This window comes from Triticum aestivum, chromosome 6A (genome assembly GCF_018294505.1).
Source record: "Triticum aestivum cultivar Chinese Spring chromosome 6A, IWGSC CS RefSeq v2.1, whole genome shotgun sequence".
NCBI classification, from domain to species: domain Eukaryota; kingdom Viridiplantae; phylum Streptophyta; class Magnoliopsida; order Poales; family Poaceae; genus Triticum; species Triticum aestivum.
The window spans coordinates 197,264,647-197,335,390 of record NC_057809.1 but is presented as its reverse complement, the minus strand read 5'-3'; the positions used below and the strand labels follow the sequence as shown (position 1 = coordinate 197,335,390).

The window sequence follows — 70,744 nt, the reverse complement described above, 5'->3', positions numbered from 1 at the left end:
TTCTATGAAGATCTTTTATCGGTCAGGCCGCATAACAACATACGTTGCTCCCTTTGTCATCGGTATGTTACTTGCCCGAGATTCGATTGTCAGTATCCTATACCTAGTTCAATCTCGTAACTGGCAAGTCTCCTTACTCGTTCTGTAATACATCATCCCGCAACTAACTCATTAGTTGCAATGCTTGCAAGGCTTAAGTGATGTGCATTACCGAGAGGGCCCAGAGATACCTCTCCGACAATCGGAGTGACAAATCCTAATCTCAAAATATGCCAACCCAACATGTACCTTTGGAGACACCTGTAGAGCTCCTTTATAATCACCCAGTTACGTCGTGACGTTTGGTAGCACACAAAGTGTTCCTCTGGCAAACGGGAGTTGCATAATCTCATAGTCATAGGAACATGTATAAGTCATGAAGAAAGCAATAGCAACATACTAAACGATCGGGTGCTAAGCTAATGGAATGGGTCATGTCAATCAGATCATTCAACTAATGATGTGATCCCGTTAATCAAATAACAACTCTTTGTCCATGGTTAGGAAACATAACCATCTATGATTAACGAGCTAGTCAAGTAGAGGCATACTAGTGACACTCTGTTTGTCTATGTATTCACACATGTATTATGTTTCCGGTTAATACAATTCTAGCATGAATAATAAACTTTTATCATGATAAAAGGAAATAAATAATAACTTTATTATTGCCTCTAGGGCATATTTCCTTCAGTCTCCCACTTGCACTAGAGTCAATAATCTAGATTACTAGATTACATAGTAATGATTCTAACACCCATGGAGCCTTGGTGCTGATCATGTTTTGCTCGTGGAAGAGGCTTAGTAAACGGGCCTGCAACATTCAGATCCGTATGTATCTTGCAAATCTCTATGTCTCCCACCTGGACTAGATCCCGGATGGAATTGAAGCGTCTCTTGATGTGCTTGGTTCTCTTGTGAAATCTGGATTCCTTCGCCAAGGCAATTGCACCAGTATTGTCACAAAAGATTTTCATTGGACCCGATGCACTAGGTATGACACGTAGATCGGATATGAACTCCTTCATCCAGACTCCTTCATTCGCTGCTTCTGAAGCAGCTATGTATTCCGCTTCACACATAGATCCCGCCACGACGCTCTGTTTAGAACTGCACCAACTGACAGCTCCATCGTTTAATGTAAACACGTATCCGGTTTGCGATTTAGAATCGTCCGGATCAGTGTCAAAGCTTGCATCAACGTAACCGTTTACGATGAGCTCTTTGTCACCTCCATATACGAGAAACATATCCTTAGTCCTTTTCAGGTACTTCAGGATGTTCTTGACCGCTGTCCAGTGATCCACTCCTGGATTACTTTGGTACCTCCCTGCTATACTTATAGCAAGGCACACATCAGGTCTGGTACACAGCATTGCATACATGATAGAGCCTATGGCTGAAGCATAGGGAACATCTTTCATTTTCTCTCTATCTTCTGCAGTGGTCGGGCATTGAGTCTGACTCAACTTCACACCTTGTAACACAGGCAAGAACCCTTTCTTTGCTTGATCCATTTTGAACTTCTTCAAAATCTTGTCAAGGTATGTGCTTTGTGAAAGTCCAATTAAACGTCTTGATCTATCTCTATAGATCTTTATGCCTAATATGTAAGCAGCTTCACCGAGGTCTTTCATTGAAAAACTCTTATTCAAGTATCCCTTTATGCCATCCAGAAATTCTATATCATTTCCAATCAGTAATATGTCATCCACATATAATATCAGAAATGCTACAGAGCTCCCACTCACTTTCTTGTAAATACAGGCTTCTCCAAAAGTCTGTATAAAACCAAATGCTTTGATCACATTATCAAAGCGTTTATTCCAACTCCGAGAGGCTTGCACCAGTCCATAAATGGATCGCTGGAGCTTGCACACTTTGTTAGCTCCCTTTGGATCGACAAAACCTTCCGGTTGCATCATATACAACTCTTCTTCCAGAAATCCATTCAGGAATGCAGTTTTGACATCCATCTGCCAAATTTCATAATCATAAAATGCGGCAATTGCTAACATGATTCGGACAGACTTAAGCATCGCTACGGGTGAGAAGGTCTCATCGTAGTCAACCCCTTGAACTTGCCGAAACCCTTTTGCGACAAGTCGAGCTTTGTAGACAGTAATATTACCGTCGGTGTCAGTCTTCTTCTTGAAGATCCATTTATTCCCAATTGCTTGCCGATCATTGGGCAAGTCAACCAAAGTCCACACTTTGTTCTCATACATGGATCCCATCTCAGATTTCATGGCTTCAAGCCATTTTGCGGAATCTGGGCTTACCATCGCTTCTTCATAGTTCGTAGGTTCATCATGATCTAGTAGCATGACTTCTAGAACTGGATTACCGTACCACTCTGGCGCGGATCTCACTCTGGTTGATCTACGAGGTTCAGTAGTATCTTGTTCTGAAGTTTCATGATCATTATCATTAGCTTCCTCACTAATTGGTGTAGGTGTCACAGAAATAGTTTTCTGTGATGCACTACTTTCCAATAAGGGAGGAGGTATAGTTACCTCGTCAAGTTCTACTTTCCTCCCACTCAGTTCTTTCGAGAGAAACTCCTTCTCCAGAAAGTTTCCGAACTTAGCAACAAAAGTCTTGCCTTCGGATCTGTGATAGAAGGTGTATCCAATAGTTTCCTTTGGATATCCTATGAAGACACATTTCTCCGATTTGGGTTCGAGCTTATCAGGTTGAAGCTTTTTCACATAAGCATCGCAGCCCCAAACTTTCAGAAACGACAACTTTGGTTTCTTGCCAAACCATAGTTCATAAGGCGTCGTCTCAACGGATTTTGATGGTGCCCTATTTAACATGAATGCAGCCGTCTCCAAAGCATAACCCCAAAACGGTAGCGGTAAATCAGTAAGAGACATCATAGATCGGACCATATCTAGTAAAGTACGATTACGACGTTCGGACACACCATTACGCTCTGGTGTTCTGGGTGGCGTGAGTTCTGAAACTATTCCGCATTGTTTCAAATGTACACCAAACTCGTAACTCAAATATTTTCCTCCACGATCAGATCGTAGAAACTTTATTTTCTTGTTACGATGATTTTCAACTTCACTCTGAAATTCTTTGAACTTTTCAAACGTTTCAGACTTATGTTTCATTAAGTAGATATATCCATATCTGCTTAAGTCATCTGTGAAGGTGAGAAAATAACGATATCCGCCACGAGCCTCAATATTCAACAGACCACATACATCAGTATGTATGATTTGCAACAAATCTGTTGCTCTCTCCATAGTACCGGAGAACGGCGTTTTAGTCATCTTGCCCACGAGGCACGGTTCGCAAGTACCAAGTGATTCATAATCAAGTGGTTCCAAAAGTCCATCAGTATGGAGTTTCTTCATGCGCTTTACACCGATATGACCTAAACGGCAGTGCCATAAATAAGTTGCACTATCTTTATCAACTCTGCATCTTTTGGCTTCAACATTATGAATATGTGTGTTACTACTATCGAGATTCAATAAGAATAGACCACTCTTCAAGGGTGCATGACCATAAAAGATATTACTCATATAAATAGAACAATCATTATTCTCTGATTTAAATGAATAACCGTCTCGCGTCAAACAAGATCCAAATATAATGTTCATGCTTAACGCTGGCACCAAATAACAATTATTTAGGTCTAATATTAATCCCGAAGGTAGATGTAGAGGTAGTGTGCCGACCGCGATCACATCGACTTTGGAACCGTTTCCCATGCGCATCGTCACCTCGTCCTTAGCCAATCTTCGCTTAATCCGTAGTCCCTGTTTTGAGTTGGAAATATTAGCAACAGAACCAGTATCAAATACCCAGGTGCTACTACGAGCATTAGTAAGGTACACATCAATAACATGTATATCACATATACCTTTGTTCACCTTGCCATCCTTCTTATCCGCCAAATACTTGGGGCAGTTACGCTTCCAGTGACCAGTCTGCTTGCAGTAGAAGCACTCAGTTTCAGGCTTAGGTCCAGACTTGGGTTTCTTTTCTCGAGCAGCAACTTGCTTGCTGTTCTTCTTGAAGTTCCCCTTCTTCTTCCCTTTGCCCTTTTTCTTGAAACTAGTGGTCTTATTGACCATCAACACTTGATGCTCCTTCTTGATTTCTACCTCCGCAGCCTTTAGCATTGCGAAGAGCTCGGGAATTGTCTTATCCATCCCTTGCATATTATAGTTCATCACGAAGCTCTTGTAGCTTTGTGGAAGTGATTGGAGAATTCTGTCAATGACGCTATCATCCGGAAGATTAACTCCGAGTTGAATCAAGTGATTACAATACCCAGACATCTTGAGTATATGCTCACTGACAGAACTATTCTCCTCCATCTTGCAGCTATAGAACTTATTGGAGACTTCATATCTCTCAATCCGGGCATTTGCTTGAAATATTAACTTCAACTCCTGGAACATCTCATATGCCCCATGACGTTCAAAACATCGTTGAAGTCCCGGTTCTAAGCCGTAAAGCATGGCACATTGAACTATCGAGTAGTCATCAGCTTTGCTCTGCCAAACGTTCATAACATCTGGTGTTGCTCCAGCAGCAGGCCTGGCACCTAGCGGTGCTTCCAGGACGTAATTCTTCTGTGCATCAATGAGGATAATCCTCAAGTTACAGACCCAGTCCGTGTAATTGCTACCATCATATTTCAACTTTGCTTTCTCAAGGAACGCATTAAAATTCAACGGAACAACAGCACGGGCCATTTATGTACAATCATACATAAACAAGCAAGATACTATCAGGTACTAAGTTCATGATAAATTTAGGTTCAATTAATCATATTACTTAAAGAACTCCCACTTAGATAGACATCCCTCTAATCCACTAAACGATCGGGTGCTAAGCTAATGGAATGGGTCATGTCAATCAGATCATTCAACTAATGATGTGATCCCGTTAATCAAATAACAACTCTTTGTCCATGGTTAGGAAACATAACCATCTTTGATTAACGAGCTATTCAAGTAGAGGCATACTAGTGACACTCTGTTTGTCTATGTATTCACACATGTATTATGTTTCCGGTTAATACAATTCTAGCATGAATAATAAACTTTTATCATGATATAAGGAAATAAATAATAACTTTATTATTGCCTCTAGGGCATATTTCCTTCAATTTTATGCATCCAACCATAAAAGCGCATGGCAACCTCTGCTTCCCTCTGCGAAGGGCCTATCCTTTATTATTATCTTCTACCTTATGCAAGAGTCATGGTGATCTTCACCTTTTCTTTTTCATTTTATCCTTTGGCAAGCTCAGCATGTTGGAAAGAACATGATATATATATATATATATATATATATATATATATATATATATATCTAATTGGATGTAGGGGAGCATGAACCATTATTGTTGACATTACCCTTGAGGTAAAAGGTTGTGGGGCAAAACCATAAGCCCCTATCTTTCTCTGTGTCCGATTAAAACTCCGTAATCACAAGTATTGCATGAGTGTTAGCAATTACGGAGGACTAAATGATAGTTGAGTATGTGGACTTGCTTTTTAGCTCTGACATAGACTCTTTCCGATGTTATGATAAATTGCAATTGCTTCAATGACTGAGATTATAGTTTGTCGGAGCCCAATAAGGTTTATGATTTATACTTTTGCATTGTGAATAGATCATCACTTGAACATAAGTAATCATATGACAAAATCTATATATGTTGATGTTATGAGAACAATCATGATGCCTTCATGTCCGTATTTTAATTTTTATCGACGCCTCTACCTCTAAACATGAGGACATATTTATTGTTATCGGCTTTTCGCTTGAGGACAAGCGAGGTCTAAGCTTGGGGGAGTTGATACGTCCATTTTGCATCATGCTTTTATATCGATATTTATTGCATTATGGGCTGTTATTTCACTTTATGTCACAATACTTATGGCTATTCTCTCTTATTTTACAAGGTTTATATAAGGAGGGAGAATGCCGGCAGCTGGAATTCTGGGCTGGAAAAGGAGCAAATATTAGAGACCTATTCTACGCAACTCCAAAAGTCCTGAAACTCCACGGAACATCTTAAAATAAATAAAGAAAAATCCTCGCCAAAGATGAAGGCCAGGGGCCCACACCATGCTCACGAGGGTGGGGGGCGCCCCCCCCAGGGTGCACCCCCTACCTCGTGGGCCCCCTGGTGGCTCTCCGATGAGAAAAAAATCAGAGGAACTTTTTGGGACGAGACTCCGCCGCCATGAGGCGGAACCTTGGCAGAACCAATCTAGAGCTCCGGCAAAGCTGTTCAGCCGGGGATACTTCCCTCCGGGAGGGGGAAATCATCACCAACGCTCCTCTCATCGGGAGAGGGCAATCTCCATCAACATCTTCACCAGCACCATCTCATCTCCAAACCCTAGTTCATCTCTTGTATCCAATTCTTGTCTCAAAGTCCGGGATTGGTGCTAGTAGGTTGCTAGTAGTGTTGATTACTCCTTGTAGTTCATGCTAGTTGGTTTATTTGGTGGAAGATCATATGTTCAGATCCTATATGCATATTATTACCCCTCTGATTATGAACATGAATATGCTTTGTAAGTAATTACGTTTGTTCCTGAGGACAAGCGAGAAGTCTTGTTATTAGTAGTCATGTGAATTTGGTATTCGTTTGATATTTGGATAAGATGTATGTTGTCTAGCCTCTAGTGGTGTTATGTGAACGTCGACTACATAACACTTCACCATTATTTGGGCCTAGAGGAAGGCATTGGGAAGTAATAAGTAGATGATGGGTTGCTAGAATGACAGGAGCTTAAACCCTAGTTTATGTGTTGCTTTCGTAAGGGGCTGATTTGGATCCATATGTTTCATGCTATGGTTAGGTTTACCTTAATACTTTTGTTGTAGTTGCGGATGCTTGCAATAGAGGTTAATCATAAGTGGGACACTTGTTCAAGTAAGAACAACACCCAAGCACCGGTCCACCCACATATCAAATTATCAAAGTATCGAACGCGAATCATATGAACGTGATGAAAACTAGCTTGACGATATTCCCATGTGTCCTCGGGAGCGCTTTTCCTATTATAAGAGTTTGTTCCGGCTTGTCCTTTTCTACAAAAAGGATTGGGCCACCTTGCTGCACTTTATTTACTTTTGTTACTTGTTGCTCGTTACAATTTATCCTATCACAAAACTATCTGTTACCACTTATTTCAGTACTTGCAGAGAATACCTTGCTGAAAACCGCTTATCATTTCCTTCTGCTCCTTGTTGGGTTTGACACTCTTACTTATTGAAAGGACTACGATAGATCCCCTATACTCGTGGGTCATCAAGGCTCTCACATGAATCCGGCCCAGGTACATGCTGATGGTCCCCTAAACATACATAAGTAAATAAATAAATAAATAAATAAATAAAGCTAAATGCTCATGCACCAGTTCTTTAAATTCATGATTTAACAGGATGATATTATTTCCTATGATAGTGTCGTTACATTCAGTCGATATTATTCTTAGGCAAAGATAGCGACCAGTCTTCTTTCTCCCACCATTTTCTTCCTACAACCAACAGACCCATGCAAATTGTAGTCAACGTCGTAAATAGTTCCGGTCCATTTTTATGTTTCAATAAGAATGTCCAACCCAGCCCAGCACATTGGCAACAACACTTTATCCTCCGCCTTGGTGCGCTCGCCGCGGCGCCGCCGTCCGGCCCTGTCAACACAGTGAATCGGGAGAGGACTGTAGTTGTGAGTATGACAGTGCGAACCCACCAGGTCCACTCCTGAACACAAGCAAGCGCCTCTTTTACTACTCAGATACACCCCTCATTTTTTACTCTAATCCACCCTGCTGATATCTGGGACCCACATCATTTTCAATGTATAGTCAATTAACGACAGAATTGCACAACTTTTTTAAGTAGTAATTCGGAGGAGCAGGCTATAAACTGAGTTGTGCGGTCTCTGCGGCCCGTCTAACAACATGACCAGCCCAGCAGTTTTTTCTTTGGGAAAATAGGTAGCCAAGTATTTTTTTGAAGAATACCCAAGCTAGGCCTATTTGTTTCCTCCGACTTACTGGGCTGCAAATCTTTCAAGTGGAGGAGGGATGCATTCCGGCCTGGCCAAAGAGTATGTTCAGTGTCTGTTAAAAGTAATATCAAAGGGGTTGAAAAATCCAAAGAAATTATAGCAAATGGGAAATTAGTTTCCTTTTTTGTTTTTGTTCTTCACTAATATTTTATATTTCATTGGATTTAACATGACATAGTACTAATTTATTTTTAAATTTGTTTTAATATGGCTACTAATTTTTGGATTAAGAATATTTTGTTCCCAGCAAAAATTTGCAAAATTTCAAAATTTCGCACATATTTAGTTCAATTTTTAAACCCTGGTACTCACGAGAAAATGGGCAGCAATTCTAAAATGGAAATGGGCTGCAATAAATTCCATATGAATTAGAAAATGGGTAAAAATTATAAAAACAATAGCAAATGGGATGTACACGCCACAGATTTAGAGGCTGACTTGTTTACGCAAGGCTTTGTCAGTCAACACACGGTTCTAGCAGCAGTGACTGTTGGATGTCCATCCAACGGTCGACGTGCTTCTTCAATCTCTGATCTTCCTGCTCCAGCCGCCTAAACTAGTGCCGGCGGGATATCCTGCTCCCACCTCTTGTGGCCCGTTGTGATGCCGCGCAGGCTTCACCGGCCCACCCTACTGAAGGAAATATGCCCTAGAGGCAATAATAAAGTTATTATTTATTTCCTTATATCATGATAAATGTTTATTATTCATGCTAGAATTGTATTAACTGGAAACATAATACATGTGTGAATACATAGACAAACAGAGTGTCACTAGTATGCCTCTACTTGACTAGCTCGTTAATCAAAGATGGTTATGTTTCCTAACCATTGACAAAGAGTTGTTATTTGATTAACGGGATCACATCATTAGGTGAATGATCTGATTGACATGACCCATTTCATTAGCTTAGCACCCGATCGTTTAGTATGTTGCTATTGCTTTCTTCATGACTTATACATGTTCCTATGACTATGAGATTATGCAACTCCCGTGTGCCGGAGGAACACTTTGTGTGCTACCAAACGTCACAACGTAACTGGGTGATTATAAAGGTGCTCTACAGGTGTCTCCAAAAGGTACATGTTGGGTTGGCGTATTTCGAGATTAGGATTTGTCACTCCGATTGTCGGAGAGGTATCTCTGGGCCCTCTCGGTAATGCACATCACATAAGCCTTGCAAGCATTGCAACTAATGAGTTAGTTGCGAGATGATGTATTACGGAACGAGTAAAGAGACTTGCTGGTAACGAGATTGAACTAGGTATTGGATACCGACGATCGAATCTCGGGCAAGTAACATACCGATGACAAAGGGAACAACGTATGTTGTTATGCGGTCTGACCGATAAAGATCTTCGTAGAATATGTAGGAGCCAATATGGGCATCCAGGTCCCGCTATTGGTTATTGACCGGAGACGTGTCTCGGTCATGTCTACATTGTTCTCGAACCCGAAGGGTCCGCACGCTTAAGGTTTCGATGACAGTTATATTATGAGTTTATGAGTTTTGATGTATCGAAGGAGTTCGGAGTCCCAGATGAGATCGGGGACATGACGGGGAGTCTCGAAATGGTCGAGGCGTAAAGATTGATATATTGGACGACTATATTCGGACATCGGAAAGGTTCCGAGTGATTCGGGTATTTTTCGGAGTACCGGGTAGTTACGGGAGAAGCAATGGGCCTTGATGGGCTTTAGTGGGAAGAGGAGAAAGGGACAAGGGGATGCTGCCCCCCCCCCTCCCCTCTGGTCCGAATTGGACTAGGGAAAAGGGGGCCGGCCACCTCTCCTTCTCCTCCACTTCCTTCTCCCTTCCTCCCCTCTTGGTGGACTCCTACTAGGACTTGGAGTCCTAGTAGGACTACACATCCTGGCCGCACCAATTGCCTTGGCCGGCCTCCTCCTCCTCCATCCTTTATATACTGAGGCAAGGGGCACCCCATAGACACAAGTTGATCTTCGTGATCGTTCCTTAGCCGTGTGCGGTGCCCCCCTCCACCATATTCCACCTCGGTCATATTGTAGCGGTGCTTAGGTGAAGCCCTGCGACAGTAGTACATCAAGATCGTCACCACGCCGTCGTGCTGACGGAACTCTTCCCTGACACTTTGCTGGATCGGAGTCCGGGGATCGTCATCGAGCTGAACGTGTGCTAGAACTCGGAGGTGTCGTAGTTTCGGTGCTTGATCGGTCGGGCCGTGGAGACGTACGACTACATCAACCAAACGCTTCCGTTGTCGATCTACAAGGTACGTAGATCATACTCTCCCCTCTCGTTGCTATACATCACCATGATCTTGCGTGAGCGTAGGAATTTTTTTGAAATTACTACGAAACCCAACACCTACTCCCTCCGCTTGCCTGGTCGCACGCAATCAACTGCCTCCTTAGTACGCGAAAAAAAGATTCCTCCCACTAACATCTGGGGCGCACCGGTTGGGAGGCTGACCTGTGGGCCTACTAAGTTGACGCGTATGCAGGGCTTGTCAACTTAGTCAACAAATGATTCTAGCAGCAATGACCGTTGGATTTGAATCAAACGGTCTTGTTGCTTGTTCAATCGCTGCTCTTCTTGCACCAGCCGCTCAAACCAGTGCCGGCGAGACCGCCTGCTCCTACCTCCCGTGGCCGGCTGTGCTTCCGCGGAAGCCTAACCGCCCCCTACTACTCCCACCGCTGGCCAGGCCCCGTGACGATGGCAGCCTCACACCGCAGTCGAACCAGTGGACTCTTGTACTCCTCTCCACGTGGGCATCCACTGCCGCGTCTTTTCCCGTCTCCGCGTCGTCCCTTCCTAGGCCTCGCCGTCGTCCACTGCCCTGGTGCTCTTGGCGCGGCGTGGTCAACGTGGTCAAGGAACGACTTTCGTCGGAAGAGTACTGTACGTGGAGAGGCTGACGGCTGGGTCCACGGCTGCAGCAAGGAAGTGCCTCCTTATTATGCGGAAAATAATGATTCCTCCACCTGACATCAGGGACCCACCGGACGGGCCATCGTATTTCGTGAAAAAAAATGTTTCCCCCTGACTATTGGGACCCACCAGCTACATCTTTGCATACAAGGAAATGCGTCCATATTACAGGCAAAAAAATGATTCACCCCCCGACTACTGGGACCCACCAGCTACATCTTCGCACGCAAGTAAGTGTCTGACAGTCGGGACCCACCTGGTCGAAGCGTACGTAGCGTTGTCATTCTGGTCGCGAACGTGTACGTACATACTAGTCGATTAGTTTGTCTGCAAGCTGCAATGATGAATCGTGGCCGTGCAAGAAAGGGCACGTGTCGTAGTAGAGGCGCGCACGTAGCATGTACACGTACGTACAACGGCTAGGTGCAAGAAAGTAAATACAGCCACGTATGTCCATACGGGCGGGGTCTCGAACGCCTACACGCGCGTACGTACGACCAGGGCTCGTGTACATGGCTGGGTCAGAACGAAGAAACTGCGTCATCGTCGTGTTCATGGGGAGCCAACCGGCTGGCTCAGAATGGAATGCGTCGTCGTTTTCATCGGGAGCCAACCGGCTTGGACGAAGCAGCCGATGGAAACAATGCCTGACGTACCGCAGAACAGAGGAAACAGCCTTGTGTTCAACCGGCCATGATCAAAACGGGATCTTGTTCATCGGGAGGGGTCTGGCGTACCGCAAAACGGAGGAAACGGACTTCTGTTGGAGCTCCTACGGTCGAAACAGGGTCCTGTTGACCGGGAGGGGTGTGGCGTACCGCAAAATGGAGTAAACGGACTTGTGTTGGAGCGCTACGGTCGAAACGGGGGTCCTGTTCATCGGGAGGGGTGTGGCGTACAGCAAAACGGGACTCCACGGGATACTGTTCATCTCCACCGTCGACCTCCTCCAGCCTCCACGGGCTACTGTTCATCTACCGTCGACCTCCTCCAGCCTCCACCTGTGATTGTTCATCCACGGGTTCCTGTTCATCCAGCCTCCACCGCGCGCTCCTCCACCGGCTAATATTCAACCAGCCCTCTCCACAGGGGTCCTGTTCAACCACCCCTCCATGGGCTACTATTCATCCAGCTCTCCACCGGCTACTGTTCAACCAGCCCTCCATCGGCTCCTGTTCAACCAGCCCTCCACGGGGTCCTGTTCATCCAGCCCTCCACGGGGTCCTGTTCATCCACCGGCTTGATCGATTGGGGTTATGTTCATCCAGTGGCAACGACCTCTACTACCACAAGTTCCTGTTCATCCAACCCCCACCGAGAACTGTTCATCCAGACCCCCCAACAACGCTCACTGTTCATCCAGAGGCAGCATCAATCGGCTTCAATTAGCAGCAGTAGCGAAGGAATCGCTCGATCGAGTTCAGTTAACAGCCATCGATCGATCGCTCGGATTCAGTAACGCGTAGCCTACAATGCAATCGCTCGGGTTCAGTTAGAGCGCAACGCCTCGCACACACGCGCGTACATACGAGAGAAACGCGCATCGCTTGGCCCCCGACCACCCACCGTAATTGGGAACTCCCCGATATTTTCCTCGCCCTCGCTTCTACGAGGTTCTTTCCGTCATGGACAGCCCAAAAAAATTCATGCAGCTGCATCTCCGGCCCGCCCAGGACGAAAAGCCCATTTTTTGTCATGATTTTTCATTGAAGTAGGACCCCACCACATCTATGATGATACCGGGTTTTGTCACAATTATTGTCATAGAAGTGTCATAAGTATGACAGATTTTTTTTGTTCGGCCCAAAATGTCACCGATATGTCTTTTTTTATAGTGATAGTCCAAATTTCCAAAACTAACCTGGTGACCTCGGGCGTAGCTGTCGATCTGCTCTAGATGGCCAAGCGAGTTGGCTCGTAGTGCGAAGCCGCCGAACACAAAGATCTGACCGGGGAGGAAAACCTCCCCCAGGGCAGCATTGTTGTAGATGATTGATGGAGCCATCGAACCTTCTGGTGACGACGTAGCGGAACTCTCAATGAAAGCACCAATGTCGGTGTCAAAACCGGTGGATCTCGGGTAGGGGGTCCCGAACTGTGCGTCTAGGGTCGATGGTAACAGGAGACAGGGGACACAATGTTTACCAGGTTCGGGCCCTCTTTATGGAGGTAGTACCCTACTTCCTGCTTGATTGATCTTGATTAATATGAGGATTACAAGAGTTGATCTACCACGAGATCGTAATGGCTAAACCCTAGATGTCTAGCCTGTATGATTGTGTTCCCCTCTACGGACTAAACCCTCCGGTTTATATAGACACTGGAGGGGCCTAGGGTTGTACATAGTCGGTTTACAAAGGAAGGAATCTACATATCCGAACGCCAAGCTTTCCATCCACGCAGAGGAGAGTCCCATCCGGACACGGGAGGAAGTCTTCTGTCTTGTATCTTCATAGCCCATTAGTCTGGCCCATGTTACATAGTCCGGACGCCCGAGGACCCCTTAATCCAGGACTCCCTCACCTGCCGGTTGCCGTACTCATCGACATGCAAGTCATGAACCTATTACAAAACATGATCATCTCATACACCAACATATATCACATCACGTTTTGGCCATACCATATCACAATATGCCCTGCAATAACAAGTTAGACGTCCTCTACTTTGTTCTTGCAATTTTTACGTGGTTGCTAGGGAAAACTATAAGAACCGTTCTTATCTACGCAAAACCACAATAGTGATATACAAGTTGCCTTTTAACATTCTAGAAGGACTGTCGTTGTGAAATCATATTCAACTAAGGTGGGAGAAATATATACCCGCAAAGCCACTTTTATGCAATACAAGTTGCATGCTAGTCAGTGGAACCGGTCTCTTGTGTGAGGACAAGTAAGGTTGGCCCGAGCCGCTTCATCCCACAATACCGGTGAATCCAAATAAGACAAAGGAAGTAAGCAATTTGAACATTAACGCCCACAACTTCTTTGTGTTCTACTTGTGCATACACATCTACGCATAGACCTAGCTCTGATACCACTGATGGGGAACGAAGCATGAAAATCAAAAAAATTCTACAAACACCCAAGATCTAATGTAGGAGATGCATGTCAACGATAGTGGAGTGTGTCTACATACCCTTGTAAACCGAAAGCGGAAGCTTATATAATGCGGTTGATGTGGTTGTACTCTTCGCGATCCAACCGATCTAGCGCCGAACAGACAGCACCTCTGAGTTTAGCACACATGCGGCTCGGTGACGTCCTCTCCTTCTTGATCCAACAAGCTAGGGAGAGGAGGTAGATGAGATCTGAACCAACACGATGGCGTGGAGGTTGTGGCAGCAGCGGAACTGCAGCAGGGTTACGCCAAGTGTCTGCGCGAGGTAGAGGTGGTGTAACGGGAGGGAGACGGGCAAGGGTGGAAGGGTTGCTGCCCCAATGCCTTCCCACCTTTATATAGGCATAGAGGGGATGGTGGCTTTCCCTTCAAGCCCCTAGGGTCATTGGCCAAGGGGGGGAGGAAATCCCTCTTTTGCTTCCCCACCGACCGTTATCCCCTTTTTTAGGGATCTTGATATTATCTCTTTGGGATATGATCATATTACTTTTAGGGGTCTTGGTGCGCCTAGACTAGGGGTAGTGGGGCCTTTCCCCAATACCCACATCCATGTGGGCCCCACTCCAGAACCTTCCCGGTACAATACCCCCAAAACTTGAACATTTTCCGGAACCCTGAATATGACTTCCCATATATAAATCTTTACATACGGATAGGCAATCGTTCGATGCCCAATTAGAAGGTGAAAAGGTTTCAGGGCATGAGAATAAGTATTGCGTCTGATACTAGAGTAGATCACTAGGAAGGTGACCCGTCAATTACATACGTAGCCAGGCTCAAGGAATAACTTTGGCAACAGGGTGTACAGGAGAGTCAGGTTTCGATCCTATGAAACTGTGGGTTATGGGCCCACCATGTGGGTTAAAAGTAGGAAGGACGGAGACGTCTTGCGTGATCATGCAAGAAAGGCATGTCAGAGGGTAGCCTGTCGATTATGTCAGCAACAACATCGATACCAAGGGCGAGGGACGAAGAGAACCATTTTCCTACTCGTTGAACGAGGCGGACCAATAGGCAAAGTTCTCGTCCATCGGTGGTTACGAAATGTCATCAACAATGGTAACAGGGTCTTACTAACAGAGTTGTACACTGAGGTGTTTACATAAGCAGTAGAATAATACTGCTTAGATTATAGACCTCAAGAAAGGTTAACCAAACAATGGAAAGGACATATGATTATCAGATTAATCAGGCGATGGAAAGGAAAAATGTGTTTTAGTCATATAATTCAGGGATATATCCTTCCCAAGGACAAGCAGAGCATGGTATCCGTGGCAGGATATCATGTAGAAAACCCTTTAGGTAAGGGGAGAGAAATTTCATGACACTACCCATACAAAGGTGTTTAGATAATTTAGCAAGAAACATTTAGCATTGGCTTCAAATGTTCTTGTTGAAATTTAGAGTACCACAGACATGCTTCGAGATAGCCTTGACATGGTCATCAGGTAAAGATCAGGCTATGGATACACAAAGGATCCATCAGGAACAACTTATAGAATAAGTCTTACAATTTCCTCATGGAAGAATGGATAACCTTACTAAAATGGAAACTATAACAGCAGGTCATCCGGCCAGGTGTGCTGGGCATGCCATCACCTTATCGGGTCATAAAAGTCCAGTGTTATAACTCTTGGAAAAATGTTCCAACCATCATATCTGACCGAGATTCAGATTCGATTGGCGTCAGGATACCTCAGGCTCAGGATGCTTGAGAAGAAAAGGTGCAACACCAACTGACGAGGTGACAATGTAAGATTCTCGGGAAATGACTATGGAAGTGAGTTCCGAGACAAGGGTTCATCATCATTAAACCAAGGAGAGGATGAGGGAGGGGGTGGCTGATAGACTCAGCGACCATTCATCAAGAATTCCAAAAAGATGGATTTCCACAATCATGTGAACAAGGAGATAACATTTTTCAGATCAAATGACATAATGATGTATGCTCGAGGGAAACAGACACAATTTAAACATTGGTTGAAAGGTGCACCGAAATATGGGCTTAGGTAGCATGATCAATACTAGAATGGTGATTCAATAAACAATAGAATTAGAATGAAACTATAGACCAATAACTTCAAAGCAATAGGGTTGCTAGAAGTTTATAATTTACACATCATAGACCATTTGTCGGTATTCCGGTTAGAAACAACACGACGACCAAGAAATGCACGCAAAAGGCGAGAGATATTACTATATCAAGAATTCTCAAGAGGTGGTAAAATTATCACGACATTCTTGACATAAAAAGGTGGTAATATTCCAAGGTAAAGAAGAACAAATGCTGGATAGCAAGGATCTCAAGGTATAACACCAAACACGAATAAGTTTGTGGTGAACGGAAGGCAATAAAGTGGTCGGTGATAACACAAACCAATGAGGGGTGAGGATGGTATTTCTCATCAAGAATTCGATATATATCTTGGAAGAGCTCAGGATGTTGATGATGACCACGACACATTTGTCGAGAGATTTCATGAAGATGTAATCGGTCGGCGATGACATCTAGTCAAATGATGATGCAGTGAAAGTCAAATAATACTGGAAGAAGAACTCATAAGAAGTTATGTAGTTCCGTGATAATCTCGAGATACCAGAGGGGGTAATACTCGATGACAGATCAAAGTAGAGGTTGGACTGGGGTATTGCTCTACAGAAGACAAGCGCTTAAACTTGCACGCGAAATGGTATTTAAAGGAGAACATGGTCGGAACCACGATTGCAAAAGGCCAGATCCCAGATATAAGATGAACTTATACCAAAGGGATAATTAATTTAAGAGAAACTTTAATGATAAGATCTACATCGTGTCCATGGGCATGAACACAAAGTTCAAGGTCGACTCCCACTTCTCCAATGCATAACCTTTCATTCACTTCTCACTTTCGAAGAAGTTGTAGTGTTGAAATTTTATCTGGCAAAATACCAGAAGTGTATGACTCGTGAAAACTTTTGAGTTCACACGGTTTAGAGAAGGCATATGGTCAACCCATAGGGGCTTCTTAGAAACATATACCACAAGTTTCAAGAGTAAATATCACAAGCTCGAAAGTAGAGCAAGGTTGAGAAAGTAGATGATACAATTTACCAAAGGCATTATGTATCCGAGGGAAGGCTCACAAGGTTATTGAATATGAAGGACGCTGTTGGATAAAATCCATTAAAGGATCCGCCGGTCCATAACAGAGCTGATGTGAGCATCGGCACACCACCAGAGGAAGTAACAATGCAAATGCATTGGATTATGGAAACAACTGACTAATCCAGAGCTCAAATGCAAAGGAATTTTGATTTTCAAATCAAGGGATCAGAAGCAATGTTCTGATTAGGGATGGATAAGTTGAATAGCCTTAGGGGTACAATCGATGGCAATTGGATTTGTTGAGAACCAGCTCATGTTTAAAATGACGTCTGAGCCGGAAATATAATTTAAAAGGATCAACTGATGATTGCGTGCATTCGCACTCATGTTGAATCAAAGGGATCAAAATGACGGTGCCTAAGGATACTAACGAATATTGCCAGACATATGGAAAGCATCCATCATGCAAGCAGACAAGTATTGCAGAGCAATAAGCTACTAAGGATTTTTGGAGGATCGAATAGTATTTCGATGACCATTGTGAAACACATGAACAACTGGGGGATGAGCGGATACTCGATAAGTGCGAGAATTATCCGTAGGGGTATTCAGGTGACAAAGAATAGCAAGGCAGTAAGCTCAAAGGATTATCGAAACAACGACGAGTATTTCGGGGTATCTTGTAATAACAAGACCAACTGGGGATGAGTGTAAGAATGGCATGTGCATGTAGTTATCCGTAAGGGTTGATGGTGGAAGGGGAATTGCAAACGCGATGAACACAAGTTCTCGAGATAACATCAGAGAGAAACTTTGGGGTCTTCTAATGAATCAAGCCATCATCTGGAGTGGAGGGGCTCTCCAGGTGAAAATGATCACGAGATCCTAATGTTAGATTTATCAAAATGCATTTAACCTGAATAGAAGAGAGATGAGAGTCCCAGAGTATGGTCAAGGAATAAAAGATCCTAATACCACCCAAATGGCGACGTGGGCCCGTAAGACACATAGCCATGTTAGTAAAAGTTTTTGCAATGTCTAGACTCGACTTCGGCCAAGGAGTGTGGAAGGGGGATTCCTACAGGTAGTCGGCTCTGATACCAACTTGTGACGCCCCCGATTCAATCGTACACTAATCATACACGCAAACGTGTACGATCAAGATCAGGGACTCACGGGAAGATATCACAACACAACTCTATAAATAAAATAAGTCATACAAGCATCATATTACAGGCCAGGGGCCTCGAGGGCTCGAATACAAGAGCTCGATCATAGACGAGTCAGCGGAAGCAACAATATCTGAGTACAAACATAAGTTAAACAAGTTTGCCTTAAGAAGGTTAGCACAAACTGGGATACAGATCGAAAGAGGCGCAGGCCTCCTGCCTGGGATCCTCCTAAACTACTCCTGGTCGTCGTCAGCGGGCTGCACGTAGTAGTAGGCACCCCCCGAGTAGTAGTAGTCATCGTCGATGGTGGCGTCTGGCTCCTGGGCTCCATCGTCTGGTCGCAGCAACCGAGTATAGGAAGGGGGGAAAAGGGGGAGCAAAGCAACCGTGAGTACTCATCCAAAGTACTCACAAGCAAGGAGCTACACTACATATGTATGCATTGGTATCAAAAGGAATAAGGGTATCATATGTGGACTGAACTGCAGAATGCCGGAATAAGAGGGGGATAGCAAGTCCTTTTGAAGACTACGCTTCTGGTAACCTCCATCTTGCAGCGGGAGAAGAGAGTAGATGGTAAGTTCACCAAGTAGCATCGCATAGCATAATCCTAACCGATGATCCTCCCCTCGCCGCCCTGTGAGAGAGCGACCACCGGTTGTATATGGCACTTGGAAGGGTGTGTTTTATTAAGTATCCGGTTCTAGTTGTCATAAGGTCAAGGTACAACTCCAAGTCGTCCTGTTACCGAAGATCACGGCTATTCGAATAGATTAACTTCCCTGCAGGGGTGCACCACATAACCCAACACGCTCGATCCCATTTGGCCGGACACACTTTCCTGGGTCATGCCTGGCCTCGGAAGATCAACACGTCGCAGCCCTACCTAGGCACAACAGAGAGGTCAGCACGCTGGTCTAAATCCTATGGCGCAGGGGTCTGGCCCCATTGCACACTTGCACGTTGCGTACACGGCTGGTGAGTAGACCTAGCAACCTCCATTACAAAGGAGGTTGCGTTACGCGGTCCAACCCGGCGCGCACCGCTCAGTCGCTGACGTCACGAAGGCTTTGGCTGATACCACGACATCGAGTGCCCATAACTGTCCCCGCGTAGATGGTTAGTGCGTATAGGCCACTAGCCAGACTCAGATCAAATACCAAGATCTCGTTAAGCGTGTTAAGTATCCGCGAACGCCGACCAGGGCCAGGCCCACCTCTCTCCTAGGTGGTCTCAACCTGCCCTGTCGCTTCGCCACAAAGTAGCAGTCGGGGGCCGTCGGGAACCCAGGCCCACCTCTACCGGGATGGAGCCACCTGCCCCTTCAGCCCCCATCTCCGTACAATATCATAAGTAATGTAACAGTATAAAGTGTATAACATATGCCCGTGATCACCTCCCGAAGTGATCACTGCCCAGTAGTATAGCATGGCAGACGGACAAGGGTGTAGGGCCACTGATGGAACACTAGCATCCTATACTAAGTAGTAGGATAGCAGGTAAGGGTAACAACTGTAGCAACAATGACAGGCTATGCAGTAGAATAGGATTAACCGAAAGCAGTAACATGCTACACTACTCTAATGCAAGCAGTGGAGAAGAATAGGCGATATCTGGTGATCAAGGGGGGGCTTGCCTGGTTGCTCTGGCAAGAGAGAGGGGTCGTTGACACCGTAGTCGAACTGGGGTCGCCGGCAGTCTCGGGGTCTACCGGAAAGGAGTAACGGAGGGGGAATACAATAAATAATAAAGCAATCAAACTATCACAAATCATAACAAGACAATACACGGTGCTAGAGGTGACCTAACGCGGTACGAGATGATACCGGTGAAGGGGGAAAACATCCAGGAAAATATCCCCGGTGTTTTGCGTTTTCGGGCAGAGGAGCCGGAGGGGGGAAAGTTGTAAGTTCGATAGGTTAGGGATGCGTGGCGGACGAACGGGCTGCGTATCCGGGTTCGTCTCGTCGTTCTGAGCAACTTTCATGTACAGAGTGTTTTCGTCTGAGCTACGGTTTATTTTATATGATTTTCTAAAGTTTTTAAGCATTTTTAGAATTAACAGAATTAATTTGATTTAGAAAATGCCATTATGATGTCAGCATGAGGTCAGCGTGATGTCATCAGTCAACCAGTCAATTGACTTAGTCAAGCTGACTGGAGGGTCCCACTGTCATTGGCTATTTGTTAACAATTTAATTAAACAAAGTTAATTAGTTTTGTTAAATGATTAGGTTAATTAAATATAATTAATTAAGTTAATTAATCTTTTAATTAATTAATTAATTAATATATCTTTAGTTTTATTTATTTTTTAAAATGTTTAATAGGGGCGTGCCCCACATGTCAATGGCCCGGGGGCCAAACGGGCTAACGGGTGCGGGCGCCGGGCGGCGGATGCACACGATGCCCAAACGGGCGCTGGCGTTCGGGGCCGCACCCGAACGGACGTGCGCCCAGGCCAGCAGGGGAAGCGCCGGCCACGGCAGCAGGCGCCAGCGCCGACGAGCGGCGGCCAGCAGGAGGCGACAATAGGCGGCGCGAGAAGGGGCGGCCGGCGCGGCGAAGCAACAACGGCGACGGCGGGGCCGCAGGGCAGGGGCGGCGCGGGCGAGTGCAGGGGAAGAGGTGGCCGCGGCCTCAAGCAGCGGGGCAGAGGTGGGGCGGCACCTGGGGTGAGCAGCAGCGGCTGAGCGCGGGTCGTCCGGCGCGGCGCAGGAGCAGAGCGCCGGCGTAGGAGGGAGGCAGCAGCAGCGCGAACGCGGGCGGGGCGAGGTTGCGGCGTGCAGGATGAGTGAGGGATACGGGTAGCGGGGGGGGGGGGCGACCGTGGGCGCGTTCAGGGGCGCTGGGGCGTGCGCGATGGTGCGGACAGCGCGGGGTGCAGTGCGCGCACGCTTCGGCGCGGCCAGGAGCGGGCACAAACGAGGAGCGCGCCGGGAGCTACATGGGGAACGACGTGGCGGGCACGGAGCGGAGGCAGGGAAGGGGGGAGGGCGATGCCCTCACCGGAGTTTGAAGAGGTGCGGTGCGGCGAGGCTCGACGTGGTCCGGTGGGGAAGAGGTCGGGGACGAGCGACGGAGGCGTTCCGGCGAAGTGGTTCGGCGACGTGGTGCTGACGACGACGTGTGTGGACGGCGTTCGGCGAAGAGGGGGCGAGGATGAGCGACGGGGAGGCGGCACCGACAACAGCCGGTGGCGGGGCGGCCTCGACGAGGGTTCCGGGCGGCGGCGGCGCACACCCCTGATCCGATCCGGATCGAGGAGGCCAGAGGAGGAGTGGAACGAGTCAGGAGGGAGTGGAGCAACAGGGGGAGGGGGTGGTTTGCCCCGATCTAGTAATCGGGGGGAGGGGAGTGGGGGAGCGAGCGAGAAAGAGTGGGGGTCGGGGTAGTGGGGGAGAGGGGCTAGGGTTTCTAGCGCCCAACGAGGAGTAGTAGCGGGCGCGGTTGGGCCGGACTGGCAGCCCAGTAGCCTGCTGGGCCAAGGCCCAGCTATGGGGGGTCCTTTTACTTTGTTTTGCTTTTGTTTTAATCATGTTTAGTCTTTTCTTTTCATTTATTTTTGTCTTTACTGTTTTATTTATAGTCCCATCTTATCTGAGTTTTATAAAAACATAAAAGCTGTATCAAAATCAGTATTACTAATTATACCTCTGTTACCAAAGTTTAAACCCCTAGATGAAATATTTTAACATTTTATTAATTATAAATCAATTTAAACATTTATTCCTGCTACCGTTTTAATCACCTAAGAGTATTTAAACATTTTATAAAAGTGTGGTTCCTCCACCATAGTTACTTCTGCATCATTGGGAACAACCCGAACATTTTAGTTTTAAAGTTTGAAAATTTTGATGTTTGCCTTTTATTTAATTTTGAATTTGAATTGGTTTTTGAACTAACGCGGGATTACCAACAGTAACTGCGGTGATGTGGCATCATTAACGAGGGATTACTGTAGAATAATTATCTGGGCGTCACACCCAGCATTCTCAGTATTGGCCTTCATCGGGATTAATGAATCATCTACAAATAATAGATTAGCGATGGTCGGTGCTTCCTTGCACACCTTCACTACCTCAAGTTTCCCTTCTTCCTTAGCTTTATTCAGCAAAGTAGTCAATCCTTCGGTAGATAACAAAAATAAATGAGGCAACAATGGATCGCCTTGTCTCAAGTCTCTAGACGGTTTAAAAGTTTATGTTTCTTCTATGTTAAAACATACACGATATTCTACTGTACTAACACATTGCATGACCAGTTTAACCCACTCTTCATGAAATCCCAATTTCAGCAGAATACCTTCCAGAAACGGCCTTTCAACTCGGTCATATGCCTTGTGCATGTCCATCTTCACCGCACACCAACCATTATGGCCATCTCTCTTGTTCTTTATCTCATTAAAACTTTCATAAGTTAGCAAGACATTGTCTATGATCAAACGCCCAGGAAAAAAACACTCTACATTGAGCTAATAATGTCCGGTAAAAAAACTTTCAGCCTTGCTGCTAGCATATTTGGTATTACCTTGTAAACAACATTGCATAGGCTAATAGGTCGGAACTGAGTCACTTTCTCCAAAGAATTTACTTTCAGGATCAAAACTATAGTAGTGTCATTCCAATCAGTGGGATTGTACCTGAATTGACGGCCTTCAACACTTCATCAACAAGATCTTCTCCAAGCAAGGGCCAAAACCTCTTGTAAAATATCGCATGTAAGCCATCCGGTCCTGGGGCCTTCAGATCGCCAATATCGAACAATGCTTTCTTGACCTCTTCGACCGAATAAGGAGGTAGCAAAGCATTATTCATGTCTTGTGTTACTATTCTTTTAACCGATGCCAAGACATTTTGATCAGCAACATCAACGTCAGTTGTTAATAAACTAGAAACTTACTGCATACTATGGTCACTAATTTCAGCCGTACCCTGATGCCACATTCCCGTGTCATCGAGCAACTTCTTTATACAATTTCTTTTCTTCTTGTCATGGCCATATTGTGGAAAAACTTCATGTTTCTATCGCCATGTAACAACCATTCCGTCCTGCCTCTTTGAAGCAAGAAGATCTCCTCTTGTCCCATAATATTCTCCAACAAAAGAAGAATTTCCTTCTGCGTGGCAATGGAATCGGGAGAAAAAACCCCATGTCTAAGTTTCTCAAGTTCCTTTTCAATTTACCCACCCACTTCTTCAGGCCTTTTAAGACATCTTTGTCCCATTGGTGCAAATCTGCATGTACAACCTTCGTCCTATCAACCAAGGACGGTCACATACCAGCTAATCTCTCTTTTGCCCACGTCATATTAATGATTTCGTTCACTGTTTCTTCACATAACCAGCGGGCCCCAAACTTTTTGCAGTACGATTTCCTGAACTGAGATCCATCATAATGTTCAACAACAATAACCGATGATCAGAGTACACATGATGCTCGTGAACAACTGCCACCAGTGGAAACTTTGTTAACCATCCCTCATTGCCTACCGCCCAATCCAGTCTCTCCCGGATATCACCGCGTCTCCATTTAAACCGATTTCCCAAAAACTCAACTCCGTCCAGGCCACATTCAAATAGACAATCACTAAAAGCTTGAAGCATATACGGTGTGGTCAAGTATTCCCACCTTCCTTCTCACTTGGCATTAGAATTTCGTTAAAATCTCCAACTACTAGCCATAGACTTGTAGCATCTCCCTTAAACTCCCTAAAATAACACCAAGACAAATGACACCGGTCCCAAGCTGGTTCCCAAGTAGAACCCGGTTAATCGCCAATCTGACCTATCCCCCTTCATAACCAGAACATTGATAAAATTTCGTGTCATATAGTTCAGAACCACTTCCAACTCATTATTATAAAACAAAACGAGGCCACCAGAGCGACTATCGCTTTCAATAACATGAAGGGAATCGAACCCTAAATTAATCCTCAACTGAATTGCCTTAACTTTGTTCAGATGAGATTCAGACAAAAAGATCACATCTGCTCTCACCCGCCCTTGAAGATCCAACAGCTCACGTACTGCCGTCGTTGAGAGCATACTGCGACAATTCCATGTAAGGACTTTCATTGCCGTCGACAATCAGCGCAACGAGGAACATCGAAGAAAAAAACTCTCGGCGACAGGAACCGCCAGAGGACAACAATCCCTAGCTATTCTTGCTAAGCGACAACAAATCTATAGAGAAGCCTCCTCGTCGGATCATCAAGACCAACAAACTCTAGCAGGCAGCGACCGTCGAAACGACGACGAACGTCAAACGAGAAACTCTAGCCGACCAAGGGACAGTAAACCCTAGCCTTCTTTGTTAGGGGACAGCAAGTCAAGAGAGGAGAACCCTAGTAAGATCATCTACATAGTTTCAAGAAGAAACTAGCAGGCCAACAGCCGGTGGTGGCGGTGGTCCTGCGTGCATGCGTTTATAGAAATAAGTGTATGCATGAGTGTATGCGAGTTTAAAACAAACTCAGGTAAGATTTTTGGTGTTTCCGTTCATTATAAGTTCCAACTTTTAAGTTTCAAGAGTGAGCTCGACCCAAGCTGAACCACACCGAGATCAAGCCATGACAGTCCTGGCCTTTGGCGCCGCCGCTACCTGGCCGGAGGCCGTCGTCCAGTGCCTCCTCTTCGTCCTCGCCGCGGGTATGCTCGTGGCCCTCCACTCCCTCCCCCGCCGAGTTGCCCATCGTCTCCGCCGCGGCGCCGGCGGCTCCTCGGCCGCTCAATCGCGCCGGCACTTCGCGCTGGGTGCCCAGCTCCTCGCCCGCGCGCGAGCCGCTGCTCCGAAGCCCCCGGGCCCGCTCGCCCGCGCGGCCCTCGCCGAGGCCGACCGCGCCATCGCGCTCGACCCCCGCGACGCAGCGCCGCTGATCCTCAAGGCCCTCGCCCTCGACCTCCAGGGTCACCGCCTCCCGGCGCTGCGCACCCTCGACGTCGCCCTGGCGCCGCCGCTCGCGCGATCCCTGGAACCGCGGGAGCGCGGGGACGCGCTCGCCAAGCGCGCCGAGATCACGCTAGCGCTTAACCGCCGCCGCCGCCTCGACCAGGCCGCCGCGGATCTCACCGAGGCCGTCCGCCTTAGCCCCGAGAACCCCCGCGCTCATGCCCTGCTTGGCGAGTGCTACGAGAGGAGGGGCCTCGCTGCCGAAGCCAGGAACTCCTTCAAGACCGCCGCGTCAATCGACCCATCTCTTGCTACCGCGCACGACGGCCTCCGTCGGACAGGCGCAGGCAGCGAAGTCAACGAGAGTGACTGATGTAAGCAAACTTACCTTGATTCTTATCTTGAACTTGTAAGTTGCAAAATATCTAGGGTTGAATCACACAGGCTTCGCAAAGAGAGCAGAAGGAGTTATTTTGGTACACAAATTAGTGATCTTATGCATTATGTAAACGAAATTTGTTAGAGCATTATGAACTGAAATACTGTAGTAAGAAGTCTGATGCTGAGTACTAAATGCAAGTGTTTCTCTCTTTTCAGGACTCGTTTTTATATTGTTACTAGTAAAAGTGCCCGTGCGTTGCAACGGGCTAACAACAAAAACTCACAAAAATTATAATGACCAACATAAAACAATTCAAGTTCATCAAATTGTGCCAACCTGATGTAAATCCTACAGATCAAATCAATAATTAAGAATAACTCATGTAAGAAAGAGGAGCCTGAGCTTTTAAAAAAACGTGCACACCATCCTGGTTGAATGTGCTTGAATGGACGCTCCTTCTGGCGCTGCTAGTGGCCACCACTATGACTCCTTGTCCTCGTGGGCACGCGTGGGGAAGGAGCAGATCCTCCAGCGCAAGAAACAGCAAAACACACCAAGAATTATGAACCACTTTTAGCTATTTACAACAAATAGCCCAAGATTACACCACATGGTCATTAATAGCAAGATTGGATAAAAATAGCTTCTTGTATATTTATACACTCACACACCAGGTCCAGTTCTTCTCATTGCCTCGCTGTATATTGTAGTCTTCACAGAATATTAATTACATGATGATGAGATTAACCGAAAAGACTACACTGAATTTTGGCATTTTGCCTATGCAGTAACTCAAAAGACAAACAACTCTTACAGAATAAGAATCGTATGTGTTTTCTTCCACAAAGATCATGAACAGTGGGTTTAGTTTTCTATTTTATTTCATTGTTGACCCAGTCTTTCATGGCTGCTTCATTAGGAACTTGAACATGAAAGAGGACGATAGGAAAGCCTCTTTTTATTACAGGTATATATATTCAGTAGCTCAGGCCTTTGTAGCAAATTTGTATAGGTCTGCTTGTTGTGCCTACCGAAGTATGCACATGTTTTTGACCTGCAAGTGCAGCTAGGGATGCCTGTAATTCAGACAATTAAAACACAAAGTTGATGATTTCTGTGTGTATGACACTTGTGTTCTGTACATGTCCCCATGCTTGCAAGTTGCATTTGCAGTGTATGGAACTAACCTTATATGGCTTATTTGAGGGGACAACAACAGCAGCCAAGGTGGCGGCAGGAAGTCCTCGACGTGTGACCTGGACAACGTCTTGGTCAGTTACTTGGAGATTATGCTTCCATTGCTCACGCTCGCCGGGACACACTGCCGTCACCGTTGTCGAAGTCTTTGTCGCTGGGGGCGGGACTGGTCCCTTCCTACTTCCTAGTTCCTACTTGATTCTGCCATGACCTGATTGCCCTTGCAATGCAACGGGGGCCTAAATATTTTACGTGTTAGAAATAATACAATAATAGAACCCCACATAGTTCTTTTATAGAGAACTTCGCAAACCTCGACTAATCTATATCATGCAGGGAAAGTATCAATCATATATATCTTCAGAATCCCCATACACATCAAGCAGCATTATCTCCCTTTTATTACTTTTATAAATCATTCTTATTTCCTCCAACCAAACTCACCATGTCTATATCCTTTGAGCTAAGGGAATATTTGTACTATGCAGAGGAGAAGATTAACACTCCATATTGAGAGAACAAATCAAGTTTAGTATAGGTGCCATGCCAGTGGCATGTTTGAGATCATGTCGTCGCTGCTGAACCTTGTACTATGTCATCTAGCAGAACACGTTATCATTTGCGTCATATATATTTCCCTTGATGCATGGGTGGGGCTGAACATGCCCTGAACTCTGATCTCCTTTCCTGCTTTGACTTTAATGAACTTGAGTACATAGTATGCACAGTACTACTACTGTACAACATATAATTAATATTTTACTGTGTGAAAAGAAATTAAGTCAAGACCCTGAAGAATACTACAAAAATATCTAAATGTCCACAACGATGTTCTTAAATTCTGGAGAAAGCTCGTAACCCAGATGTAGATTTCAAGCTGGAAGTTTTATGCACAATCCTTTGTATGTTTGGCAAGAAAAATAATATCAATGAGCTTCTAGCTTCTGCATCAATGAATATATACCAGAATCTAGCCTTTTGTACCCAACCAAACCTAGAAAACAAAGTCTAGAGAGAGGGGGGTGGGGGGGGGGATAGAGTCTGTCCACTTGCTCTGTAACATTAGGAGCCATGACACGCCAGTTTTCTGCTCAACTATTCGAAGTATAAACCACTTTTACTACTGAGTGCCATCTCGAGAAACAAAATCCCATTGTCATCTTACTACGTAGCAGTAAGCGTTAATTAAGAAGCAATATCTCATATTGTGTAGCTAGAAGAAATTAACATATTAGTCATTAAAGTTGACTCACGGCATTCTTCCTGGGGGCATCCAGCCCTAGTTGATAGCAAGAATTCTTCATGTACTCTTTGGTCGCCTTTCCGCACGTCACCTACGGCATAGTCATAACCTGCATGAGCGAGTGCCAAGAACCCAAATTAAATTAATCGCCAAATAACAACTTGGAACTTGTGAAGAAGCACAAAATGCTAGAGTCCAGAAATTAAGGCAGATTAATTCTACTAAAGTTTTAAGATATTGATCTTTATGGTTTGATAACATGTGAATAGGAATTTTGGAAAAAAGTGGTGGCAAGTCATACAACAGACAAATAAATTTGTCCAAGAACTGATCCTCCATGTCCGGAGAGAACAATCACAGCTACATGGAAGATTTCTACAAGTTTAATTGAAATTTTATGAGCATATTAACATCCTCCGAAGTCTGAATCTCTCCACCTTCCACTCCATGGGCATTGTCTTCCATGTGATAAATGTAACTACTTCGCATGAAAGGTATAATATAAACTCCCAACAGAAGGTCAGAATTAACATGTTCAAATCCCGCACTTGTATTGATGGACAAACGGTTCATGACTTGCACACAGACAACTCTTGTGTGGTCAAGAAAGGGACCCATTCATTGTTGCTTCTTTGTTTCTCTGATCAGCTTTTTCTAGGACTGAACTGAAGAAGAGGTTATTTAGATTCAGAACCTAAAACCTTGCTTGTTGTAGAGTCCCTCTCTGAATTCCACATTTTTTGCAAGAGCAGTCATTGTACATCAAAATTTACCATGTGATTCATCAGGAAAAAAAGGAATGGAAAAATGCCATGCTACAAACATAATATAACTGAATACGCATTGTCATATACAGTACGGATTATAAGACGCATAGCTTTAATATCATCATTTTCCCACAAAAAAAATCTCTAATATCAACATTTTGCAGAGGGAAAGGCTTTAGATTTTTAGTGCATTAACATCAAAAGATAGCGCTAACAATAGAAAAGAAGTGGCTTATATTTAGAGAAGTGGTACAGGAATGAAAGGTAAGCAATATACATAAATAGCAAGATATTCTATGATACACACACACATCAGGTTTCTGATGGTCCACACAACATCAGAAATAACAATATATATCTAGAAAAGAACTATGTGGGGTTCTGTTATTCTGATCAATTGAGAAAGCCACAGCCTCCTTCCCATGAGAGCATGATCCGTGAATTGCAGCAGCTAGCCACTACAACATGAGAGGAGCATAGTTGCACGGCAACCGTCGGTGACCCAAGTGTAACGGAACTAACTGCTTGTGTGATCTTAATACGAATTAAATTGATGTACCCAATACGTTTGTCAAGACAAATCCAAAAACAAAACTGCTTGTGCGACCATACGAATTAAATTGCTGAATCTCGGTTAGTGGAAAAGATATTAATAACCTACAGGGTAAGATTCCAATCCTAATGTTTGCTAGCATGCATAACAATGTGACTCCCAGCATGCACCAACAATACGAAAAAATTAGAGTTGGAAGGCACCTGAATTCCTAATACAGAGAACATGATGAGCAAAAACTAATTCAAGTTCAACAGAACCAAATCCTACAGCTCACCCATCTTATGAGGTAAGGGTTCCTGCTTCCAAGATATATTTTTCTCTGCAAATTCAGATGAACATTATAAGGATAATTAATACATGGCATGGCCATAAATTATATCCGAAACAAAATTTGTTGAAGCAAGAACTTGAGCAACAATTTCCAACGGCGTGGGTTACCTCTGATCTCTGTGGGGGTGAGAAAGTCCTAAGTGAAGGACGAAGCAGCCATAGTGGATCCATGACCAGAGATGGCATCCTGTAGATGCCAAACCATAGAATATAGGGCATGTTTGCTAAAAGACCGCAACACCTCCGATAGCTCAATTAGGTCGGCTGAAGGTAAACAACAATTAAAACTAAAAATGCGCATCAAAGATAAATCGAAAAAATGCGCAGCAAAAACAAAAAGCATGCACACACACACACACACACACATATATATATATATATATATATATATATATATCATTATGAGTGCCCAGATCTTGTTGGAGGTGCTGTGTCTAGGCAAAAAAAAAGGTCAACACCTAACTGTAACTTCTTTATATGATTAAAAAAAATCTGCAGATATACATTTGTTAAGCAATAGGAGCCGGCGTACCCATGTGTCTTGAGACTAAACATGATGTAAATTAATTAGCAAACCATTATTCTAATAACCCGATTCACTCCCACCATCATAACATGTTTTGAATCATATGAAAGGAGATTTAGTCTCATGATGTATTCATGTGGAGTTTACCTCAAGGATCTGTGACTGAAACTGGTTCAGACAAACACACAAACACCTTGTGTGCAAAAAATAACTGAGAACATCCACAAGCACATGAGCGTCCAAATTTGAGGTGAAAGTGGTGCAGAGGGGACGGCCAGGTCGCCAGCAAGTGCAACGACGACCAGCTCGCGGTGGCTTTGGTCGAGCGGCGAACGCAAGCCCTCCCGAGCGGCACACAGCGAGGAGCTCGGGCACGCGGGAGAGAGGAGGAGCTCGGGCACGCGGGGAAGATGAGGAGCTAAGGTGGAACGGTGGTGCAGGGTGCTGTGATTGCCGGCGTCGGCGGCGGCCGGCGCGTCACCGGATCGAGCGCCGCACGGGCCGCGTGCCTCCTGGCGGCTGGGATCAGGAGGCGTGGGAGAGAGGAGAGCTCGTGCAGTCGTGCTCGTGTCTGTTTTTTTTATTTACAACCCCGGACGAAACGTTTTTTTCACTTAAAAACAGGGACTGCGGGTTGATTTCTTAGAAAGAGAGGGACTTTTATGAAAAATTGCTGACGTACGACCAGAAGCAATAAGCGCTTTATTAGTAGGTAAAGATATATTTGGGGGCGGGAACGAACGAACCCCTTGAAGACCAAATATGGTAAATATGACATGTATAATGCTTTGTGGCTTTGCTGTAGTTAGTTACCTTGAAGATGTGCTGCTTACTTTTGGCCCTCTGTTGTTGGTTAACTGAATATGCAATTTTAATCCAATGCGTATGCTGACTATTAGTACCATCTCCCTCCTTCCTCACATAATGTTGTCCAGAATCCAGATTCTACTGGATGAATATTTGCAAAATCGATAATTGTTTGTTCCTGATATGCCTTAGAGCATCTCCAGCCACGCCCCCAACAGGCCCTTCCCAGGCGTTTTTGCCGCGCCGGCGCCAAAAAATCGGCCCAGTCACGCCCCGAATAGCCCGTTTTTCGCCGGCTTGGGCCGAAACTGGCGCCGGCGGACCCGAGCCGAACTCGGCGCGCTGTGGGGCGCCTAGGGGCGCTGGCGCAAGCGAAAAGGGGCGTGGGGCCGCTCTGTCGGCGAGTCGAGAGCCTCTTCCCGCCGTTTCTTCCCGCTTCCCCCCCACACTTCCCTCTCGTTCTCTCCATTCCTCCCGCCAACCTCCCTCCCGCTCGCCTCCTAGCCGGCCGCCATGCCGCCGAAGAAGTACGTGATCCCTCGCGCCGCGACAACTGCGACCGCCACCGTCGCCCAGCCGAAACAGAGGAAGCCGAGGGCGCCGCCGTCCAAGCCACCGGGCATGCCAAACGCCGACTGGAGGGCGGAAGTTCAGCGCCGGGAGGCTGTCACTGCCGACCGGCGGAATAGGGCCATCGCCAAGAAGTCTCGGGAGAACGCGACGCGTGCGGCTGCGGCAGATCAAGCTGAGGCCGAGGCGGCTCGCGTGGGGATGATGAATCCACCCGGCGGCCACGCCCAGTACGCGCCTTGGAGCCAGCAAAGCGTCGGCTCTCCGGCTGGCTTCTCGTCGTCGCCGCAACCATGGGGATGCACGCCGTCGTCGGGCTACTCCGACGGGGACGCGCACGGTGGGTTCAACCCCAACGTCACCTTCCCCCATGGACACCTGGCCCAGCGCATGCCCTCGCCCGCCTTCGCCGGCGTGCAGTACCCTCCGTACAACTACTGGCCGCTGGCTTACGCGTCCTCCCCGACGCCCCCTCTCCGCCGTGGTGCCCTGCCCTTCTCACAAGCTTCCACGTCGCACCTCGGCGACACCGACGCCGACATGGACGACATCATCGCGGCAGGCTCGGCCGCGGCCGCTGCGTCCCCTGGGTTCGCTACCCAGGACGACACGGTGGACCTCAACGGCGGCATGGACGGCGAGCTCGAGTACGGTGAGGAGGAGCTGGAGGAGCACGAGGAGGAGCAGGAGGAGCCGGCGACTGTTCCGGCGAGGAGGCGCAAGAAGAAGGGGGCGGCCAGGACCGGCAAGCCGCACATCAAGTGGACGTCCAAGGAACAGGAATGCCTCGCCGAAGCGTGGAAAGTCGTCTGCCTCGACCCGACCACTGGCACGAACCAGAGCATCGAGACGTACTGGGAGCGCATCAAGGCCGAGTTCGACGAGCGCAAGCTCGTCGACCCCTACTTTAAAGGCGTCTACATGCAGCGCGGGTCGAAGGCAATGGCGAACCATTGGGGGCTCATCCAGGCGGCGTGCAACAAATGGCATGAGATCGTCGAGGAGACCGCGGCTCGCCCGGAGAGCGGCGCCAACGTTGAGGATCAGGTATCGCTCGCCGGTCTCCCGCTTCTCTTCGCCGTGTGCGCCTGCCAACTGTTTGTTCCTCGGCACAGCTGCTGCGCATGTTCGCCTTGTATCGTCTGGGCAACAACGACCAAGAGTTCAAGTACCTCCACGTCTACAAGCGGATCGACAAGTGCGAGAAGTGGGCGGAAGTCCGGCGCACCCTCGACAAGGCCAAGGAGACCTACAAGCCGGACGCGCCGACGGCGGGCGAGTCAGAAGGGCGGACGGACGGCAACAAAGGGGCCAAGAAGGGGAAACACGCCGACGCGGCAACCGCGCGAGTGCAGGAGTCCATCGAACACTGCCTCGCCGACGCACAGGCCCGGGCCGCCCTGCGTGAAGAGAAGACCGGGGCGCTGTGGTCGGCGTTGATGATGAACAACGTCGTCAAGCTCGAGCTGCTCTGGACCAATGTCGCCGCGAAGAAGAGGAACACCGACCTGGCTTTTCTGATGGGCGGGGCGGACATGCTCCAGAGCAACGACGAGAAGCTCAAGGCGTGGTACATGGCGGAGCGTGGCCTCATCCTGAACCAGCCGACGACGACGGCGCCGCCAACTCCTGCGCCCACGCCCACGCCGCCGCCAAGCCCGTTGATGCCTCCACGACGCCCAGCAACACCGAAGCCGCGCCGCCGCCGCCCAGCACAAAAGCAGCTCCGACACTGCCTAGCCCGCGCACGCCGACTCCGCCGACGCCGGAGGCCGACCCCGCCGAGTGGTGCGTTGCGCACGCGTCCAGACTTGTGGCGCTCTTTTTTTTGTACGCCGGACATTTATCCGATCGCCGAACTGTGTCCTGTGATCGCCGGACTTGTGGTGTCTTTTGAGCGGGAACGACCAAGTTCGAAATTGCCGCGTCCTGGGCCGGCGCCTGGGGGCGTGACTGCGAGCTAGGGCGCCCCCAGGGGCCAATCTAGTGCCGGTTCGCCCCCAAGCCGCTCTTTTTAGGCGCCCTGGGGGGCCGAACGGCTGGAGATGCTCTTAGTTCTGTTCCTGATAGTTATTTTTGGGTTAGTTTAGCACTCCACATAGAGATGCTTTGCAACAAGCAACAGGTTTGTACAGCAATAGGACATATCAATCACATTATAAGGTATTGATACATGTTTGGACAGCACCTGACCAGGTCAGTACACGTTTCCTTACCCACAAAATGGAACTTTAGAGAGAAAATGGAATGGAATAATCAGAAGCTAACAAATGGAAATAATAACACACTTCAACACCCAAAGATGTGGAGGGCAAGCAAGTACTGTGCTGGATAACTCCACAACTCATGAAAAAAATGCCAGGAAAGATGAATTGTAACTAAAGACAACTGATATACCCGTTTTAACTGAGCTACTGGGTATCTCAACTGCTTTGTCTATGAACCTATAAGTCCTAAAAAACCAGAGTCAATACTTCAAGTATCTGAAACTCTAAACATGTTTTATGTTGAACTTGAAACATCAAACATCACATTATTAAGGTTATGGTGACACTGGCATGTTCAACTAAACATGGTTGTTTCAGAACAGATTGGATATGATGTTCATATATGTACCCCCTCCCCCGTCTAGGGATACTAGTACATCATCCGCAAAGAGCATACACCTTGGGATATCTCTTTGTATATCACTTATGACCTCATCCATCACCAAAACCAAAAAAGATAAGGGCTCAAAGCTGACCCACGTGCAGCCCTATTTTAATTGGAAAGTCATTAGTGCCGCCATCACTTGTTCGAACACTTGTCACAACATTATTGAACATGCCCTTGATGAGGGTAATGTACTTTGTTGGGAGTTTGTGTTTCTTCATGGCCCACCACATGACATTTTGTGGTATCTTATGGTAGGCCCCAAGCTAATGACCACCATATGCATGTCCTTCTTTTACTCTATGCATCTCTCTATAAGTTATCGTACCAAGAAAGTGGCTTCCACGGTCGACCTCGCAGGCATGAAACCAAACTGATTTTTGGTCACGCTTGTCATTCTTCTTAAGCGATGCTCTCTCTCTCTCTCTCATGAACTTAGTTTCACGGTAATTAGTGAAACTTTGGACGCCCTCTTGTTCTTGGAGATTGGTACTAATGTACTTCGCCTCCATTCTTCGGGCATCTTGTTTGACCGAAAAATGAGGTTGAAAAGCTTAGTTAGCCATACTATCTTTATGTCTCCAAGGCCTCTCCAGACCTCAATGGGTATGCAATCAGGGCCCATTGCCTTGCCTCCTTTCATCCTTTTTAAAGCCTCTCTGACCTCAGACTTCTGGATTCATCACACAATTCGTCACAAAAACGTCTGTTGGGCATAGCGAAGTTGTAATTAAATTAGTTGCAGTGTGTAATGCAGTCTTCTGTCTTTGTGCTCGGAATAAAGAAGAATAAAACAGAACTGGGATGAAGGAGCAGCGCGGTGGTCTTATTTGAATTCGAGTTGTGGAGGGGAGGCGATGGATGAGGACCTGTTAAGGACAACCATAGTATATCGTCTCTTGGGCTATAGCAGGAAGGGAAATGTAATCAAAGGAGGAGAAGGCCAATCCTACGTGTGAGGGGGTGAGAGCCTGAGAGGAGAATGAAACGGACCACCACCACCAATTCCCTTCATTATAGTCTTCATAGTAGTACAGATATCAACAGAAAGTTATTTTCACTGGAGGAATATTAAGTTGGGTTATTTGTGGCATCAGTTTTGTTTTATTTTACAAATTTGACCTGGGGTATTTTTTGTTGTGATAGGTACATTAAGGCTTTCTTTTTCTGCTAGAGCTCAGATGGTGAATCTTTGTCATGTAGACATGTACAGAGGACTAGAACAATCATATCAGTCACGATATAATCTGTAGTGCACATAGAGGAATTTATTGAGTGTGGTGTTTCTGCAGTACAGGTACTCAATCCATCTGCACAGCCATAGGGCAACAGAGTTAATCAGTTAATTGTATCTTTGATTCTCGCATTCTACTCTTGGATGCCTTTATTAGCATTTCTTTCACAAATAATGGATTTATTTATTTTCCCATCATCCTTTTTTTGGAAGAAAACTTGTCAGGGGACCCCAAACGCAGGGCTGGAATTCGAGCCGAGTTGAGCCAGCTCGGCTCGACTCGCTAGAGCTCGTTTCGTTAACGAGCTAGCTCGACTCGACTCGTTACTATAACGAGCTTAAACCCAAGATTGGCTTGACTCGTATAACTCGCGAGCTGGCTCGTTTAGCTTGTTAAGCTCGTTAAAGATATGAACATAAGACCCAAAATGATAAAAATGATTATGTATATATTAAACATATATATCACTAAACAATTGTAATTTCCTTGTAACGCATGAGTCTCCTAGGCGGCTGGGCCTTCAACAACTGGGCCTTGTGTTGTGCGCCTGGAACGTAGGGTGCTGAGTGGCTTATCTTTTTTTGTATTGGGAGTGGCTGATCTTTTGTACCGAGCCTAACGAGTTACACGAGTATTCCTGAGATTGGCTCGTTTAACTTGGTCTATAAATGATCTTAAACTAAAGCTTGGTTTGACTCGTTATTCTTCGAGTCTGAGTCGATTCGAGCCGAGTCACGAGCTACTCGTTTAGCTCGCGAGCTTCGAGCTTTTTTTCCAGCCGTATAGATAGAAACCTGAAATTCGCCTCTTCATCCTTATTTTTCACTGTTGCAAGGGTGATGTGTCAGGACCCTACTGAACCAGTATCTATATCATATAAGGAAGATACTGATTCAGTTATCGGACAGTAGAACTACTTCGAGCACCAGATGGATGAATGGCTGTGATCCATTTTACTTGCAGTCGCATTTACTTCAGTTGATACTGTTTTACTCTGAACTTTCACTAGTCACTGTTTATCTTCCTCACCGTTGTAAGCCAGGCTGGCTATATGTATTCTGTTCGATGCTTGAATGAGTAGTGAGAAAGGAAGTAAACTAATTTATCTAGTGTACTGTAGCTATATTTTGCTCATCCTTCAGGCAAGATTCCTCGTTCAATCCCTTAATCGGGGACGAACCTATCCAAAATTCCCCACTTGCGTCTCAGTCCTTACATGACTCTCTCTGATCCTACTTACATTTCTGTTGACATGATCCCATTTTATCCTATGAATGAGAAAACCGGTGCATGAATCATGCATTTTCTTTAACCTTGACCATACAGAAGGTCAGAAAGAGCATGTTTGCATAGTTACTGTACTACTACCTCCATTCCAAAATATAAGGCGTTTTGGCAGGCTAGTTCTTATATTTTAGAACAGAGGTAGTACAAATTAATGCCTACATGCATCCTGGCAGTATTCAACAGATCTGGCAGTTCATTTCTTTGGTAGCACGGACGATCTCTGTTATCTGCTCTACAAATTGCAGGCAAAGGACATAGCAGCTCACTCTGAAGCTGAGTTATATTCAGAGTTGTATCAAGTTGTGCCAAATGATCAAAGCATTGGCTGGTTTGCTGAAATAGAATATTGCTCGTGTCCCGTAAAAGGAAAGATTGGTAACATCTCGTCAAGTTATTGTGCAATCACTGGTTTTGTGACGTTGTGATGATGTTGGGCAGTTACATGTTGTGTGGATTGTGTTACTTTTTTAACGGGGTTTCATCCGTCTACATTTCCTATCATGGATGGACCGTTGAGGCCTACCCTGTCCACAAGAGAGGTGACACTCTTTCATGTATGCTTATGTTATGCATCTCAGCCCTGAAAACATACTACAAAGACTCGTCAGCATTAGTATGACAATAAAAAAGTGCAAACTGCATTGACAAGTTCTCCCGGGTCGCCTCCGCCCTCAGAACTGGCAACTTCACGCCTCCTAGCATCTCTCACCCCCCTCCCCAGCAGAAACCCCAGGCTCCCGAGATGACCTGCTCCCGACCATGAAGTTCTCATATGCAACTGCGTGATATAATTTTTTTCCCAAACCGTGTTCCTCATAAAGGAAATGAAGAGGTCAATTGTCCCCGTTGCGCTCATGAATCCTTAGAGTTACTAAGCTCCCAAGAAATGGAGCTCTGTGGTTAATCGGGCCTGTATTGACCGTGGCAAATTTGACAAATTTAACCTCTGAACGAAATCAAATCATGGAATGAACTGTCCGTGAAACTATTTCATGCGGCTGACCTTTTTGTATGACGCCCGACACGAAGGCGCCACACTACACTGTGCAACGTCTCACAGATAGGTGTTACACGTCTGCCAGCGTTGCACACCAGACTGCCTAAAAATTGCTAAGTCATTGTGCAGAGCCTAAAAGCTAGGCGCTGCACTGTATAGTGTGGCGCCTAGCTCTCAGGCGCTGCACTAATGATTGCACTACAAAATAAAGCAACCACTAGTGCAACGCCTAGAAGCTAGGCGCTACGCTGTATAGTGTGGCGCCTAACTCTCAGGCGCTGCACACTGACTTAGTAATTTTCGGTTCATACAGGTGCGACGCTGGCCAGGCGTGTAGCACCTACCTGTGAGGCGTTGCACAGTGTAATGTGGCGTCTTCGTGTTGGGCGTCACATAAAAAAGCCAGCCGCGTGAAATAGTTTCACGGGCAGTTTATTCTGTGATTTGATTTCGTCCATAGGTCAGATTTGTCAATTTCGCCATTGACCGTTGGGATCAGCCTCTAAGTCGGTTTGTGCTTTTTCTTTTTCAGCGAAACAGTCCCACTTGCTAGGCAGTAGGTGGCTGTGCGGGCGTGCTGACGAAGTGACGATGGGGCGATTCCCCCTGTATCTCTCTCTCAAAGAAAATCCCCCACGAGACAGCGACCTCCTCGGCTTCTCCAGCACGCGCTATTGCGTCGTCACCCTTGATACGGTGGCTTTCCTGCCTCGCGGCCGCTCCTCCGGCTTTCCTGCTTCTGTGCACCGTCGTTATTCTCGTGGGCTTGCGGTACTGGCGGCAGATGGGGGTGGCGGCTGGATCTGGACAGCAAGGGCGGCAGATTAAAGAGAGACAAAGAAGCCCTGGTCTAGGTGAGTCCGAATCCTTCTCTTCTCTCTACTCGCGGGGCTTGGTCGCGGTCGGGAGCAGCAGACGGACGGGGCAAGCGGCTGCTGAAGGATCTCAACGCGAGTTCCCAGGACAAGTGATCCAGCGCGATATCGATGCCGACCTGAGTGTTTGTTGCTGTCGTACTTCTGGACAGAGATGATGCTCCTCATCGCGCTGTCGAAGCACCAAGAACCACGTCCAGGTCATGGGGCCGTTGATGGGAGATCGACATCTTACCTGGGCACTGCTCCTGCACGCCGGCGTCATGGCCAAGCAAGGCCTGCTGGTAATTTCGTTCCCCTTTCATATTTGGGTCAGCAGCGGCTGCTTGAGGGTGTACAGTTCCAGATGATAGCCCTTTTCCCCTTAATTTTTTGCACTAACCTCTTCTCTATACTACATGTGCTTCATGGTGAAAAGCGAGGACAGCAATTTGACAGTTATAATATGTGTAGGTGCATATATGAGTAGCTTTATGAAAAAAGTAGATGCATATATATGTATTTCTTGGGCAAATCTATCTGTGTACAAATAGATGCATATAGCATATAAAGCTACTGATATAAGAAATAGTTATTGCCCCTTCATGGAAATTGGCTTCAGTGGCTACATAATTATTTTCTCATTGTGTTTTAGTTAACATTTATGCGAATCACAGAAAAAAAAAGTGTATGTATCTGCATAGTCGCCGGATCCACACCACTGGTGACCATGGCTTAGCATAGGAACACCCCCGGATCACACTCTTGCAACAGGTGGTTTAGTTCACATGGCTTCAATTTTGGCTATGTGATGAGGTCATCCCCTTCTCTCCTTTTTGAGAATTTTGAGTTCGATTTTACATTTATTTCAGGTTAAGTAGTACTGAATGATGTATTTTTGCATGCTTTCTGCAGTCTATGCATGTTCGTGGTTATACAGGTTGGAGCCTGCAACTGATAATAAGCTCAGTCTTAATCTATGCATTGTTCTACATGTTTGTTGGCAGATAGAGATAAAAAGGGAAAGTGAACATATGGTGATTGAATTTACTTCCTGCATCTATAGTATTTTACACCAATGCAACATTTGTGAAATCGAGATAGTATATTTATTTGCCACATGTATTGTGTTGCCCCTGAATGTAATACTGTTCGGTTATATCTTGGTATTTACGTTATCTGAATCACTTCGTTTTGATACGTGCATTGCCATTTTCAAAAGTATATCCATTGTTCCTTCCTGGTGGTCAAGTGGCAATGCAGAGCATGCTGGTGAACTTTCAAACTCATCTGCTTTCGTGTTGATGATATGTAGACAAAAGAGCAAGACATAGAGTAGTTAATTTAGACCGATGACTTTGTACGGGCAATGCAAAGCTAGAAGTGATCGATATGCTTCAGGAGGCAACGAAGCAGATTGAAGGCCACACGATCTGCGCCCTCAGGGATGCTGCAGCATGGCCTGTGCAGGGTCTTATCAGGCACTTCAGGCCTGAGCTGGAAAGGAGGATCCGCGATCGAGTTGATAACGAGCTGCTGATGGCAGCTTCTGCATGAGCACCACTTCTATTTTCCTGATTTTATTCACAGAAATAATGCAAACTGGTGAACTCATTTCTGTACAAGCAAATGTAGGTTACCTTATTGGTTTGAACCTTTTTATGTCCATGTTTATTTGATGCGCTGATGAAGCCGGTGTACTTTGATGGAGAAGTAGAAACGAATATGAAGGATTGTACCCTGTATGTTGCATGAACCTGATTTTCTTCCTCTTTAATTTTGTAGAGAATGACTTGCTTCTAAATCCTCATAATCTGACTGAACTCTAAAAATATGTTGGCATCTGATGGTTAATGTTTTCTTAAGTTGATTTTTTTTTTGAATTTTTGCTTAAGTTGATCTTAATAATGGATTGGTGGGCCACTTCTATTCGGCTTCCTGAACAGCAGGCAGCCGAAGCTAAAACGAAGCCATAGTTCTGTATATGCAACATATATTAATGTTTTCTTATGTGTTTGTAACTAATTCTCTCACTTCTATTTCATTTTTCTCTTAAGAGTCAAGACGGAAGGTCTCTGAACACGTGGCTATTCCTTCCATATGGCACTATTAAATTGTGAAACATCATTATTTTTTTATGTAGCTGTAACTTTTAGCGAAAATCCAAGAAAAAACTGATGAAGAGAATCCTGATTCGTTTCCTTCCCTCTTCCCCGCTGCTCCGCGCCGCGCCGCCGCTTCTAACGCCCCGGTTGTCTTGTGTGCAGCTTTGGACATGCACGCCGCCGGCCCCAACCCCCAACACCCCGCCGCTTCGCTGTCCCTTCTCCGCCTCCAGCATCCCCGCTACCCCGCCCGCCTCCACCTGCTCTGCCTCTTGCATCTCCGCAGCCGCCTCCCTGTCCCCGCGCCCCTGGTCGCCGCTCCATCACCCATCCCCTCTGGCTTCCAGAGTCGGGAAGGACTGGGTGAGGTCGCAAGGGAGAGAGAGGCCTCGTGATGTGTTTTCCTCCTCCTAGGCCTCCTCCACTGCCGCAAGATCCATCCCGAGGTGACCTCTTTTGTTCTTGATTTGCTCTGTAAATCGAAATGAGAATCTTTCTTCTTTCTCCTCTTCTTCAACCTAACCCTGGTTAGTTTGTTTTGGCGTCTGATCAACCATGGTGACTATATGAGTATATGGCTGCATCTGAGCACCCGTTCTTCAAGTGCTACCACTCAATTGATTGAATCTCCAAAGAGGTTGTCTGAAAAATCCAAGTAAGTAATGTAAGTGCAAGTAAAATTGGTGGGAGGCTACGGCTCAATCGATTGCGTCTCAAATGCATCAACGCAGCTTACGGTGATTTTTGAAACCTGTCATGTATGCATGCCTTAAAAATAACTAAAAATTTAATTGCACCAAATGAATGGGAATGTTAAATTTGTTTGTTTCAGTACCTATATTCTAAAGAGCCCCACCCATGTTGTTTCCCTTGAGATTTAGACTTCTAGAGAAACCAATTTGCTGACAGATACTGGGACATCGCTCACTTGCACATTGCTGTTACTGAAGTCCACATACATGAGCTTCCTCAATCCTTGGAGACCTGAGGAATCGTTTGCTTCAGAATAAGATGGTTTATAATGAAAAAAGCTCCCAAGTAAAATTAAAGTTTCACCCATGCAACAGTACGAGTTACATACCCTAAAAAATTTGAAACCAAGCGTGTTGTCCAGAAAAGTTCAGTAGCTGAAGCTCCCAAAATAGGCTCGCGGGGATCCATGTCATCTTCCGTTCGATTACACAGGGTTTGATCTTCTTCCTTTCTCCTTTAATTCTTTGTCTGCTCTTTGATGTTCTACTTGCGGATTGGAGCTGCTGTCAGAACAGCGGTATATGTGTTCTATTCCGTTTAAGTATAAGGTTGTGCGGCCTTTTTTGCTCCATATTTCCTGAACTCATAGTTCATTTCCCTGTTATGTGTAGATCTGCAGGCAGCATGCAAGATCATTTGGTTCGTCAGTTTAGTTAGAACTCCCATTGTTGATTTCTCTTCCTAATGTAAGCCTTGGTGTTGCATTCATCAGGTGTGTTGCTATTTCGTATACAGTTCTGAATGATTAGTGCCAAGAAGTGAGCTCCAAACTAGGTGAGTACTTTGACGAACAGAAAAACTTTCAAGACCTATGGCCAGGAACATGTATTGTATCCAATACAAATGAAGCTCTAAATAATGTTGGGCTAAAAATGATTAGTTCTTCACTGAAACTTTGATTTTAGGGTTTGCTGGACTTTATGTACGGAATGCATTTGAGTGCCATAACTTAACATTTGGATACATCACGAATTTTAGTAGGTTAAACTAAAATCTAAATGGAATTACGAATGCATATCAGTTTGCTGCACAATTATGCAGCAAGGCCAAAAGTATTATTAGTCTGCATTATATCTTATAATATATGAGTTTTTGCCATTAGTCTTATTTTCTTCTACGACTACCATGTATTGTTTGACTCATTGTTATCATATATTTTCTTCTGATGCAAGCCTGTATCTACACTTCCACTCTCATTTCTTTCTTTCTTTTTTATTTTGCAGGGCACATGTCTTTCAAGTACAATAAAAAGATTACAGTTAACTTGTTGAGTAATAATATATGATTGCTGGTGCCTCCTGATTTGTGTGATAAACAAATGGTGTACATTTTGTGTGTAAATCCGAGATTCCTCGAAAGGTTGGGAAGTGAACTTATTGAACTTGTTAGCCCTGTTTAATTCGGTAGCATGTCAAACTTGATGTTCGTTTCGGCCCATAGCCTTTTCCCTGAAAAAGTTTGAAAGTGTGAATTATCTCTCTATCAAGTATTAGCTTTTTTGTTCTTTGAACAAGCCCCATTCACGCTGACTATATGGGAACAGTAAAACAAGCTAACATGGACCATCATGATGATTTCTTGGTATGTTGATCATCATTGATTTTAAGAGTTGAATGGGAGTGAGCGAGCTTCTATTCACTTGTTGCCGTCTACGTATGTACACTTTGTGACATCGGTGAGTAATGTACATATGATTTCTCTTACCATCAAAGACATCATATGAATGATATAGGAACCCATGGATCCAGTTGAATCACACATGTAAAGAAGGACGAGCTAGCTATATAGTTAGATGCATAGAGTGAGGCATTTCATTCCGTGATAACATGTATGAATCATGCATAGAGCTAACGATTAGTCCTGCATTACTCCAACAAGACTTGATCTATTACTACAAATATGCTATTAATGTTCTTCCATTTTCAGTTTCCCATCCAGTAAGCAATGAGCAAGAAGTCGAGCTCAATTGTAGTGAGATGGAGTAAGGGAAGGCGGTTTGGGGGCGGAGTGATGCTGGCGGTGGCTGCAGTTCCTACGGTGTCCAGGGCACGACTCTTTTTGCACGCCGAATGCTGCCAATTAGTTTCAGCTTCGCTGCACCACACCATCATGTGACACATATTATGACACGCGCACCTTGGCGGGCTGCGACACCAACAAGGACACACTACGGCAACCCTGTACGGGGGTGTCCGCCCCCTTGGGGATAGGTCACCTTCTTCCACAAGCCATGGTCGACAAAGTCTGCATCAAGACTCTTGATTCATCCTTCCCCCCTCTCTCCCAGCATGATTAAAAATTGATATCTGCTGTTTTTTGTTGCTCGGTTTGCATGTTTTTTTTGCCTTCTGAGGGAGACTATTCAGGCATACGATGGTTAGAGAAACGGATCCGCTAAAAATCAGTCGACTGAGACTTGGCGAAGTCTCAGTCGACTGCTCAGCCGTCCGATGCTGAGCGTGTAGATTTGCGCTGAGGCTGGTTTGTCCCTTGTTTCGGCCTGTGTAAGGCGTGGACCGGCCCATTTTCCTTTTCTTCTTTGTGGAACCGCGATCCCGCGCGAGCGTTTTGCTTTTGTAGTGGGCTGGGCTGTTTTTCCGTGCGGCTTTTTTTTTGCTGTTTTGTTTTTTGAGAAGTGGAAGCGGCCGCCCCCATGGTGATTAAGAAGAGGTGAACGGGCAGTCACAGCTCAATCCACATCGTCTCTCTCCATTCCCCAATATCAAATCAGAAGACGAACCAGAGGACGAGAGAGGGGAATGGCCGGCGCTGCTGATGCAGTGAGTTCCCCCCTAATTTTTCTTCCCCATCCTTCTTTCTTGTCTTTGTTTTTGCTGATGCTACACCGTAGATCTGTAGGGGATTGGGGTCCTTCTTTCTGTCTTTGTTTTTGCTGATGCTACACCGTAGATCTGTAGGGGATCGAGTGTAGATTAGTAGATTCAAGTCTACGATGGACTCCAGGATTTATAGGCATTTTTTTGTATCCTTACTTGTTCAAGCAATCAACAGATTGGAGGATTGATTTTTGGAGGTGGTAGTTTGTACGAACAAGTTCAAGTTGTATTTTTGTAGTGTCTCAAAGGGGGCGGCCAGAGTAAGCGGCTGCTAGGCCTTTTTTGTTAGGTGGTGCAGACCTAACGCCAAGTTAACCTCACTTTTTAGTCTTTTAAATTTCCCTTTTTTTGTTAGCTTCTTAGTCTGAAAATAGATTTTAGCCCAGGGGCTTGTTGTGAGTCAGCAATATGATGTCCTCGCCCAAGCTAAGTGCATGTCTGCTGCAATGTAGGAATGTGTTACTGTGCCCATGTATCCAGTAGAGTAGATAGGATTTTTGTATGTCCATAATCCCCCCGCAAGATGAGGTACCGTTCTTTTTCTTTTTTGTATTAAATATCTGATTAGTAGTTTGAAGCAGAGAATTGCGTCCATAGTTTATTTTTTTATGTTTTTCTTGCATGTTGAATGCACAATAGTGTCTCTCGCTTAATGAATGATACGCACACTCATGCGTATTCGAGAAAAAAAATTAGTGTCTCTCGCTCACGCACGTCGATCGGCAATGTCGGTGTGGCAGATCATAGTGCCAAAGTTCTTGTTGGTGATATACCTCATATCTGAAGAGATTAGGGTAGTTGTTTGTGTGGATCAAGCGAAGTTTAATACCTTCAACTCTATAATCGACTCTAGGATTTTTTTAGTTATTTTTCTCGTGTCCTTATTGTTCAAGCAGCCAATAGATTGGAGGTGTTTTTGTGTGTTTTTCATGCAGTTGTAAGGTGCTGGAGAGTGGCAGATCATACTGTTTTTATGTGTTTTAAGTTCAGTTAGGTTCAGTTAGTCTGGTTCTTTTCTGCTTCAGGAACCTGAACGGACCCTGTGTGAAGCTATTCGAAACTACTTTTTGTTTGTAATTCCTTTTTTTTCAGAAGAGTGTAATAGTAACCACATGTACAGCAACACTTTCGTTTCTTTCTCTTTCCTGAAACTGAAACTACTAGTCTTTTTACAGCATAAGTACTTTTGTTTTGGTTGTACCATCGGGTAAGCATGGTGTTTGGGCTTTTTTCGCAATCATTAAGCTGCATGAATACATTGCGAAATATATATATGTTTTCTGAGGTGAAAGAATGACACTGTAAAGTGTTTTTTTTAGTGAGTTATCCATTCTAATTTTTTTTGCTTCCTTTTTTGATGTGTACAGGGGGTTTGTGGAGTTTGTTTCAACCATTGCAAGTATGAGAGCAAGGGAAGCGGTTTCAGCATGGTTGCATGGGAGGAGTTCAAGAATGCAGGGGTAACCAACTCCTAACTTTTTGTACTAATGTCATCACAATACTCACAACTTTTTGTCGTGACATCACTCCTAACTTTTTTGTTTTTTTGTTCAAATCAGGTTGTGCCTTGCAATGAAAGGGCCCATTTCAACAATGTGACAGGAGAGAAGGTGACGTTTGTGTCAAACCAACGGGCATACACTGTAAAGTGTTACAAGGGTCGCATAAAGAGCACTATGTATGGGAGAGGTTGGAGGAAGTTCTATGAAGACAACAATCTGGGCAAGGGTCAGATGGTGGTGTTCCACCTGGATGAACCTTCACCTACGGCATCTATTTTGTGGTTCCAGGTGGGCAACGGCTCTGAAGATGAACAGCCTATGGAAGAGGGTGATCCCATTGAAGATTCAGATTCAGGTAATGAGGATGGAGAAGCTTCAAGCGATGATGGTGAAGGCATTGTTCGCACTAGGGGGCTTTTGCTTAATGAGACAGAGGATGCTCAGCTACAAGGGCTGCTGCCTCTCAGTGATGGTTTCATCGGGTTTGCTTTTGTTCACCGCCTGACAAGGACTGACATTCGCTTGGGCATGATGGTATGTATCTCTTTGTCTTCGTTTTTTCTTTTTTTTGTATGTGTATGCTACAGGCATATATATGTGAACACACAATGCAAATATGATTCCTTGAAAGAGAAGGGGCGGGGGGGAATATATGTATGCTACAGGCATATATATGTGAACACACAATGCATATATATTAGTTTTTAGTATCTGCAAGCATGTTTTGAACATATATTCGTGCTCAGTTTTTTTCCAGTATGCTCTTTTTTTCAAGCAAAAAAAAATCTGAATTGTGTTTTTTACCCCTTTCTTAAAGTATTCAAAGACCAAAGAAAGTTTGATTGTTTTGATATAAACACTCACATTTTTTCATGTCTGTTTGTGTTTTTTTGACAGAAAATACCCAAGAAAGTTGCTGCTGCCATGCCGTTTGAAGAACAGGGGGTTGTTGGTATTTCTGTGGATGGTCGGAGATTCAAAAAAATCTCATACAAAACTACTGATGATGGCCGCATTGTGTTTGACAGCAAGAAGTGGAAAAACTTCGCAGCTAGCAGAGGACTCAAAGTCAACACAGCTGTTCTTATTGGCTTCAAGAGCAGCGAGAGGGATGATGTCCATGTCCTGGTTATCTTGAAGAAGCTTGTCTAGGCACCAGGCACAGCAACTGATGACAAGCAGAGCTGCGTCTATAATACTCATCTGTTGGGTATTCTATATATTTCTGTGTAGAAGTCTGTATGATGAACCTTTTTTCATTTTTATGCCATGTTGAACCTGTCAGTGTAGTTTTGCGTTTCTTATGTGTCCACCAAACAATGTGGCTTGAATAATATATGATGGGAACCCCTTTTTCTACATTATATTCAAGTGTTCACCTAAGTTTTTTATTGATTTTTCAGTAAACATTCATATACTTTTTAATTTATGTGCACATGATATTTTTTAAATGTCAAAATGTGTGCTACTGTATTCGTTTCAAAGACAGCAGACTTCCTCTATACATGTCATTTTTTTTCCATGCAATCCAACCAGCTTATGTGTTTTTAATTGTCGTGTCGAGGAACACGCTCCTTACACGCAAACGAATGGAGAATGTGGACGATGAAACATTTATAGATTTTTTTAAGCCTGTCGCGATCTATTTTGGCTATTGCATGTCTTTTTCTAAAATGATTACTGGGGGGGGGGGGGGGGTGGGGGAGACCTTTGTTTTGTTGGAGGGGGCGGCGTCAAAAGACATGGCCCCCAATTTACATGTTCCGCACTAGGGGGCACGTAAAACTACATGTCTTTCTACATTGGTCGCAATTAGGGGAGGGGACATTTTGTTTTCTTGGTCGCAACGGGGGGAGGAGGGGGGCACCTTTTTGTTTTGTCGGAGCGGGAGCCGTCGAGAGACGCGGGGGCCTATTTGCATATCCCACACTAGGCACGGAACTACATGTTTTCTCTAACTTGGTCGCAACACCGACTACCCTACGTTTTTGTCGAATGGGGTGGCATCGAGAGACATGGGGCCCAGTTGCATGTACCACAGTAGGCATGCAACTGCATGTCTTCTAGCTAGGTTGCATCCTGAGTTCCATTTTTTGTTGGTTGCCGGAGGGGCGGCTTCTAGTTTTCTGGTCCTAACTCGGGGAGGGGGGGTACCCAATGTTTTTGTCGAATGGGGCGGCGTCAAGAGACATGGGGCCCAGTTGCATGTCCCACACCAGGCACGCAACTGCATGTCTTCTAGCTTGGTTGCAACTAGAGGGATTTTGTCTTGTCAGTGGGCGCGGCGTCGAGAGACATGGGGGGGGGGGGGGGCAGTTGCATGTCCCAGACCAGGCACGCAATTGCATGTCTTCTAGCTTGGTCGCAACTAGAGGGATTTTTTCTTGTTGGAAGGGCGCGGCGTCGAGAGACATGGGGCCCCAGTTGCATCTCCCACATTAGGCACGCAACTGCATGCCTTCTAGCTGGGTTGCAACTTGACTCTCATTTTTTGTTGGTTGCCGGAGGGGCGGCTTCTAGTTTTCTTGTCCCAACTCTGGGAGGGGGGCGAGTACCCAATGTTTTGTCGAATGGGGCGGCGTCAAGACACCAGGCACACAATTGCATGTCTTCTAGCTTTGGTCACAACTAGAGGGATTTTTTCTTGTCGGAAGGGTATGGCGTCGAAGAGACATGGGGACCGAATTGCATCTCCCACACTAGGACACGCAACTGCATGTCTTCTAGCTTGGTCGCAACTAGAGGGATATTTTTCTTTTGTCGGAAGGGTGCAGCGTCGAGAGACATGGGGGCCCCAGTTTCATCTCCCACACTATGCACGCAACTACATGTCTTCTAGCTTGGTCGCAACTCAACTTCCATTTTGTTGTTTTTGTCGGAAGGGCGGCTTCTATTTTTGTTGGTCGCGTCTCGGGGGGGGGGGGGATACCCTTTTTGTTTTGTCCGGAAGGGCGCGGCGATGAGAGACATGGGGCCCCAGTTGCATGTCCCACAGTAGACACGCAACTGCATGTCTTCTAGCTGGGTTACAATCTTTGACTTCCATTTTTTGTTGGTTGCCGGAGGGGTGGCTTCTAGTTTTCTGGTCCCAACTCAGGGGGAGGGAGGGTACGCAACTGCATGTCTTCTAGCTTGGTCGCAACTAGAGGGCTTTTTGTCTTGTCGGTGGGCGCGCCGTCGAGAGACATGGGGGGCCCAGTTGCATGCCCCAGACCAGGCACGCAATTGCATGTCTTCTAGCTTGGTCGCAACTAGAGAGGATTTTTTTCTTGTTGGAAGGGCGCGACATCGAGATACATGGGGCCCAGTTGCATGTCCCACACCAGGCACGCAACCGCATGTCTTCTAGTTGGTCGCAACTAGAGCGTTTTTTTCTTGTCGGAAGGGCGCGGCTTCGAGAGACATGGGACCCCAATTGCATCTCCCACACTAGGCACGCAACTGCATGTCTTCTAGCTTGGTCGCAACTAGAGGGATTTTTTCTTGTCGGAAGGGCGTGACGTCGAAGAGACACGGGGCCAAAGTTGCATCTCCGACACTAGGACACACAACTGCATGTCTTCTAGCTTGGTTGCAACTTGACTTCCATTTTTTGTTGGTTGCCAGAGGGGCGGCTTCTAGTTTTCTGGTCCCAACTCGGGGAGGGGGGCATGTCCCCCGATTTTTTGTTGAATGGGGCGGCGTCAATAGACATGAGGGGCCTAGTTGCATGTCCCACACCAGGCATGCAACTGCATGTCTTCTAGCTTGGTCGCAACTAGAGGGATTTTTTCTTGTCGGAAGGGCCCGAGTTGCATCTCCCACACTAGGACACACAACTGCACGTCTTCTAGCTTGGTCGCAACTTTGACTTTTTCCATTTTTTTGTGCTTTGTCGGAGGGGCGGCTTCTAGTTTTTAGGTTGGCAACTCGGGGGGTGAGGGTACCTTTTTGTTTTGTCGAATGGGGCGGGGTCGAGACATCGGGCCTAGTTGCATGTCCCACACCAGGCACGCAACTGCATGTCTTCTAGTTTGTTCACAACTAGGAGGGGATTTGTTTTGTCGGAGGGGGTGTCGTCAAGAGACATGGGGCCCAGTTGCATGTCCCACACCAGGCATGCAACTGCATGTCTTCTAGCTTGGTCGCAACTAGGAGGGCTTTTTTTGTCTTTGTCAGTGGGCGCGGCATCGAGAGATATGGGGTCCTAGTTGCATGTCCCACAATTGGCATGCAACTGCATGTCTTCTAGCTGGGTCCCAACTTGACTTCCATTTTTTGTTGCTTGTCGGAGGGGCGGCTTCTAGTTTTGTGGTCCCAACTCGGGGAGAGGGGGGTACCCAATTTTTTATCGAATGGGGCGGCGTCAAGAGACATGCGACCCAGTTGCATGTCCCACACTAGGCACGCAACTGCATGTCTTCTAGCTTGGTCGCAACTAGAGGGCTTTTGTCTTGTCGGTGGGCGCGGTGTCGAGAGACATGGGGGGCTCAGTTGCATGTCCCAGACTAGGCACGCAATTGCATATCTTTCTAGCTTGGTCGCAACTAGAGGGCTTTTTGTTTTGTCGGTGGGCGTGGCGTCGAGAGACACGGGGGAGGCCCAGTTGCATGTCCAAGACCAGGCACGCAATTGCATATCTTCTAGCTTGGTCGCAACTAGAGGGCTTTTTGTCTTGTCGGTGGGCGCGGCGTCGAGAGACACGAGGGGGGGGGCAGTTGCATGTCCCAGACCAAGCACGCAATTGCATGTCTTCTAGCTTGGTCGCAACTAGAGGGATTCTTTATTGTTGGAAGGGCGCGACGTCGAGATACATGGGGCCCCAGTGTCATCTCCCACACTAGGCACGCAACTGCATGCGTTCTATCTGGTTTGCAACTTGACTTCCATTTTTTGTTGGTTGCCAGAGGGGCGGCTTCTAGTTTTCTAGACCCAAATTTTTGTTGAATGGGGGGGGGCAATTGCATGTCCCAGACCAGGCACGCAATTGCATGTCTTCTAGCTTGGTCACAACTAGAGGGATTTTTTCTTGTCGGAAGGGCACGGCGTCGAAGAGACACGGGGCCCGAGTTGCATCTCCCACACTAGGACACATAACTGCATGTCTTCTAGCTTGGTCGCAACTTTGACTTTTTCCATTTTTTGTGCTTTGTTGGAGGGGCGGCTTCTAGTTTTTAGGTTGCAACTCTGGGGGGTGAGGGTACCTTTTGTTTTGTCGAATGGGGCAGCGTCAAGACATCGGGCCTAGTTGCATGTCCCACACCAGGTACGCAATTGCATGTCTTCTAGTTTGTTCGCAACTAGGGGGGCTTTGTTTTGTCGGAGGGGCGGCGTCAAGAGACATGGGGCCCTAGTTGCATGTCCCACAGTAGGCACGCAACTGCATGTCTTCTTGCTTGGTCGCAACTGGGAGGGACCTTGTTTTGTCGGAGGGGGCGGCGTCAAGAGACATGGGGACCAGTTGCATGCCCCACACTAGGCACACAACTGCATGTCTTCTAGTTTTGGTCACAACTAGGAGTGGCCTTGTTTTGTCAGAGGGGGCGGCGTCAAGAGACATGGGGATTAGTTGCATGTCCCCACACCAGGCACGCAACTGCATGTCTTCTAGTTTGTTCACAACTAGGGAGGGGCTCTGTTTTGTCGGAGGGGGCGGCGTCAAGAGACATGGGGACCAGTTGCATGTCCCACACCAGGCACGCAACTGCATGTCTTCTAGCTTTGGTCGCAACTAGGGGGGCTTTGTTTTGTCGGAGGGTGCGACGTCAAGAGACATGGGGAGCCCAGTTGCATGTCCCACACCAAGCATGCAATTGCATGTTTTCTAGCTTGGTTGCAACTAGGGGGGAGAGGGGACTTTTGTTTTGTCGGAGCGAGCAGCGTCGAGAGAGATTGGGGGCAAGTTGCATGTCCCATACTAGGCATGCAACTGCATGTCTTCTAACTTGGTTGCAACTAGGGGGGCATTTGTTTTGTCGAAAGGGAACGGCATCAAGAGACATGGGGCCTAGTTGCATGTCCCGCACTAGGGCAGCATTGAGCGACATGGGGCCCAGTTTGCATGCCCAACTATACTCATGCAACCGCATGTCTTTCTAGCATGGTCGGAACTTAGTGTCTTCCAACTTAGTTGCAATTAGGGGACTTTGTTTTTACCGGAGGGTGACAATAAGAGAGGGCAACACCTAGTCATGCAATTGCAAACGTTGTCCCCCGGAGTATAACTACATGTTCTTTTACAAACATTTTTTTTCTCAAACTACACTTTTTTTGCTTGGTCGGAAGGGGGCAACTCCCCCCGTGAATCCTCTACCCTCACTATGTGTCATACGAGCATCATAACACCGCCGTTTTCCACCACGCTCGCAAACACAAATCAAGCATGCTCTACCCTCACTATGTAGAGGATTTATGAAAAAATAATATTCATATACATTTGTTTACTTTCTTCTTTTTGCATTTTTTGTTTTCCTAAGGATTTGAGAAAAATATATATTTTTTTGTATCTTATTCTAACAGCGGAGCTCATTTTCTCAAAAAGAAAAGGAGCATATTAAGGAAGAAGAGTTACTTGTCCAGATCCTCAGACACATTTTTTTAATACTTTTTGTGTAGGAAAGGAGTTTTTTTCGAAATGGAGGCAAAATATTTGTCTTATCGATTAATTAAGCAGAGATAATTGCCCAAAAAATCAACGGAAAACAGTGACTACACACGGTGTGCTGCTATTTCCTATTTTCTTTTTCTTTTTTTCTTTAAGTCTCCAGAATGTGGACCCAGGCTCTACTTCTTTCTAGAGGTCACCTAGCGGCACATAGACATAGAGAGAGAACGGGAAAGGAAGGAAGCCGCATCACGGGGGCGGTCACATCCAAGGTTTCCGGGGCGGAAGTCGCCGGCGACGAGATGCTCGTCAACGCCCGCGGCGAGATGCTCGGCGGCGCCCCTCCAGAGTCTGCGCGCCTCGCTGATGAGGTGAGCTACGGCCCCTTTTCCGCTCTCTCCACCCCACCCACACAAATCTCCCCCCGTTTGCGTGTACGCGAGGCAAAATCGAGCTGCGGATGTCCATTTTCTGCAGTATAGGATTCATAATTTGTTGAAGAATCACGATTCCGTGAGGGAATTGCAAGTCTAGAAGAGGGATTTTGGTGTGTTTTCGTGCAGCGGCATGGGGGGGGGGACTAGCGTGGTCGGCCGTGAGGTGAAATGGGCGCCGGTGCTGCTGCCCGACGAGAGGGTGTCAGGGGCAGCGTGGTTGTCTTCTCCATCGTTCTCCAGCGGCACCCCGGCCAGCGCCACACCTGGTCAACAGGATGTGGAACTTAGTAGGACTATGTCTGAATTTTATTATGTGCTCTATGAGAGCGTCAGTCTAATTCTGTTCACTGTCAGAAGGCATTCTGTTTGTTTGTGTTTTCTCTGAACTTAACATGTGGGAGCTGCTCAGATACAACGGCAACTAATCAATTTAGAGTGCGGGAACACGAATCATGGACAGATATGTATGCATGTTTTTGCAGTTTGCTGCTTGTTTTTTAGTTTTGCAATCTTGATATGCGGCGTCAAGTATAGTCCCCTTGCAGAATTTGCCAACTGGAATTGGAGCGAATGATTCCTGTACTTGAACAATGTTTGTGCACTCTGTTGCCTGAAAATTCAGAGTTTGTGTACTTGAACATGTTTTTATTGTACTTATGTTTTGAACAAGATATATCTGCGATTCACAAGTAAATGATGGCACCAGAACTGCTAGTCTATAGCAGAATTTAGCAGTTTTGTAGTCCCCTCGCTGAATTCACGCAAACTGGAATATGTTTTTGCGTCTTGTCCCCTGGATGAATTTGCTAACTGGAATATGTTGTGTCTAGTCCCCTTTTGTCTAGTCATTCAGTGATTTGTGAGCATGGGAGGGATTTTGTATTTTGTTGAGATTGCGTCTTAGGAGAATGTACGCACCTAAGAACGTTTTACAAGTTTAGATCTACACAATTTCTTGCAGACATCCGCCCTGAGTTTACAAGCAAAACATTCAGCCGGATCAAACCATTTTTTTGTGAAAGAAATGCAGCATGCTCCAAGATGGCAGGTGTCTTTTTTGGGTAATTTTTTGTCGCTGTTTCAAACCGAAAAAAGATACTATTTGTGATTCTCTTTCTGCTACTTGCAACTCTTTTTGAGAAATCAAGTATATATTAGGCCATATTCCTCTTTGAGGACAATGCTCGGTTTATTTTCATATGCGTAAATTCCTCTTAACCAATTCTAAACCATATCCCGGCTCCGTATCTTATTTTGTTAGCTAAGTGGCACAGTAAAGTTTTTGAGAGGGAATCCAGTGATCATTTTTATTTTTATTTTTTGTCTTTTTTGTGTGTAAATCCACTTTTGTGATCTATATTTTTTAAATTAATGTGCCTCTTTTTTTATGGAGCAGTGTCTGATGGATGCCCGCAAGAAGATTGAACACGAGATCGAAAGTAAAGCCAAGGCGTCCTTGAAAGAAGGGTTAGGTCAAGAGCATAAAACTGTACGCACTCGAAATCTCATCATCTTTTTTTATTTGTTTTGATTTAACCCCTTTTTTTGTACATTTTGTTATGAATCTCATCATCATTTTTTTGGGCATGTAGTTTGTGGAGATGGAGTATATGGTGTGAATATAGATTCTGGGATGAAGTTTGTGGATATGACCATTTTTTGGGCATGTCTTTGGTTGCTTTAGTCGTACTTGGTTGCCACTGATGTATTTTTTCAATTATTTTTGGCCTGCTTGTACCAAGTATTTTTGCCAATGCCTGTTTGAATTTTTTTCTGAGGCATTTGGCATACTGAGATAGTTGATTTTTTGTTTTGAGCCAATGTGTGTGTTCTACACCAAGCTAGGCCAGTGTTGTGTTATACATAGTTCTGTTTCTAGGCAATTCTAGCCATACTCCATTCCCTCACAGAAATCTGAGCTGAGCTAGTACTTGTGACGGAGGGACACGTGGGTGGGCGGCAACAGCCAATGTGGGGTATGCGTGCGTGCGTGCTTCCGCGTGGCGCGACGAGCATTGTGGTTGGGATCGGATGTCCACACCGCGAACGAGGCTGTGACTTTGAGCACCTGCTAGTTGTCCTTCTTTTTCCTCACACACGAAAAAAGAAACCTGCTACTTTTATTAAGTATTTTGTTTTTGCCTAACTGCATCTCACTTAGCAGCACCTTTCTCAAGCCTGCACTACTAACCGAATCAATCATAATCGTTGTGTTTTTCACTTTCCCTTATCTGAATTTAGACTCCAAGATCATAATCCTTGTCTCTGATGCATAACTTTTTTGAATGATTTTGGTGCAGTATTTTTTCTTTTAGCTAACTGCACAGTAAAGTTTTGAGAGGGAATCAAGTGATCATTTATCTTTCTCTTATTTGTGTTTGTGTTAAATCCACTTTTTCTTTTTAGCTAACTGCCTCTTTTTTGTTAAATGCAATCACCCATTTTTGTATGCTTTTTGCAATGTCTACTGCTTGGTTTTTCGTTAAGCATTAGCAAACAAGGGAAGTTACCCTGCAACATATGTGTGTTGTTTTGCTATTTATCTTTTTTTGGCCTAGAGTATGTTTGCAAAAGATACATGTTACTATGCAACACTAATGTATAATATGCATTTTTTTGTGAACACAGCCACACCCAGGTACAAATATTGAAGATGAAGAAGGGAACCCTGGTAGTGATAGGAATGAAGAAGGGAGACATCAGTGTGTGGAAGATACTGATTTAGATGAGAGAGGCTATGATGTCGAGATCACTGACACTGAAGCATCAGACGATTTGCTATATGAAGAAGTTCTGACGGTGGTGTGTAACTCTTTATATACAAATACACACTTTTTCTTTTTCCAAGCTTATTAGTTCATATAGGAAGTTTTTAACTAGGCAACACATGTTGAAAGAGAGGCTATGATTATTTTCTTTTTTTGATGTTTAAAAAAATAGCTAACGAATGATTTGTGTTGCCTCTTTATTTTCTTTGGCAATAAGCTGATGAACGAAGATATGTCTGACGACCAGATCATCCGTTGTTTCCTGGTTGTGGCATTATCAACATTCCTCTGCCCGACATCAAACACTAAACCAAGCACCAAATATATGGGAGCTCTAGTTAATGTGGAGCAACTCAAGCAACTAAATTGGTGCAGGTTTGATCATGATTGGGAGTTGATGTATATAAAGAAATACCAAAAGGAAAAGCTGAAGCAGAACCGAACAATGATGACTCTAGGAGGATGTATATACCACCTAGCAGTATGTCACTCTTTTTTTTTCAAATCCAATGTGTTATTTTTATGTGATTAAGCCATTTTTTGTGTTTGTTTTATCTTTGTTGGTGTAGTCCTATATCATCTAATCTAATGCTTTACCTATTTTTTTGTTTTTTTGCAGGTCCGTTGTCTTGATTTTACTGATTTTGGCTCAATTCAAATCCCATCTTTGATGCCCAGAATATGTGTCTGGAAGGGAGATATGGTCAAGCATTTAAGTGACATGACCATTGGAAGAGATGGAAAGTATGGATGTCTCACAGTAAGTTCTTTTGCCCTCCTTTTCTTTTTGTCATCCAAAAGCATGACATCCTTTGTGCAACATTTTCTAATTTTTAAATTTCTTACACTTCTTTTATTTCTATATGCATTTTTGTAGATAAAAGAAGTATCAGAAACCCGCTACAAGGATGGAACATACGAGTGGGCAAGTACGATTAAGAATTCAAATTTCAGGAAAGCGATAAACAATGTTGCAGGGAATTCTTTGTCTGACAAGGTTTGTGACCCCCTTGCTTTTTTTCATTGAAGCAAACCCTTCTTTTTTATGCGGTTTCTATATGTACAGCCTATGTCTTTTTACAAGTTTTCACTTTTTGTGATGCATCATGTATTTTTTTTGGGACCAGGTCAAAGAGGATATCTTCCTCGCTTACGAAAACCATATGAAGAATGAAGACATAAATACTTGCATCAAAGCTAAAGGGCTTCTGCTAGACACGATCCGCATCATAACCAATGCCTCTGGTGAATCAGGTGATACAGTTAAAGTGGGCTCAACAGGAACTGAATTGAATGCAAGCCAACAGTCCAACAACTCAGGAGACACTGTCAAACTACAATCGACTGAACTTCAAGAGGAAAATGACGGAGGTGTGTCACCATTTTTTTGCTGTAATCCTTCAATAGTAGTTCCTTTTCTAACATGTGCCTACAAGTCAGTCTATAAGTCAACATTTTTACAAAGGTGTCACACCTCCCGTCTGGTGCCCCCTTTTTTCTCCTCCCCACGCAGGGCATCTGCTGCAAAGGAAAACGGATGTTCTATCAACTAGCCAACAGTCTGCTGGTTCTTCTGCATCAAAAACAAATGCTGGAAAAGGGAGCATAAATGAAGCTAATGGGTTTTGTAGCAGCCCTCCTAAAGTCCATGAAATAGGCAAGTTGAAGGTGCGCATTGCAAACACATAGCTTTTCTGATCTCACACCATTTTTTTCTTTTTATTTTTGCGTCTAACCATGTCCCCTTAAACAGTCTAACTCCGGAGCACAATGTCAAAGAGAGCATTCCTCAAAGGACCCCATGCCAGAAATGTGTGTTCCAGCCGCATCAACTTTCGCTCCAAGAAACCATGTAGATGGAGGTACAACTTTTTGGTTTTTTGTAACTTTTTAATGTTCTTTTCTTTTTCTCGTTCTCTTGAACTTACATTCCTAACTCCATTTTTTTTCATTTTTGAACCACAACAATTTTGATGCAATACAAAAGGAGGAGGATAGATGCCCAATCAAGTAGCGAACCACATGATCCCTGTTCAATCAAGCACAAGAAGCCTTTGGAATCTCTTTTGAAGGTATAGAATGTGCTTTTTTTCTTTTTCGTAATGCAAGTTGATTTTCAAAAAGATTTGTCTAACATAGTTTTTTGCTTTTTGTGTTTGCATTCTTTTCCTGCAACAGGCTGACAAAAAAATCCCCTCAAAACAGGGTGAAGAAAAGGATGAAGTCCACACTCTAGATAATCAACAAGAGAAAAGCAGCAGCCTCAACTACATGCTTATTGGAGAAGCAAAAGAGAACCACGTTCAAAATGTAGCAGAGAGTGCCAAGGAAGACATCCCAACAGAGCTCATTCAGTCCAAAATAATTTTCACGGAATCAAAGCAAACAACATTTTCTGGTTTTCAAAACACATCAATTCAGGAATTGGTACACAAATTTTATTTTTCTTCATGTCAGCAGTGGCATTCATAGACATGCTTATACTCTCTACTTGTCAATTTTTTTGCCTTCTTCTATGTGTTTTAACTGTGTCTTTTTTCTTTGTTTTTTGTTTATTTACTTGAAAACAGGACCTGCAGAGGAAAAAATTTAGGGGGCGCCTGGATAACCTGAGCATAGACATTAATGTAAAAGCGCAACCAGAGAGTGGTAAGCATGTCTTCTATTTTTTATGCTCTCTATTTTATAAAAACTGAAGCATAGACATTAATGTACCAACACAATCAGAGGTCTCATTTTCTTGTGTGTGTGTGTGTGTTACCGAAATGCTTTATTTGTTTTCAGGGACACATACAGATGAGGTTTTTGCAAGAGGATATAAAATCATTAGCGACTTTCTAGACAAGGCAAGAGAAAAATATTTCTTCGCCGATGATAGCACCCCCTCATTCAGGATCTCTGAAGATGTGGATGAATGTGGAAATATAATCGAAGAACATGAATTGTGGAGGCCTGTATGGATGAAGGATGAGTGTTACAAAAAAAGATAGAGGCTAGTTTTTCAATATCTTTTTTTCATCCACAAGTGGTTTCTCCTGTCAACATAAATGCCATATTTTCAATGCACATAACATTTTTTCTTTTTCTCATAAACAGGCAACGAAGTTGAAGATCGCCAAAAACTTCAAGGAAGTACAGCCAGAAGAAGTTGACATTTGTGTGCAAGGGAATACAAACTTGAAGGTATTCTCCCCCCATCTGTTCAAATTTTTCCTATAAACCCAGGCTATTTTTTTTACTTTTTTTGTTCTCTCTCTGTGTTTTTGTTACTTGGTTTTTGCAACGTGTAACACAGAAACAGGGAAGCAGTAGTTCAAACTACGAGCTAAGCATTCAGTGCGCCCAAAGGGAAGTACAAAGAAGTTTGATGTGTGAGACGCCATAGCCCCCAAAACCAGTTGAGGAGATTGTTGATGTGGTCAGTTTTGCAAAAAACTTTATTGTCTTGTAGTAGTTTATCACAAATAGGCTTTTTTCTCCAAGCATTTCCAGGGTTGACTTTTCCTTCATTTTATATTTTTTATTCACCCTATGTGGCGCAGACAACACCTGAAGTTCAAATGTCAACTGGGTGGAATCACAGGCAAACTTGCTACTCACCATGCAAAAATAACAACGAGTACACAGCCGAGACTCCCCCACTCAAAATGAAGAAGGTAGTTCTGAAATAGCAGATTTCTTATCAAATACAAGCATGTATTCTTTTTTCGTACTAAAACATCCTTTTCATATGCACTTTTGTGTGTGTTTGGTTCTATTTTTATGTTTTCCCCAGGACTACTCCATGGTTCCAATAATAGGAAAAAGGTTATTTGCAGAGGAGGAAAGCTGTCAACAAGAATCCAGTGGCAGCAAAAGGAATCCAGTACAACTAATGGAAGAAAAAACTGTAAGAAGCCGTTTTTTATTTTTTAAGTGCTCTCTGTTTGTTAATCGTTCTTTTCTTTTTCTGAAATTCTTTTTAATTATGCATCTAACATTTTTATTTTTTCTTACCCTTTTTGTGTCATATGTATAGTCAGGACAACTCAAAATTCATGGAGAAAACATGTTTTGGCAAGAGCGTAGCACATTGGTCAACATAACTGATGATTTTTACAACACAAATATCTCGTTAGGAAGGCCAAGCAGTTTCAGTGGAAAAGAAAATGCACCACCAAAGAGGATTGTCCAACCAAGCAGGTACCGTAGCTCACCGTACGACTGCAGCAAAAGGGGCCCAATAATGCCACATGAGAGAAAGATGTATGAGAACATAACATCTCTGGCCAATGTTGAAGGATCGTGAGTTTTTTCTCAGATGCACTATTTCATTTTTGCAAAATGTTTTTCTTGCCTTATACTCACTGTAAAGACTTTTTGTGCGTAAGCTAACCTGCAAGCTGACATGTTTTCCTTTGTTCTATATGTACAGCAAACCTGCAGTTTTGATTGACAAAACCATTGCCACATTTGGACAGTTGGGTAACTCGATGAAAATAGGTGGCCGGGTCCAGGCCTATGTCATAAATGTGTACTGTAGGCACCTATTTAATGAAAATCATCCTAGGAACTCACTCAAGCACTATTTCTTCCACACTGCATTTGTAAGCAAATGAAACCCAACCTTTTTTCTCTCTGTTTGTTTTTTATGATTTCCCTTGTTTTTATTTTTTCTGTCATCGTACTTACCTACCTTTCAAAATTTTCATCATTCAACAACTTAAAAGGAATATTTCCTGGGCAAATGGAAAAATGATGAGGCAAGAATTTGGTGGAGGAAGAAACTGATTACGAGTTTCATTGGAGCTGGAAAAGCACATAATCTTTCGATGTTAGACAAGGTTTTTTGTCAAACTTCCTCTTTTCATTTTTCCACAACACAAGTTCAGCTATAATTTGGTTTAGTGTTTTTTCCTTATTTCAATATACACTAACTTGTTGTCTATATTTTCCCTTTTTCTGCATCAACTCCAAAATGGATGTACACAAGTTGTACTTTCCAACACTACACGAGGAACATTACTTTCTGTTCGTCGTTGACATCAAGGGTCACATGTTTTATTTTCTAGATTCTTTCTACGATGAGAAGAGCTCATATCATATGAACATAAAAAAGAAGATTGTAAGTACAAGGGTTTTAAATACTGTTTTTTGTTTTTGTGATAATTATATTTTGTCTGCAAATTTTTCCTGCAAACATCAATAAATGTTTATTTTTTATATTTGAGGCAGATCTCAAGCTTTATATGCACTTGGTATGAAGCTCGGCTCCAGCCAATGGATTTCAATGCATTCCCTGCTGTTTACCCTAAAGTCCCTCAACAAGATAACGAGTATGAAACCAAACATCTACGCTTTTATTTTCCCTGACTTCCTTTTGCTTTGTTGTAACTTTTTAATACATTTTTTGTGATTTTTGTTCACAAACACCTGTACCTTTTTTGTGTGTATGTATTTTTCAGTATTGATTGTGGCATTTTCACTATGAAACTAATGGGATGGTGCCCAAGGAATCCAACCCCTATAGTTTTTTCACCAAAAGATGTCCCAGATGCAAGGATCTGATATGCTATTGATCTCATGTTCAGCCACTACAACACTTTGGATGACGAGAAGAAGCGTGTGAAGGAGTTCCGCCTATAGGTTAACCCCATATGCATTTTTCTAGTTTTTTCAGATTCCTTTGCTTTATGTTTGTGACAGGATTTTATTAAGTTTCCCCTTTGTGTTCTTATCCTTCCGTGCAGACATGAAAAAGTGCTGACAGCTCCTAAAAGACACCACTCATAGATGATAAGAGGAGCTGTATCAAGAGTCATATGTGAACACACAATGCTACAGGCATATATATGTGAACACACAATGCAAATATGATTCCTTGAAAGAGAAGGGGCGGGGGGGAATATATGTATGCTACAGGCATATATATGTGAACACACAATGCATATATATTAGTTTTTAGTATCTGCAAGCATGTTTTGAACATGTATTCGTGCTCGGTTTTTTTTTCCAGTATGCTCTTTTTTCAAGCAAAAAAATCTGAATTGTGTTTTTTACCCGTTTTTTAAAGTATTCAAAGACCAAAGAAAGTTTGATTGTTTTGATATAAACACTCACATTTTTTGTGTCTGTTTGTGTTTTTTTGACAGAAAATACCCAAGAAAGTTGCTGCTGCCACGCTGTTTGAAGAACAGGGGGTTGTTGGTATTTCTGTGGATGGTTGGAGATTCAAAAAAATCTCATAGAAAACTACTGATGATGGCCGCATTGTGTTTGGCAGCAAGAAGTGGAAAAACTTCGCAGCTAGCAGAGGACTCAAAGTCAACACAGCTGTTCTTATTGGCTTCAAGAGCAGCGAGAGGGATGATGTCCATGTCCTGGTTATCTTGAAGAAGCTTGGCTAGGCACCAGGCACAGCAACTGATGACAAGCAGAGCTGCGTCTATAATACTCATCTGTTGGGTATTCTATATATTTCTGTGTCGAAGTCTGTATGACGAACCTTTTTTCATTTTTATGCCATGTTGAACCTGTCAATGTAGTTTTGCGTTTCTTATGTGTCCACCAAACAATGCGGCTTGAATAATATATGATGGGAACCCCTTTTTCTACATTATATTCAAGGGTTCACCTAAGTTTTTTTATTGATTTTTCAGTAAACATTCATATACTTTTTAATTTATGTGCACATGCTATTTTTTAAATGTCAAAATGTGTGCTACTGTATTCGTTTCAAAGACAGCAGACTTCCTCTATACATGTCAATTTTTTTCCACGCAATCCAACCAGCTTATGTGTTTTTAATTGTCATGTCGAGGAACACGCTCCTTACATGCAAACGAATGGAGAATGTGGACGATAAAACATTTATAGATTTTTTAAGCCTGTCGCGATCTATTTTGGCTATTGCATGTCTTTCGCTAAAATGATTACTGGGGGGGGGGGGGGGGGGGAGACCTTTGTTTTGTTGGAGGGGGCGGCGTCAAAAGACATTGTCGGTGTTTTGGGAACGGGGGTCCCCAGACTTGCCTGCCTGCGGCCTGCGGTGTGGCTCAAAGGGGGGCCCAGCGCGGCCCATCTTCACCAACACAAACCCAAGACCCTCGCGAGGGGCCAAGCCTCACGGTGCGGACGACGCGGAGCTTCCTCAGGCGCGGTCTCGTCAGGCTGGCTCATGAGGAGGCGGAGAGATCAAGGCGGGGTACCTCACAAGGTGCTCGAGACGCAAGCCATGACGACCGGGGCGCCAGGCGGGTGCCAGCCCGCGCAGTGTCCTCCCTTCCTCTTTGGTGCAAAGGGGGCAAGCGCAGCCGTGGAGTACCGAGGCATCAGGCAAAGGTTGCCATTTTGGTGCAACGAGACCAAGACCAGGAGGACTACGAGACGGAGGTCACCGTGGAGCCCAAGACGGCGTCATCACTAGAGCTTTGCGCAGGCGAAGACTACTTTTGTCAGGATAGTTAATACTAGCTGTCCCCCTTCAAATTAGCCCGCCATTGTTGGCTCCCTTCCCGCTCGATATTTGGGAAGAGGACCAAGGCCTCTATAAATAGGACCAGCCACCCACAGAGCAAGAGAGGCAGGCAGGGAAGAGAGAGAGAGAGAAGATCAGAAAGAGAGAGAGAGAGAAAGGTGATTGAGCTCCTCCCAGCAGTTCATCACCCCAGTCAAGAACAGACCCTCACGAGGCTGTTCTTCCTTGTATTGTTCATCATCATCAGCCCAAGAGGCAATCCACCACACCACACACTGGAGTAGGGTATTACACCACAATGGTGGCCCGAACCAGTATAAACCCTGTGTCTCTTGTGGTGTTCTTTCCTTAGTTCAGATCCTAGCAAGGCGGAGGGGTGAAGGTAGGTAGAAGGCGAAATCTCCGCGCGCACCCCAATGTTCGAACCTCAAGGGTCTGCCGGAACCCGAAATCCGACATTTGGCACGCCAGGTAGGGGTGCGCCGGGATTCGTCTTCCACCACCCCGTTCTCCTCCGACCATCACGCCCATGTCTGACGCTCGTCGGGCCCGCGCCGAGCGCCGGGCCGTGCTCGCTTCCCGCGTCGCCCAGACGGCCCCTGTCGGCGGGCGTCCTCGCCGTTCCCCGTCACCTGTCGTCAACGCCGCCTCCGGCCCGGCGGGGGACGAGCATCAAGCATCGTCTCAGCATCCGTCCGTGCGGCAAGACGGCCACACCGCAACTCCCTTGCTCACCCCAGCTGGTTCTTCGTCCCGTGCGCTCCGCGCGCCCATGGAGGCTCGGGCTGCACTCATTGCGGCAAATGAGCTCCTGCGCTACCGTCCCGTCGATGACGTCTACAAATAATGGCTCGACCGCGTCGCCGAGCTCGTCCGTGCCGCAGGGGGCTCTCCTGCGCCGTCCGTTCCGCTGCACCGCACCCCGCCCCGCGCGGGCGATGAAGCTCCAGCGGCGCCCCGGCCGCCTCCTCCTCAGGAAGGCACCATGGATCCAAGGCGTGTGGCCCCTGGGCGGAACCCGCTCCGTCAGGTGCCAGCGCGGCAAGAGCAGAGCTGTCAAGAAGTCCCTCGCCCGCAAGAAGCTGCCCGGGCGCTCCCTGCTCCAGCACGTCGCAACCATGCTCCTGCTCCCGCGCGTCAAGACCCGCGCTGCTCCCAGCTGCAGCACGTGGGGACATGCAAGACCAAGCTCCCCGTCACCCAAGGCCTCCCGTGGCCACAGCAGGCTGCCACGCCTTCATCGCCGAGCTACGCAGCGTCGCGTGGCCCGGCAAGTTCAAGCCAGACCTGCCTCCTCGCTACGACGGCACAGCTGACCCTGCAGAGTTCCTCCAGCTCTACGAGCTCGGCATCGAAGCTGCCAATGGAGATGAGAAGGTCATGGCGAACTGGTTCCCCATGGCGCTCAAGGACGGGGCCCGCACCTGGCTCCTGAACCTGGCTCCGGGCACAATCTCCTCCTGGGACGAGATGCGCACCTGCTTCATCGCCAACTTCCAAGGCACTCGCGACCGGCCACCCGCCGTGAGCAACATGCGCCGCATCAAGCAACAGCCTGGGAAGACCCTGCAGAAGTACATCCAGCACTTCAACAACGCACGCCTCAAGATTCCCAAGGTGACTGAGGAGGCCATCATCTCAGCCTTCTCCAGCGGCGTGCGCGATGTCAAGATGAAGGAGGAGCTGGCGATGCATGAAGACCTGTGCACTTCCCTGGAGCTGTTCAACTTGGCAACCAAGTGCGCCAGGGCCGAGGAAGGGCGTCTCTCCCTCCTCGAGCTGCCTGCCGCAGACCCAGAAGAGAAGAAGCCCAAGGCCAAGGATGTGAAGCGCAAGGGGGCTGCCGTGCTCGCCGCAGAACCAGACACCAAGCGGGGCAGAGATCAGCCCGAACCTTCCAAGGGCAGCCGGTACTATGTGTACCACGACCTCCACACCCACAACACCAACGAATGTCAAGAGCTCTGAGCCGTGCGAGAAGGAAGGATTGGCCGTCGCCATGACCGCAGTGATCGGGGCTACGGTCGAGGAGGAGGAAGGAACGCATGACGCTGGGAAGACCATGGCCCGCGCCAAGGGTGGCGCGATCAACCTCGCGAGGATCGCTGGCAAGACCCGCCTCGCGAGGGAGGCTGGAGAGATCAGCCTCGCGAGGGAGACTGGAGGGATCAGCCTCGCGAGGATCACCCGCAAGGCAACGCAGGCCTCCCACCGCTGCCGCCGCAGCCAAGAAGAAACGAGGACCGCCACCAGGACGAGGGGGCTGGGGGCTTCCAGGAGCCGCGCGCGATCGCCTGCATCCTGGGCGGGGCACAAGCCCCAGCCTCTCAGCGTATCTTCAAGCAGTTCGCCCACAAAGTGAACGCACTCCTTCCCAGGCTCGAAGCAACGCGCCCTCTCAGGTGGTCGGCGTGCGCCATCACGTTCAGCTCAGCAGATCAGCTCAAGTGTGCGACTACAGCCGGAGTTCTCCCGATGCTTTGTTCCCCAATCGTCAGCAACGTGGTGGTCACCAAGACCCTCATCGATGGCGGGGCAGGGCTCAACGTCCTGTCCGTGGAAACATTCAACAACCTCCAAGTGCCCTACAGCCAGCTTCAGCCAGCCAAGCCTTTCTCCGGTATCACCGACGGCTCCACGGTCCCGATTGGGCAGGTCCGCCCCCTGTCACCTTCGGGGTACGCGACAACTACCGCACCGAGCTTATCGACTTCGACATCGCTCACATTCGCCTGCCGTACAATGCCATCCTTGGGTACCCAGCGCTGGCCAAGTTCATGGCCGTAACTCACCACAGCTACAACGTCCTCAAGATGCCAGGAAGCGGCGGAGTCATCACGGTGCCCTGTGAAGAAAAGGACGCGATGTGTTCCCTGGAACGAGCCTTTCAGGCCGCGTCACTGGAAGACCCGGATCGTGGAAGCAGGAGGCCTCCCGGGACCGCCCTTAAGAAGAAGAAGACATCGTCCGACCCGACCACTCAGAAGGCTGGCCCCTCTGGGCCCGCGCTTGCCCAGGGGGAACCTCCTTCCATCGCATAGGAAAGCGCGCTCGGCGCCCTCCTCAGGCAGGGCTCGGGGGCTCTCCCCTGGAGGGCCACCGACCTAGCCAGGGTCACGAGGGAGGCGCTTGGGCACCACATGGAGGCGTGTTTCGAAGCACGTTTCCCTCAAGAAGGAGCAAGTCAAGGAGATCCAGACCCTCAGGAGTTCGCCAGCAAGGCCATTCAGGAGCTACAGGAGTCAAAAGTCATGAAAGGCAGCCGCCGCCTACCAGCAGTGGCTCCCCATCCAGGCGAGAATGGTGGGCTGCGCGTCTGCATCAACATACCAGGGCTCAACCGAGTCGCCTCTCTGGAGCGCCTCTGGCTCTCATGAGTGGGGCGCTGCGAAGGCCCACCCCACAGCTACGTTCGCATGCCTTACGGCTTGCCGAACGCGGCTGCCACGTACCAGCGCCTCATGAGGGGCATCATGGAGGCACAAGAGGCCAGGCATTCCGCAGCCCTGGCAGGGATGGAGATGGCCCGTGAGGAGCCGCCAGCGCCTCCGGAGCTGCCCGAGGCCCCTGGGCCTGGGGGCTCGTGAGGATCGTCTCCCGCAGCCCACCGAGTCTGCTACACCAACACCCCTTCGTCCTCAGCGTCATCAGGTGACATCTTTCAAGTTTTCACTTCCAGCTGGGAGCACCCCCCAGGGCTGCATTATTCCCAGGCCGCGTGGGTCCGTCCCTACGGCGTGTATCCCTTTTTACTCCATGTTGTTAGCTTACCTTGTTGGGGGCGCCCCTCGGGCCGCATGAACCCCAAGCCGCTCGGGCCAGGCCCAGCAGCATGTATCCCGTTTGCATTTATTTCCGATTATGCGTTAGACCCACCATGCTTGATTATTTGATGCCGGTCCACGGCACTTCTTCTTCTCCATGCCGACCACTTGCACGTTAAGGGGGAGGGGTACCTGAGCATCGCAACTCAGGGCTCTTACTGGCTCTCCAGCCCTCACCCTCTGGCCTTATCCATGGCATCGCGACCTGGCATACCAGCGACGGCTGAGACCAGCTTGAGGGCCGGGACCCGAGGACGTAGAGTGCCGACATCTAACCAAATTTGTAGGGACACATCACAAGATAAGGCCCAGTGCCAGGCGCAACCCGCCTAGAGGTAGGGCCCCGTGAGTCCCGCGCTGGCTCACGGGTGCCCAGATACACCTCGCCAGGCCCTACCGTGCCAGCCACGTGTCAGGGCGGGGCTGTACACGCCCCGGGGGCTCCTCCCGGAGGGGCCCCCCTCCCACGTACCAGTGCAAGCACCATGCTCTGTGCTGGCTGACGACACTGCCGAGGAGCGGCTATGCCCGTACACATACGGTAGCGCTATGCTCTCCGCTGGTGATAAACAACTGAGGGTGGCCCCCAGGCCGCACCAACCTCAGGGAGCCCAGAGCTCAGTGTCTAGCCTCGTCGTAACGCCTCCCCACGGGAGTGCCGCGCGAGGGGGCTAGGCACGTGGGCTGCGCCTGGGTCACACCCAGACGCACGCCGCTCAGCCAGGTCCCCCCGGGCCTGGTTCGTCACGCGTCTCTCCCCAAGCAGAGCCAAGGTACGAAGGCCGTTCATGCGTCAAGGGGACTCCTGAGCATCGCGACTCAGGAGCCTAACTGGTCACATAGCCCCTCACTCCGTGGCCCCGTCTTGGTTTCCGGTCGGGACCAACGCTGGGTGAGGTACGCGCGCGGCCGGGCTCTGCAGACGTAGAATGATAGATCCACCCGCATCACACCTCCCTACTTGCTGTTCGTGCGCCAAGGGGGGCTCTTGAGCATCGCGACTTAGGAGCCTAACTTGTCACGTGGCCCCTCACTCCTTGGCCCCGTCCTGGTTTCCGGTCAGGACCAATGCTGGGTGAGGCATGCGCGGGGCCGGGCTCTGCCGGCGTAGAACATAAGCAAGTAGGAAGGAAAGGCACAAATTTCAAGGAATTCAAAAGCAAATATTACAGTCCACATTGTTATATCAATGCCAAACGCAAGTTTAAACGCCTCCTCAAGGCATGATACATGTGCAGGAATTAAAGGCAGGACAGGAGCCGCGACGGAGTCACTTGTTGGCGATGGAGCAGCGCGGATTGGGTATGCCTCACGGAGCGGTGCTGATGGCCCGGAACTTCCCCAGCAGGGCCTCTGCGCGACCCTTCACGGCCTCGGCAGCGGCACGGCACGCTCGCCGCTCACTGGCTCCAGCAGGCTATCAAGGTCGACACCGGGATCGCGAAGGTAGATGCGGGTGAGGACCCGTGTCATTGCTGCAGAAGACAGGACACGCGCCTCGGCCTCGGCCGCGGGGCCCAGGCCAAGGGCGACATCTTCAAGAGCTTGAACCAGGAAGGGAAGCAGCTTGGCGGGGCCGTCCTCGGCGCTAGCCAGTGGGCTCTCTAGGCCGCTGTCGTAAAGCGTCCTCAGTGAGGAGCGAGCCCTCGCCTCCATCTCCGTGAATGCCACGCGGTCCTCGGCAAGAACCAGGGCCTCGTCGTCCAGCTTGGCCTTCCTCGTCCCCAGCTCCTGCTCCAGTGCGCCTAGGCAGTCGCGGCGTTTCTTGAGCTTGACCTACCTCTCCTTGAGAGCCGCCTCGCAAGCCTTCACGCCTTCTTCCTGCTCTTGGCGAAGGCGGACCTCGTTCTCGAGCTGGTCCCGTAGACCTTGCAGTTCGCCCTCCAGCGCCTTGCAACGACCACGGACGTCGACCACCTCCCCCAGGGCTGCATCACGAGCAGCCTTCGCCTCAAGGACGGCCTGCTTCTCCTTGTCGCACACCGTCGAGGCCTGGATCAGCGCCGCCCGAATCGAAGCATTGGAGCAAACCCATCCTGAAGCCAGCTCCAAGCGCCTGGCCACCAAGCGGGGGTCGGCGCCAAGAAGATCCTGACGCAGTCTGTCCAGCTCAGCAACAGCACGATCCAGAATGGCAGAAGGAGTTGGAGAGACAACAGTTGGTGGAGTAGGAGGAGAAGACGGCAGCGCGGCCACAACATCCTGAGGCGGAGTCTGCTGCGCCCCGACAGCCGAAATGGCGGCTGCAGGCAAGAGCACCTCGGGAGCCACTTGGGCCGTGGGGGCTGAGCTCGCCCCAGCCGGCTCAGCCAGGCCTCGCGAGGATGACCGGGCAGGAGAAGCCTGTGCATCGCGGTCACCCTCCTTCGCGGGCAGAAGCGCTGCCACGGATGGAACCTCGGGAGCCCCCTTCGGCTTCTTTGTGGCGGGCGCCAGCCTATCCAAGAGACACGGACGTCAAGCTTCAGAAGCAGAGCAAGAGATAAAGACAAGAATCGAATGCTTACGGGTCGTCGCCAGTGAGCTCAAGCGGCCTCCGGCCAAATTTGAAGCCTGAAAGCCGGCTGGAAGGGTCAACGTTGGGAAGCTTGGAGGCGGAAGGCGCATCTGCGTTCTGCCCCGGGGCCGGGGCAGACCCGCGGGAGATCAGCCCGGTCCTGTCCTTCTTAGGGATCGGGGGTGAGCTCCCGCCGTCCTGCTCGTCGTCGTCTTCATCGTCATGCTCGTCGCCATCGCTCGGAGAGAGGCAGAGAACGCAGGACCGACGCCGGGGGAGGGGAGCCCTCGACTCTCCGTCGGTCGCCTCGGAGTCAGGCCCTTTTCCCCGCTCCCCTCTTCCTCCTCTTCACTGGAGTCGTCGGAGGGCACGTCCACCGGTTCCTCGGGAGTTTCCATGGGCACGGGCCCATCCCCGTTGAAGACGGGCACGGACTCCACTACCTGCTCCCAGTCGTCGCGGAGGAACAAGGGCGTAGGAGCGCCCGCCAACCTCGCCACATCGCCCCCGACCAGAGATTGGAGCCAGATCTCCGTCGGCTAAGGCCGCGGGGCTCGGACAAGGCCTCCACATCGGAAGTGAGTACTGCCGAAGCGGGGCCAGATGGTGCTCCAGGAATTCCCTCAGTAGCGACGTGCCGGTCAGCTTCGCCGCCGCCATGTTGGCCGGCCTCAGATCCGCGTCCATCTTCTCCAACATCAGCTTCGCGCGGGGGTCCGTGAGCTCTGCTCGACCCCAATCGCTGGAGCTCGTGGGCTGCTCCGTGGGCAAGATCAGCCGAGGGTGGATGCGCCCAGCATCCACCAAGACCCACTTGCTCCTGAAGCCCTCAATCCTTTTCCCGGGGTTCGAAATGGCAATGGCACCACCGTACGCGACGAAGCTCGCGCACGCGGAAGCAGTACCATGAGAGGTCCGGAGGTAGAAGTAGTGGCGCAGCAAGGCCACTGAAGGCTGCACCCCTACGTGAGCCTCGCAGTAATAGGCGAAGATCGCCAGGAGAAGGACGGAGTTGGGGTGGAGATGCAGGGCTTGTAGCTTATAGTGGCGGGGGACAGAGAAGAAGAACTCGGAGAAGGGAGGCACCAAGCCAGCAGCAATGGCACTTACGAAGAGCGGATAGAAGGTGCTCCCTTGACCCTCAGGGGTGGCGGAGCCGGCTTTGAACACCTTCGCCCCGTTGACGCCCCGCATCGTCGCCATCCGGCCCAACCGGGCGAGGCTCGCCTCCGACACATTCGGCGGATCCAGGGCAGACGAGTACCAAGCTACGGCCGGGGGCTGACGAGGCGC

At 46.9% G+C, this 70,744-nt stretch overlaps 3 protein-coding genes and 2 long non-coding RNA genes across 9 annotated transcripts; all 5 read left to right on the top strand.

The window, feature by feature from the left end:
* Positions 1-24,704: 24,704 nt before the first annotated feature.
* LOC123127255 (uncharacterized) lies at positions 24,705-35,748 on the top strand. Its single transcript, XM_044546873.1, has 2 exons — positions 24,705-25,660; positions 35,463-35,748. Exon 1 carries the CDS (start codon positions 24,967-24,969, stop codon positions 25,657-25,659), a length of 693 nt encoding a protein of 230 aa, XP_044402808.1. The 5' UTR covers positions 24,705-24,966; the 3' UTR covers position 25,660; positions 35,463-35,748.
* Positions 35,749-38,301: 2,553 nt separating this feature from the next.
* LOC123127254 (uncharacterized) lies at positions 38,302-40,493 on the top strand. The gene is made up of 2 exons (XR_006462213.1): positions 38,302-38,689; positions 38,863-40,493. It is a non-coding gene; the product is annotated as an uncharacterized lncRNA (long non-coding RNA).
* Positions 40,494-40,956: 463 nt separating this feature from the next.
* LOC123127253 (uncharacterized) lies at positions 40,957-47,276 on the top strand. Of its 3 annotated transcripts, XM_044546871.1 has the most exons (7): positions 40,957-41,240; positions 41,327-41,449; positions 42,260-42,321; positions 42,771-44,327; positions 45,752-45,844; positions 45,944-46,420; positions 46,784-47,276. In XM_044546871.1, the coding sequence occupies exons 4-7, from the start codon at positions 44,307-44,309 to the stop codon at positions 47,036-47,038; spliced, it is 846 nt and encodes a 281-aa protein (XP_044402806.1). In that variant the 5' UTR covers positions 40,957-41,240; positions 41,327-41,449; positions 42,260-42,321; positions 42,771-44,306; the 3' UTR covers positions 47,039-47,276. The 3 variants fall into 3 exon arrangements, with proteins under 3 accessions (XP_044402806.1, XP_044402805.1, XP_044402807.1); XM_044546870.1 differs by having other exon boundaries at positions 41,327-42,321; XM_044546872.1 differs by having other exon boundaries at positions 40,957-41,449; positions 42,771-42,906.
* A 5,396-nt stretch (positions 47,277-52,672) lies between these two features.
* Positions 52,673-58,668, top strand: LOC123127251 (uncharacterized). Of its 3 annotated transcripts, XM_044546867.1 has the most exons (14): positions 52,704-52,840; positions 53,868-53,967; positions 54,303-54,395; positions 55,535-55,708; positions 55,892-56,155; positions 56,294-56,434; positions 56,552-56,671; positions 56,802-57,045; positions 57,188-57,342; positions 57,428-57,536; positions 57,662-57,746; positions 57,853-58,101; positions 58,245-58,323; positions 58,459-58,668. In XM_044546867.1, exons 2-11 carry the CDS (start codon positions 53,938-53,940, stop codon positions 57,670-57,672), a joined length of 1,341 nt encoding a protein of 446 aa, XP_044402802.1. In that variant the 5' UTR covers positions 52,704-52,840; positions 53,868-53,937; the 3' UTR covers positions 57,673-57,746; positions 57,853-58,101; positions 58,245-58,323; positions 58,459-58,668. The 3 variants fall into 3 exon arrangements, with proteins under 3 accessions (XP_044402801.1, XP_044402803.1, XP_044402802.1); XM_044546866.1 differs by lacking the exon at positions 53,868-53,967 and having other exon boundaries at positions 52,673-52,840; XM_044546868.1 differs by lacking the exons at positions 53,868-53,967; positions 55,892-56,155 and having other exon boundaries at positions 52,673-52,840.
* Positions 58,669-58,768: 100 nt separating this feature from the next.
* On the top strand, positions 58,769-62,299 carry LOC123127252 (uncharacterized). Its single transcript, XR_006462212.1, has 10 exons — positions 58,769-58,857; positions 58,970-59,092; positions 59,217-59,330; positions 59,450-59,563; positions 59,693-59,958; positions 60,089-60,260; positions 60,384-60,778; positions 60,889-60,989; positions 61,119-61,299; positions 61,404-62,299. It is a non-coding gene; the product is annotated as an uncharacterized lncRNA (long non-coding RNA).
* Positions 62,300-70,744: the final 8,445 nt, after the last annotated feature.

Bases quoted from the DNA above. Each gene is read 5' to 3' on its own strand.
- LOC123127255 (XM_044546873.1), top strand. From the start codon at position 24,967: ATGACAGTCCTGGCCTTTGGCGCCGCCGCTACCTGGCCGGAGGCCGTC.
- LOC123127253 (XM_044546871.1), top strand. From the start codon at position 44,307: ATGGCCGGCGCTGCTGATGCA. The intron at 45,845-45,943 runs GTAACCAACTCC...TGTTCAAATCAG, and splicing joins AGGAGTTCAAGAATGCAGGG to GTTGTGCCTTGCAATGAAAG. The intron at 46,421-46,783 runs GTATGTATCTCT...TTTTTTTGACAG, and splicing joins ACATTCGCTTGGGCATGATG to AAAATACCCAAGAAAGTTGC.
- LOC123127251 (XM_044546866.1), top strand. From the start codon at position 52,772: ATGCTCGTCAACGCCCGCGGCGAGATGCTCGGCGGCGCCCCTCCAGAG. The intron at 56,156-56,293 runs GTATGTCACTCT...GTTTTTTTGCAG, and splicing joins GATGTATATACCACCTAGCA to GTCCGTTGTCTTGATTTTAC. The intron at 56,435-56,551 runs GTAAGTTCTTTT...GCATTTTTGTAG, and splicing joins GAAAGTATGGATGTCTCACA to ATAAAAGAAGTATCAGAAAC.